Source organism: Peromyscus californicus, unplaced genomic scaffold (genome assembly GCF_007827085.1).
Source record: "Peromyscus californicus insignis strain IS unplaced genomic scaffold, ASM782708v3 Scaffold_10__1_contigs__length_136768540, whole genome shotgun sequence".
NCBI classification, from domain to species: Eukaryota; Metazoa; Chordata; class Mammalia; order Rodentia; family Cricetidae; genus Peromyscus; species Peromyscus californicus.
The window spans coordinates 133,743,400-133,814,486 of record NW_026294391.1 but is presented as its reverse complement, the minus strand read 5'-3'; the positions used below and the strand labels follow the sequence as shown (position 1 = coordinate 133,814,486).

The window sequence follows — 71,087 nt, the reverse complement described above, 5'->3', positions numbered from 1 at the left end:
AAACTGTGAGCCAAAATCTGCTCTTCCTTTCTTAAGTTGATTTTGTCATGTATTTTGCTACAGCCAAGAGAAAAGCAACTGCATCCCACCACTGTTGGGGTAAAGTGGAGTGGCAGCAGTGGCTGGGTAAACATTGGCCAACGAACAGCTACGGCAGTCCCTTGGGTAGATGCTCATGCTGTGGGATATACTGGTTACATGGTTTTCCAGAGATTGGGGGGCAGGAATAAGGAAGTTATGTGTAAAAGGGAGAGTGCAAGACAGTATCCAGGCAGGCCTCAGGATCCTCGACAGTGTAGTGAGTATTGTGGCAGAGGGCATCTACCTAGAAAACATGGTGAAGAGGGGAGTCTACAAGGATTAGCGCATGCAATAGGACTTACCTTCAGAAGCTATGTAAGACTCAGGGGTGGTGTTTGTCTACTAATCCTGTTTAGTCTACTGCTGTGGGATGGTCTGTATGTCAAATGTGTTGCTGATTGGTCAATAAATAAATCACTGATTGGCCAGTGGCCAGGCAGGAAGTATAGGCGGGACTAACAGAGAGGAGAATTGAGAGAACAGGAAGCTGGGTGGAGGAGACACTGCCAGCCGCCATCAGGACAAGGAAGATGTAAAGTACTGGTAAGCCACAAGCCACGTGGCAAGGTATAGATTAATAGAAATAGATTAATTTAAGCTGTAAGAACAGTTAACAAGAAGCCTGCCACGGCCATATAGTTTGAAACCAATATAAGTGTCTGTGTTTACTTGATCGGGTTTGAGTGGCTTGGGACTGGCGGGTGAGAGAGATTTGTCCTGACTGTGGGCCAGGCAGGAAAACTCTAGCAACAGTCTACTTCTACTAGTAAGCAGAGCCCAACTCAAGTCTCTTCACTGAAGGATGTTTAGGGACTAGATAAACTGGGTGCTGCTCATGGGACAGAGAGTGAACAACTGATTCCTCTGAAAGCACCCCCACAGAATTGGATGGCAAAACAACAAAAAAGGGTAAGCAGGGATAGCTCATCTCAGCCTATCATAGCACTCAGCCTATCCCTTGGTCTGAGTGGAGGAGTGTGTGTGTGTGTGTGTGTGTGTGTGTGTGTGTGTGTGTGTGTGTCTGTATGCATTCCTGACAGTGAATGAATGTATGAGTATTGCTATTGAATGGGGTCACTGTCATTGACTGTGAAAGAGTGTGTTTTTGAATGTTAGGAGCATGTATGTCTCTCAGAATACATTGAACATGAGTGTGTGTCACTAAAGGTGAGCTTGAATTGAATATGTGTGACAGTGTGAGACTGAGACTGTGTAGAGTCAAAATGTGTCTTGAATTTGAGGGAGGGACGGACGGAGGGAGGGAGGGAGGGAGGGAGGGAGGGAGAGAGAGAGAGAGAGAGAGAGAGAGAGAGAGATTGATTTTGTATGTTTCCTCCATGGTTACCAGGAATCAGCAGGCCCCTGGTGGCTACCCCATTCCCAGACCCCAGTTCTCTCCTGCAGAGCAGAGAATTCAGAAAGGACAAATGGTCTTTCTCCTTTGCCCTTGGCCTGTTCCTAGAGGAACTCCCCCAATGCCCTGACTCCTTCACTTCAGAGTGGTATGGGCCAAGACAGAAGGCCAGGTGCCTGCCAGCCACTTTGCAGTCCTGAGGCAGACTACTTTCCTGCCTTGATGATCAGTGCAAGTCACAGATTACTCTGCTGCAAGCTTTGTGGTAAACTCATATTACCCTAGGGACCTGTGGCCATGCTCTTAGGGCACATTATGATGCTTAAGACTGGGACCTATGGTGGTATTTTATTTGTACTGAAATGTGATTTTAATTGTATGTTAATAAATAAAGTTGCCTGGGGGTCAGAGCTAATAGCAATCCATAGCAGAGCCAGGCGTTGGTGGCACACGCCTTTAATCCCAGCACTTGGTAGGCAGAGCTAGGTAGATCTCTGTGTGTTCAAGGATACAGCCAGCATTGGAGACACACGCTCCAATGTGTGTCTGGAGGTCTGTACAGACAGGCAGTGATGAGGCAGTCACGTGGTTGGGTTTACAACCAATGAGAAGGCAGAACAGAAAATCTATATAAAGACAAACAGACCTTTTGGAGAGGTCTCTTGGCTGAAGAGGATAGCTGCCTCTTAAGGGACTATTCTATTACTAATCTCAACTCTTTTATTCTATTCTGATTCTTTAAACTTTTCTTGAAGTATACATTTTATATCAAAATTCACAAGACTAATATATATAGATATATAGATATATATACATTTTAAACTTTGTTAAGATGTGAATGGTCATATAGAGTACTAACTAATTCTAGAAAGAAAAAAGACTTCAATTAGCTGAATATATATGTCTTTGTGTTCGAGTCTCTTATCAGTTTTCTGCAGAAAATCACGGCCAGGCCTAACATCAACTGAAGTCTCCAGGAAGAAGATGGGGCCCCACAACAACAACAATTCCAGGTAAACAATAATAATATCACTAAGCTGACAAACATCATCTACAGATCAGCTTTGGACTACAAAGTGCTCAGAACAATTTTGATAGGGCTAGCTGAGATGATCCAGTCTTTGAGACTTGATGATCCAGACTTTGATCCTACTTGAATAAGGACTTGAGATAAACCCTGAACTTTGGCATTATACACAGACTGGATAATGAAGGATATAGTTACCTTTCTTAGAATTTGAAAATTAACCTAAAATTTTTCTTTCAGGATAAAGATGACTTCACCCATACCCAGCAGGAAGCAATTTTAAGAATACGACGCCCACATTCCCAAAGAGGTGGTGTGGGGTGGGTGGTTTTTTGGTCTTTTTAATGGGTTTTGGGTCTGGGGTAATTTTCATTGTTTGGGGGGGGGTGGTTACAAGTTGTTGTCAAGGTTTAGGAAAAAGGCTAAGCAAAGGAGATTAGATTTAAGGTTCTTGTTTTAAAAAAAGACAATAACTAGTTTTAAATACTTTACATTGGATTGGATTGTTTAATATTGTATACAAATTATATATATTGAAATTGATATTGTTAGAAAATGCTATATGTATATTTCTAATTGTACTTATACATTTAACAATGTAATGCAATTTTTTGATCCTTGAATGTTATTATTACCAACTATTAGGATATAAAGAAATGAAAGTTAGTAGTTAGACATTACAATAGAACTTGTAGTCGTATTAGATATGTTTTAAAATTTGAGCAGATATATTTTAGACAGGTCTTCTTCAAATCCTTCAGAGATCTACAGAATATGACATTTAAAATGTTTTAATAACTTAGAAAATTTTTCTTTTTTTGTTATGTCTATGAGACATGTCGGCTCCTGGCAGTACCAATCTACTTCAGAGAAAATATGGGCATTGAAGAAACTGCATATGGAGTTGACTTTCACTGTGGCAAAAGTTAGCCACTGGACAAGAAAGTAACCTTGAATCAACTGCTGACAAACAGGACAGACAGGACACGAAACAAAGGACTACCGATTCTTGCCAAAACAAGTATGGTTATGGCTTTATCAAAAGGCATCTTCTGAGGCCAGGACAATATGGCACCATTCCTGAAGTGCCCTTTGCAATTCGGAAAAGGTACAGTGCCCTTTTCTTCGAAGGCAGCTGAACAGGCAGTGGGCCGATGGCTTCTGATGTGCAATGGAACAGCAGCTGAAACAGTTATTCTTGAAGAGTAACTAAGCCCACGCCTCTCAATAGTAGACTGGTATTTAATAGAGGGATGTGGAGAAGAACGGGATGCTGAGATGAAGCCATATATACACAGCCAAGAAGAATGGACAGCTGAATTAAGTAAACTATCAACAATTTCCAGAATTTAAAATCCTGAATCATGACATGACACTAGTGGAATTCAGGTGTTTCTGGTACATGGACTGCTCTCACCCAATGTGAGGTTGAACTGTTGACCTTGTGTACATCCTACTTCACAAATGAGTCTGTCAGATATGCTAAGCCTATAGGTTGAAGATGATGCCCCAACACTGCGGAGAAACCTCAGGTGACTGTGCAGGCAGCTGGCTGTTTCTGTCAACTCACAAATTTTTTGAAAGTTGCTTGCATGCACTTCCTGTTTTTATTTTTGTTAGGTAATATTATTTTCCTTCTTGGGTCTCTGAGGGAGTTGAATATTAGTTAGTTATAGTTGAAGGTTAGTTAGTTATAGTTGAAGACTAGTTAGGATGGAAAGTGAATTAGGTACATTTTGGACTAACCAAAACAGGATAGATAATGGAATTATTTTCTATGAATTTGTCAAATACAAATGGATTAGACATTGTTTGGGTATTTATTACTTGTATATATTGTATATAGTTATTGTACTTTTGTATATAATTTTTCTTACGTTAGTTATAACCTTGTTCCTTTTTTCTTTTTATTAAAATAGAAAAGGGGAAATATGGTGATATTTTAATTGTACTGAAATGTGATTTTAATTGTATGTTAATAAATAAAGTTGCCCGGGTGTCAGAGCTAATAGCAAGCCATAGCAGAGCTGGGTGTTCGTGGCGCACGCCTTTAATCTCAGCACTTGGTAGGCAGAGCTAGGTAGATCTCTGTGTGTTCAAGGATACAGCCAGCATTGGAGACACACGCTCCAATGTGTGTCTGGAGGTCTGTACAGACAGGCAGTGATGAGGCAGTCACGTGGTTGGGTTTACAACCAATGAGAAGGCAGAACAGAAAGTCTATATAAAGACAGACAGGAAGTAGGTCTCTTTCGGAGAGCTCTCTTGGCTGAAGAGGCTAGCTGCAGCAGGCGGGTAAGGCCCTTAGCTCTGATCTCTTAGCTTTCTTCTTTTCATTGTTTCTGTGTTTCTTATTTAATAAGATGGTCGGTTACATCTACAGAGACCTGACCTTCTCAGTGTCCTAGATCTACTTGTCCCTTGTGGGAGCCCAGCTGAGATACTGGCTCCCACCTTTTTCCCCAGGGTACTCTTGAGGAGTGAGAGATAAGAGATTTAGATAGAAGGATAGAGGGGAGAGAAACTGATAGAAACACAGGATAGCCTTGGGAGGACCTGGATCATATCCACTGGCCCCTCCTGTCTCTTCTAAAGGGCCTTTTAAAGGAATGCCAAGGGGTGGAACAAAAGATGTCCCCCTAGCTTAGCCAAGTGTAGACCCTTCCAATCACCTAGTAACCATGCACATGGTCAAGCAATCCTCTAATGCAGCCCTGCTGGGTAAAGCAAGCTCAGATCTCACTAGGAAACCTTTGTGGGCCTCCACAGTCCCTGCACAAGTTGATCATCCTAGCACACACTCACCTGGCTCTCCACCCTGTGCCTTCCATAGCACTGCCCATGGTCTTGCTTTCCATGGGTACCCCACATATTGATCAGAGTTCCCTATGTCAGTCTGAAAGCATGATTCCTGGCCCCAAAAGACAGCAGATACCTGATTCTGAGATCCATAACAACTAGTCTCTATACCAAATATGAAGAAGGGTTTGGAGCCTGGGAATAGTAAACTCCTACTCAAGATCTTCCACATCCAAATACTGATTCAGGCAAGGCATGGGAGTGAATGATGGAGGCATCTTCATGCCCTCCAGCCCTGTGTTGGCTAGTTTTATGTCAACTTGACACAATCTGAGAGGACAGAGCCTCAATTAAGAAAATGCCTCTATAAGATCAGGCTTCGAGCAAGTCTGTATAGGATATTTTCTTAATTGGTGATTGATGCAGGAGGGCCTAGCCTACTGTGGGTGATGCCATCCCTGGGTAGGTGGTCCTGGGTTCTATAAGAAAGCAGGCTGAGAAAGCCATGGGGAGCAAACCAGCAAGCAGCACCCCTCTAAGGCCTCTAGCTTCAGTACCTGCCTCCAGGTTCTTGCTCTGTTTGAGTTCCTGTCCTGACTTCCTTCAGTGATAAACAGTGCTGTGGAAGTGCAAGCCAAATAAGCCCTTTCCTCCCCAACTTGCTTTTTGGTAATGGTGTTTCATCACAGAAATAGTAGCTGTCTTAATTAGGGTTTCTATTGCTGTGAAGAGACACCATGACCATAACAACTCTTAAAGGGAAAAAATCTAATGGAGGTGGCTTGCTTATAGTTTCAGAAGTTCAGTCCATTATCACCATGGCGGGGAGCATGTCATTGTGCAGGCAGATGTGGTGCTGAAAGAGTAGCTGAGAGTCATACATCTTGCAGGCAACAGGAATTTGACTGAGACACTGGGCAGTATCCTGAGCATAGGAAACCTCAAAGCCTGCCTCCACAATGACACACTTCCTCCAACAAAACCACACCTCCTAATAGTGCCACTCCCTATGATATTATGGGGGCTAATTACATTCAAGCTACCACAGTAGCCCCAAGACAAGCCCTCAGAGGAGTTCTTGTGAAGGAAGGTGGGAAGCATCACACTCCTCTTCAGTAAAGGGCTCTAGGCACAGAAAGTTTCAAATCTTAACTGGTGTATACAGCTCATTATGACATCAGGCCCCACGGCCCATGTCTTAGAAAAACAGCCCAGTTATGGGAGGCATGCTAATGGTACTAACCTCTAGAATCACAGTTTAGGGACATGTAGCACTTGGTTGAGGGTGACAAACCCAGAAAGACAGCTGGAGGACACTGAGCACATGGCCAACAGTGCTGAGCTCTCTCTTGATAATGACTGTTGCTTCTGAATCAGGGGAGCCCCCAATTAACATCAGTGTGTTTTTGAAGACTCTAAGAAACAGTCTGGAAGGTACAAGCCACAAGCTTATGGTGACTCCCTGTGACAGTGTAGAGTCATGATAGCCATGAACTCTCCACTTTTTGCTGCCATATCTTAGTGCCCTAAGCTAAGCCAGTAGCTTTGTTCCTGTGGTCCAGCTTACATAGCCCATGTACTGTTCTTGCCTTACAACTGCTCCTGGGCATGGCTGGTGATCAGAGCTGTGCTGACCATAGTTGGGCTTCTTTCTGTTCTCTCCCAGGCACTCACACTGTATAATGTCTTGTGGATACTATGTCTCTACCCACTGGCCTGTTCTCAGATGGGAGGCTGGGCTCATGTGTGGCATACCCTTTAACACTGAATAACAATTAAGATGTCTGGCTTTTGCTGAAAATGGAGTTAAAGAGGGAAGTTGTAGATGTAATTCAGTATAGATATAGCCAACGGTTTTATCAGACAAGAACACAGAGCCGATTCAGAGAAGAAAGCCAAGAGGTCAGAGCCAAGAGCCTCACCCTTCCTGATTCAGGGATCCTCCTCAGCCAAGAGAGCTCTCCGAAAGAGGAGCCCTCCTTCCTGTGTGTCTGTCTCTCTATCTCCTTGTTCTGGCTTCTGATTGGTTGTAAACCCAATCATGTGACTGCCTCATCACTGCCTGTATGTACCGCCCTCCAGGTCCTTAAAGGCATATGCCACCACTGCCACGCACTTGCTATGGCTCTAATAGCTCTGACCCCAGGCAACTTTATTTATTAATATAAAATACCACCACATTAAGTGGAGATCAGATCTGTTCAGCTCAGCTGTCCTGATTCCTATTCCTGAAATCTCACCATTCAGAGGGTCCTAATCTCTGCATACCTGACCTTGGGGCACCCCATGATATCCTCAGCCTGCATTCTGTGTCATAAAGACTCACTCCCCATGAATCCAGCTCCCCAGTGGAGGATGAGGAAGAAGTGAAAGGAAGCCCCACATAGTATTGTCAGGAAGAGGGCCCAGGGTGTATAGAGAAGAGGTGAGATGAAGCTGTACAAGAAGACAAAAACACCTCTGCCCCATGAGGGGTCAGTGGAGTTTGACCTTGGCTCAGTATGTATCTGACCATATCCACCCAGAGTTCTCAGGGTTATCTTTTGGACAAGTATCTGGGGAATGTCTCACACAGTAGCAGAACAACCTCTCCAGGTGACTTCCATGTCCATGTGACCCTGTCAGGCAGTGATGTCCCACCACACACCTCCCACCCTCAGCCAATAGCAAGTATCTGCTATAAGAAGCCCTATCCTTAGCTTCACGTGGTATTCTAAGGATGATGTTTCCTGGGCCCAAAGCCAACCTTCACCTGCTATTGAAGGCCCTCACCCTTGTTGGGTGGCAGTCCCCAGCATATGCCTATGATCCTCCTATGGCTCCTCCCTTTCCTAGAGCTCTAGCTTTATAGCTCCCATGGAGGCTCTGCAGCCTAAGCTCTGTTTTAGGATTTGAATAGCTGTCCAATGGCCCTTGCTTAGCTTTCATTGCCTGCTGGGTCTTCCCTCTGTGCACATTTGTGCTTGCTGTGCCCTTTGGTGGGGCATGTATAAGGTCCTTTAGAGTGCATGGACTCTGCCTAGGGCAGTGTATTAGTTTGCTTTCTGTAGCTGTGGTAAAACACACTTGGGGAGGAAAGGATTTATTTGGCCTATAAGTTATAGTCTATCACGATGGGAAGTTAGGGCAGGAACTAAATGGAAGAACCTGGAGGCAGGAACTAAGGCAGAGGCCATGGAGGACTGCTGCTTACTGGCTTACTTTTTGACTCACTTAGCTCTCTTTTTAAATACAACCCAGGACCACCTGCTCAGTGTGGCACCTCTCACAGTGGGCTGAGCTGTCCCACATCAAACATTAATTAATAAAATGCCCCCAAAAGACTTTCCTACAGGTCAATTTGATGGTGGCATTTTGCAATTCAGGTTCATTCTTCCCAGATGACTCTAGCTTGTTTCAAATGAACACAAAACTAACCATCATAGGTCAGGATGGGCACTAGACAAGACTGAGAGCAACACTAATGGCACAATACTAAGTTTAGAGGACTCAAAGGGTCATTGAGAAGACTGTTTTGAGGTTGGTCAGAACAGAGATTCACCCAGCCTGAAAGTGTGGAGGAGGAGAGGAAACAAAAATGTCTCCAGTACTGGAATCAGCATGCAGGCAGAGAAGCCTGAGGTGCAAAGAGCAAAGAGAGAGCATGACAATGAGGCACCAGGCTGGAAATGTACACAGACAAACAAGAGTGAAGGATTTTGTACAGCAGGTGAGGGGGCTGTCTTTAAATTTGCTGTGGATGCTTATTCAGTGGAAAAGTATGCTAGAGTAGTCTGCATCAGAAAGGAGGTTGCCAGCTCCAGCTGTTGCTAAGGGAACCACTGCAATCATAAGCTGAGAGCAGCTAGGAAGCAATTTAGAAGGGGTAAGAGTTTTTGAGAATAGAGCAGAGAATAACTGTAGATATAACCAACCGTCTTATTAAATAAGAAACACAGAGCCAATACAGAGATGAAAGCCAAGAGATCAGAGCAATGGATAAGAACTAAAAACCTTACCCTTAACTGTCATGGTGGTCCTACCTCTCTGAAAAGAGAGCTATTTCCTGTGAGTCTGTCTTTTTATAGTGTTTCTTGTAGCTAGAGTTTTCCTGCCTGGCCCATGGTCAGGGCAAATCTCTCTCACCTGCCAGTCCCACAGCCACTCAGACCCAACCAAGTAAACACAGAGACTTATATTGCTTACAAACTGTATGGCCGTGGTAGGCTTCTTGCTAACTGTTCTTACAGCTTAAATTAATCCATTTCTATAAATCTATACCTTGGCACGTGGCTTGTGGCTTACCAGCATCTTCACAATGCTGCTTGTCATCGTGGCGGCTGTCAGTGTCTCTCTGACTCAGCCTTCCACTTCCCAGCTTTATTCTCCTCCTTGTCCTGCCTATACTTCCTGCCTGGCCACTGGCCAATCAGTGATTTAGTTATTGACCAATCAGCAACACACTTGACATACAGACCATCCCACAGCAGTTTCTGTTCTGCCTTCTCATTGGTTGTAAACCCAACCACATGACCTTCTAGTCATTGCCTGTCTGTACAGACCTCCAGGTCCTCTATGGTTGGTATTGAGATTAAAGGTGTGTGTCTCCATGCTGGCTGTATCCCTGAACACACAGAGATCCGCTTAGCTCTGCCTCCCAAGAGCTGGGATTAAAGGCATACACTACCACCACCCAGCTTCTGCTAAGGCTTGCTATTAGCTCTGACCCCCGAGCAACTTTATTTATTAACATACAAACCACATTTCAGTACAAATAAAATATCACTATAAATAACCCTTTGCTGATGGAATATATAGTCTCCAGATACAGATTTTCCAGAGACATAGCATGGCCTGATATTACAGCCATGCCTGTGAAGCTGTGTGGCAAAAGGGATTTGTCAGATGTAATGGAGGTTTGTAGAGGGAAGTTTCTCAGTCCTGCCTAGCCCCACAGACTGGACCAGATGAATCTCTCCCACCCAAGCTCTTGCAGCTTCTTATAAAATAATCACTCAGAGGCTTATATTAATTATAAACTGTATGGCCTATGGCTCAGGCTTCTTGCTAGCTAGCTCTTTCATCTTAAATTAACCCATTTCTATTAATCTGTATGTTGCCACGTGGCCATGGCATTACCAGTCTGCTGGCATCTTGTTGCTCCTTGGGTGGAGGGCTGGTGCCTCCCCCATCCTGCCTTTCTCTTTTCTCTATCTTTGTTTGGATTTCCTGCCTGCCTCTAAGCTGCCTTGCCATAGGCCAAAACAGCTTATTTATTAACCAATGGGAACAACATATATTCATGGCATACAGAAAGACATGCCACAGCACTTCCCCTTTTCTGTCTAATCAAAAAGGAAGGTTTTAACTTTAACATAGTAAAATTATATATAACAAAACAGTTTGGTGGAACAGAAACTTCCACCAACAAGTTATCAAGCAAGAATTACAGTTACAATATCTAGTCTATTTATATTTGGTAAAATTAAAAAAAATATTCTATCATCTATCCTATATTAGTGAGTCTAAAGTTTTATATCTAATTTTTATTTTACCATAACCAAGGAAAATTATAATTATAACTATCTAGTCTTCAACTCCATCAAAGACCCCCAGAAGGATATAATATTATCTAAGTAAACAGGAAGTGCATTGTGAGCAACTTCCAAAACTCTGGAAATGATAAGAGACATCTGGTTGCCTGGACAGTCACCCAAAGTTCCTCTGCAACATTGAGGCATCCATCTTCAGCCTACAGACTTTTTAATGAAGCAGGAAATTTGAAGGATTGTTTCACCTATTAGTAAGGTTCATCAATCACTTTCTTCTGTGTCCTGCAGAATGTCTGGCAGTATCTTCTGTGAAGCAGGAACCTGAAGGACCATCTCGCCTTGTTTTGGCAAAGTTCAGTGGTCACTTTCTCACTGAAATGTCCAGTCTATACAACATAATGTCAAGCAGTCCAGAGAAGAACAGTTTCTTGACCAAATGGTCAGTTTTGCCAAGAAGAAGATAAACTCCATATGGCGTGTCTTCGATGCCCATCTTCCTTTTTAAAGTAAATTGGTACTGCCAGGAGCAGACATGTCTCACTTCCAGAAAAGTCTAAGTTTTTAAAACAATTTAAATGCCATATTCTGTAGGTCTTTGAAGTGTTTAAAGATTACCTACCTAATTGAAATATGTCTATGTATATCTAGAAACCTTAACTAACATGACTATAAGTTTGATTATCATCGATGATTATTAATCTGTATTTCTTAGTAATACATTACAATTTTAAATGAGTTACATAAACATAATGCCTTAAACAAGAGTAGAAATATACATACAGTATAATAAAATTACCTTTAAATTTGTATCAATAAACTAAAATCCATACCAATGAAAGTATTTCAAACAAGTTGTTGCTTTTCATCCTATCATAGCTATATCCCCTTTTCTTCTTTAGAAAGAGATTGCATTTATAACCAACCCCTTTAGATAAAAATAAACATTTACAAACAATATTTTGGGAATTTGGGCATAGCTTTTCATACTACTTCCTGCTGATTGGGGGAGCTGGCAATCTTTTGGGGATCCTGAGAAAATTAAGAGTTAAATCTTGGTTGTAGTAGTGTGTGAGGCTGTATCAACCTTTCAGGGGGTCTTTGTTGATCAAACCATGTTAACCTAGAAGCAATCCATAGGTTCTCATCTTCTGTGGAAACAAAAGCAGAACCTCTTCTCCAAAGCAACTTATCCTTAGACATGAATTTTGAAGTCAAGTTGCCTTTAAAATATACATATTGGTTTAACTGAGTAGTGTAGTGATATTGTGTCCCCCAGTATATTGTGCACCTTAATAAACTTATCTGGGGTCAGAAAACAGAACAGAGTCTAGATAGACATAGAGACCAGAAAATGGTGGCACACACCTTTAATCCTAGCATTCTGGAGGCAGAGATCCATCTGGATCTCTGTGAGTTCAAAGCCACAGTGGAAACAGCCAGGCATGGTGACACACACGTTTAATCCCAGGAAGTGATGGCAGGAAGCAGAAAGGTATACAAGGAGTGGAAACCAGGAACTAGAGTCTGTTAAGCTTTTAGCTTTTAGGAGCAGTTCAGCTGAGATCATTCAGATGAGGACTCAGAGGATCAGCTGAGGAATTGGTCAGGTGAGGTTGACTGTGGCCTGTTCTGTTTCTCTGATCTTTCAGTGTTCACCCCAATATCTGGCTCTGGGTTTGTTTTTATTAATAAGACCTTTTAAGATTCATGCTACAGAGTAGCCCCTACAATCAAATGTCTTTCTGCAGTTAAAAATCCCAAAGACAATATAATCCAGACTCTCTGTGTAATTTCCATCTTTACATGGCTTATTTTTTATATTACTTTATTCTCCTTTTTTTTTATAAATGAAAGCAACACTTTAGTACATACATAACAGCAGTTGGTATTCATATTATATAATAAACCACTAAAAATAAATAAGAAAATATTACCTCAGTTTAGAAATAGACAACTCATAGAAGAAATACAAATAGCTTAAAAAATAGGAAAATATGTGGAATAAAGATAGGCAAGCAGAATAATACAGCTTTTCTTGCTTGTTTATTCCAACAGATTGGAAAAGATGGAAGAGATGTGGGATGTGCATGGTCTTGTACATTGGTAGGACATGTCAACAGCATTGTGTTTAGCCTTTTTAGGAGGCAGCTTGGGGACATCACAAACCAATGTGCAAATTATTCTCCTTTTTAAGGACTTTATTTTATTATTTTAAAACTATGTATTTCTTTTTTATGATTGTCTATACCTTCTGACCATTGTTTTAAACTGCAGCATGGCTAGGATCAAAGTGGTAGCCTTGGCTACTGACTCTGCCTACCTTAGCTTCTCAACATGGTGGAGGTATGTTTACCGTCAGCTCTGGGATCCATGCTCACCATTGAGTCTGGGAAGCTGTGGGTTTATGCCTCCATCCAGCAACATGTAGCCCAGAAACCTTTTTTTTCTGTATTAGCAAAAGCCAAATCCATCATGCAGTGTGTTGCACGGTTTGGAGACCCCTTTGTGTACTGTGGCAGGAATCTGCCATGCTATAGCTCAAGCCTGCTTCCTCGATTCAAGCCCATAGTTCTCTCCCTTTTCTTTTTCCTTTATAAGTTCTTTAACTTTATTATGAGTTGAGTTGGAGTTTGTTAGAATATCAACCCTGAGTACATCAGAGTATAATCTACAGATCCAGTTTTAACATGGTTATTGAGTTGCTTTGAGGTCATTTAGGTGGTCCAAACTTGTAGCAGGAATCTTAAAAAGTTCTTATTAATAAGATCAAACCCGGGGCCAGTTATTGGGGTGAACACTGGAAGATCAGAGAAGCAGAACAAGCCACAGCTACCTCACCTCGCCAGTTCCTCAGCTGATCCTGTTTCCTCAGACTGGAAGCCTCTGAATTCTCATCCGAATGGCTCTCAGCTGAACTGTGCTACTCAAATGCCTGAAAGCTTAACCAGCAAAAAGCCTCTAGTTTCTGGTCCTCACGCCTTATATACCTTTCTGCTTTCTGCCATTACTCCCTGGGATTAAAGGCTCAATTTCTGGGATTAAAGAAAGATTAAACCATGCCTGGCTGTTTCCAATGTGGCCTTGAACTCACAGAGATCCAGAGGGATTTCTGCCTCTGGAGTGCTAGGATTAAAGGCATGAGTGCCAACATTTTCTAGCCTCTGTATCTAGTGGCTGTTCTGTCTCTGACCCCAGATAAGTTTATTAAGGTACACAATATTTTGGGGAACACAATACCACCACATAAACTCAATAGGATCGGTGTCCTTATAAGGAGAGGAAAATTTGGAAGTGTGGGAAAGAGAGAGAGAGAGAGAGAGAGAGAGAGAGAGAGAGAGAGAGAGAGAGAGAGAGAGAGAGAGAGAGAACCAAGTAAAGAAGTAAAGATCAGAGTTATGAGGAAAAATGGCTCTACCAATATCAATTTGGAGCATCAAATTAAGTAACATTAACTTACCAATTCTCAAAATCAACACATCTAAAAACTTTTGGTTTCATAATCCCTTTGTGTTCTTCTTTTGTTGGTGTTAAATTGAGACAGGGTCTCACTCTGTAGCCCTGGTTGTCCTGGAACCCTCTATGTAGACCAGTCTGGCCTTGAACACACAGAGATCCACCTGCTTCTGCTTCCTGAGTGCTGGGATTAAAGACATACACCACTATGCCAGATCTAAAAGTGTAGCCCAGGATAGCTTCCAACTCCTGATGTTTTCAGAATATCCTACTGACATGTGCCAGCATGACCAGCCCCTTTAGAAATTTTTTTTTTTTGGTTTTTCGAGACAGGGTTTCTCTGTGTAGCTTTGTGCCTTTCCTGGAGCTCACTTGGTAGCCCAGGCTGGCCTCGAACTCACAGAGATCCGCCTGGCTCTGCCTCCTGAGTGCTGGGATTAAAGGCGTGCGCCACCACCACCCGGCCCCCTTTAGAAATCGTATAGATTATTGAGAGCCTTGAAGAATTCTTCTTTGTTGGAGATATATATATATATATATATATATATATATATGTGTGTGTGTGTGTGTGTGTGTGTGTGTGTATACATACATATGAATGTGTGTGTATTAATCCAGTACAACATTTACTGTATTGAAGTAAAAAATGAGAAATTTAAAAATATTCATTGAAAGATGACAATAAAGTATGTTAACAATAATATTTTATAAAGAAACTATATAAAAATGAGCTTTAGTAAGAAGAACCCTTTTTCATTTTTTTGCATGTGTATAAATGTTTGGTGTGCTCACATATGTATGGACTTGTGTAGAATGTTCCTGTGGAAGCCCAAGGTTGACATTTGGAGTCTTCATTGATCCCTTTTTACCTTATTCACTGAGGCAAATTCTCTCAACTGAACCCAGAGCTCTCTGGCAAGTACTTGACTAGCTGAGCCATCTCTCTAGCTCCCCTTTTACATTTCTTGTGATTCCTTTGATGTTTGAGAAGATAGATGGATTTTCATTGCCATTTCTGACTTCAGACTACCATGATATCCTCCAGATACTTGGATAACCTCCAGAACATTTCTTCATACTCTTGAGAAAGAAGGAGAAAGTAAAAGGCAAACAATCTTAGCCTCACTATGAAGAGATAATTGGTTTTCTGGACCCTCCCTCAAATGTGCACAAGAACTGCTCAGGGCTTTCCAGAACCCCTTGAGAAGTGCAGTGCTATTCCACTATTCTTAGGTTTTGTGCATATTGAACTGTTCTCAGTAACTGTCATCAGTAACTGTGCATTTTGCATTTGTGGATACTCATTGCCCTATATGTCCTATATGATACTGCTGACTTGTGAATAGTAGTCAGGAGCATGGGTGAGACAACATAATGCCGAAGGCTCAGAGTTAAACAGTAATTAGTCCAAGCTATTGAGGAATATAACATTTATTAAATGTTTCTACAAGCTTCTATTAGTTATTGGGCATAAAACAATAAATAGGACAAGGTCACTTCCCATGGAAATGTAAGAATCCAGCACAGAGACTAGATAAAAACAAAACTAAGTATTCAAAAAAAATGGAGATCATTGCCACTACAGTAGCAACAGAATGTCAAGGTTTCCAGGGAGGATAGACCATGGGGAGACTATCTTGTGTGGGAATATGTGGAGGGTGTCCCTTGGGTGACTAGGGAAAAGGGCATTCCAGATAGGGAAAAAAGGATATCCTAAAATACACAGACAAGGGAAGACCTTCAGCAACACAGTCCTGCTGGGTCAGTGTTGATAGTATGATCAGAGAGGAGTTAGAGAGCTGGGAACAGCAGCCCCAAGATTGCACATTTTAGAAATGTGGAATCTCTACAAGTTGTTCTGGTATGCAGGAAGGCTTTAGAGCTGCTGCAGCCCAACAAGAGTGTATGACTTGGTGAGCCTTGATCCTAAGCCCACTCATTACCCCAACTCAATACCCTCCCTACTCCATCTCAATAGACTTGTGACACTGACCAATGCTCTTTAGTTAACCTTTTTGTTTAACATCTTGTCTTCACCATCTATGAAATGACCATAATGAAGACAAGTGGTGGACTGTGAGTGTATGGACTGTGAGTGGAGCAGTATGTATACAATACTACTGGTCTTCCATATGGACATTTGTGTTACCCCCTCACCCCAGTTACTTTGGGAAGTATTGCAATTGATACCCATAAGACAGCTCTTGATATGGAATTGAGAACCTCAGTTATCCCTTATCACTCTGCATACTTGCTTTTGAGTTATTGTGCATTTTGTCTCAATGAACACCATTCCTTCCTTTTCTTGGCACCTCAGTTTCGATATTGGTAGGGTGGAGATTATAGAATGTACTCCTAGGGGCTAGAGGAATGGAGGCTGTCCTTCCTTTTTGTAGCTGCTAGGATGGTTATTTATACATGTTCTAGGGATCTGAACTTCCACTTTTTCATGCTTGCAAGCTGGAAGCTCGTGGGCAAAACAAAATGGCAGATAAGAGACTCTGTCTCAAACAAGGTGAAAGGCAAGGATTGACAACTGAGATAATCTTCTGATTTTCACACATATGCCTGTGAGCCCCTGTACTTACACACATGGACACCACACACACACACACACACACACACACACACACACACACACACACACACACACACACGGGGCGGGGGGGCGGGGGGAGTCAGTCCAATGGGGAACAAAAAATGAATTCAAAAAATGTCTAGTGTATATAGAGGCTGTCTTTCCTTCCTTTCTTTTTATAGCTGCTAGGATGGTTGTTCTGTATGGTCCAGTGTTTTGCCTATAAGAACTTCCTCTGGGACTGGGCATCATTCTCACTCCTTCTCTGCACTATCAATCATCTGCAGTGAATAATGCCACTATGGGAATCAACAGTGGGAAGATCTGTCATCCAGCCTATATGGCCCACCTCTAGCTGAGTGGCACTGTGAAATCTCCCATAAGTTCTGGAAAGCATGGAATTGTGACCAAGAATGGTCAGTGAGGCTCCCAGAGTGCTGAGTGGTGCTTGACTACATAATCACTATTTTTCTTCCCAGACTTTACTTCTGGAATTTGTTTGCACTGGAATCAAGTTGAAATATATACAAGTTAACCAGTTCAACTCCACTACTTCATTCTTTACTTACTGAATGCTTATTCTAGTGCTCAGCACGGTGGTACATGTAAGACTAATGGGTGATATAGCCTGTTCAACTTTTACTTATCCACAAGCATTTCTGTATGAGATCCTGTCATGTGCCAGATAGTGTCAGGCTCTGAGAAAGCCAAAGCAAGCACAAAGCCACAGTCCTTTGCCTTGTTAAGGGGGAGGCTACTCTGATAGCCATATAAGGCAATTTACACTCTAGCCATAAAACAGTGAGGCGCTCAGGGCAGTGAGGATGAGTATATAAAGAGACTTGGCCTGTGTTTGCAGTCCTAAAAGCTTTGCCAAGCCATACCTGTACACAGATGTAGAGTGTGTACAAAGCAATGGTTCTGCTTTCTACTTATCCATTCTCTGAATTCTTCCCAACTCCTAAACTCCTTACTATAAAAAACATCATGGCTTACTCCAAAGAGGTACTACTACTGTCTTAGTTAGGGTTTCTATTGCTGTGAAGAGACACTGTGACCAAGGCAACTCTTATAAAGGAAAACATTTAATTTTGGTGGCTTACAGTTCTGAAGTTTAGTCCATTATCATCATGGTGAAACATGGTAGCCTGCAACCAGACATGGTGCTGGAGAAGAAGTTAAGAATCCTATGTCTTGATCCTCAGGCTGCAGGGAGAGACTGTTGCACTGGGCATGGCCTAAGCATATATGAGCCCTCAAAGCCTGTCCCCATACTGACACACTTCCTCCAATAAGGCCGCATCTACTCCAACAAGGCCACACCTCCTAATAGTGCCACTCTCTATGGACCAAGCATTCAAACATGTGAGTCTATGCAGGCCATACCTATTCAAAGTACCACAACTACCTAGAAGGGATAGAGGATATGTAAAATGAAGCAGGCAGCATGATTGGCTTGTGCAAACAAAATGGAAAAAAATTCTTAGCTTAATTATCTTTCAAGGGTGACTTCTCATGGCAGTTACTATGGGGAGATATTGAGATGGTATCACCTAGCACTCTCTGCTTGACTCCACCCCTTCTTACCTACTGGTTCTGTGCTGAAGGTGCACTGGTGACATTGCTACATAAGGATGACGCTTTTATTCTGTGGCGGCTTGGAATCCTCACATTTTTCTTCAGCTGAAATGATGCCAGTCACAGAGTAGGTACTCAGCAGGGCTCTGCAAAGTGAATGAGTAACACAAAGAACACTTCTAATGCAGATTTGGGGATGAGACAGAATGGTGATATCAGGAAGCAACAGGGCTTCGGGGGACAGCTTCAGAGAACCCAGATCATGGCAAACCTTAGTGATCTTCAAGACTTCAGGGTTGTGCCCTGTAGGCAAAAGAAGTGTTTGAAAGGCTTTGGAGCAGTCATGTGTCAACACGATTAGTATTTTTCATATTGGAATAAAGAGCCACTTAAGGGAAGAAGGGTTAATTTTGGCTCACAGTTCAGAGGGATTCAGTTTATGATGGAGAAGTCATGGAGGTGAGGGCACAAGGCAGCTGGTCACATTATTGCCTCAGTCAGGAAATACAGAGAGATGAATACTGGTGGTCAGCTGGTTTCCTACTTGTTTCCCTTTTTATTCATTCCAGAACTCCAGCTCATGGGATGATATGGCCCACACTCAGGGTGAGTCTTCTGTCCTCAGTTAAACCTCTCTGGTAATACCCTCATAGAAACATCTCCTAGATTATTCAAAATCCAGGCACGTTGGCAATGAAGAGTAACCATCATCCTCAGTTTTGTGGTCAGATGGAAGACAGGATTGGTGTGGTTGAGAAAGTAGAGGTTCCTAAGAAACCTCTTTGGGGTTTTCAAGAGTTTATGTTGACATGCCTGTGGCTGTTCTAAACTGGTGGGTCTAGGAACAGGTGGCTCTATTCTATAACTATTTGAGAGGTAAGGTTGGCAGAAATTGGTCTGCATTGGATGGATAGAATAAGGGAAAATTCAAGGATACTGACACCTCCCATCCATCAACTGCTCCTGATGGGACTAGACATGCACAGAGATGATTTTACAATTCTTTTAACTACACTTGAGGTTCTAAGCTACTGTTTTGAGGGTGGGAAACGAACTTTGTTTCTAACAGACATTCTGAAGGTGATGCCTTCTAACGGGTTTGCAATGAAGAGATGAAACAGAGTCTGAGGCTAGGTATTAAGCCTTCAAAGTCATTTAAATGGAAGCACAGAGGAATGGCCAAGTGAAGTGGAGGCACAGATTAGAATTACATGAATAGATGGTGGGTGAAGCTTAAGTACAGGAATAGTTCTTAGAATAAAGCCCTGAACCCACATCCTCTGGTAGGACATTCCACAGGCAACATAAGAGCAAGTGAATTGCAAACTTTCAAGCTCTCTGATGTATGAGATCCAATAGTGATAAAAACAGGCAAAAATGTTCATTCGCTTCCCAGAGCTAGCACCACACAGACACAGACAAATGGGCATTAAGAAGTAAATCAAAACTAAAAATTTTGGTGAAAGGAAGTACTATGAATTAACAGAATAGCAGAATCAAGGGCTAGGAAGCTGCTATACTTTATAAAGGGCAACCAGCAAAGGTTCCTGAGAACATGGCCTATGATCAAAGAGCCAGAGGAGAAGTGGACATCTGTGCATATGTAGAAGAGTAGTCTAGCCAAATAATAAAATAGACAAAGGTCCTGTGGCAGGAGCCAGCTGAAGTGACAACCGATTGATGCCTTAACAAGTACACAACATTCTCGTGTATTTTAGTAGCAGTCTGTAGCTTTGTTGTCTTGAACTTGCCCCCTATTCTTGAGCCCCTGGAGAGGGAATTGGAGCAGATAAGCCTGAATTCAAACCTTACTTTGTTCATTTGTACTCATAATGCCAACTGGGTTGCCTATGGAGGATAGCATACAGTACAAGGAGACTACAGATTTGTTCAACAATTCTAGAATCCTAAAATAAGGGATCTTTTACAACACTGACTTAGGTGTCAAGTAGATGACTTACTGGGTAAAGGCATCTACCTCCAAGCCTAATGACCTGAGATCAATCTCTGGGACCCACATGGTGAAAGGAGAGAACCAACTCCAGCAAACTTTCCTCTGACCTCTACATAAGTGCATTTACACACACACACACACACACACACACACACACACACACACACACACACACACACACAAACACACACACACACACAGTATTCACATGATACATAGTAAACAATGTAATAGAACATTGAGTTAAAGAAGTCTATGAAAAATTCTAAGAAATCTGATAGTCAAAATAGCCAAAGTCTGATTTAGAAAGAGAATCCTCAAATGAAACTGTTATAGAAGACATGACAAGCTAAGTCAGAGGAAAAAAAATCTCTTCAAAATGTGACAATTTTCTGAAGTCAGTAAAATCATGAAAGCACTGATTAAGATAGCTTGCTTTTTAGAAAAACAGAGAAAATATGTTATTTGGCCACTGCATGAGAACTCAGAGTCTGTGATCCCAGTGTGTTGTTCAAATCTTAGATGGTCTTTTAATAAAAAACCCAGAGCCAGATATCAGGGTGAAAGCTGAAAGATTGGAGAAGCAGAGCAGCCAGCCACTAGTTCTTACCTCTACAAAATCCTCAGACTGACAGAGCCTCGGCAAGAGAGTGAATTTCTGTCTCCTCCCTCCTTATATTCCTTTTTCTGCCCAGCCATATCATTTCCTGTTTCAACCTTCCTAGTGCTGGGATTAAAGGTGTGTGATCCCAAGTGCTGGATTAAATGTGTGTGCCACCACTGCCTGGCTCTGTTTCTCTTTTAGACTGGATTAATCTCACGTAGCCCATTGTGGCCTTGAATTCACAGGAATCCAGATGGATCTCTACCTCTGCCTCCTGAGTGCTAGGATTAAAGGTGTGTGCCACTACTGCTTGACCTCTGTGGCTAACTCTGTGACTAACTCTGTGGCTGGCTCTGTCCTCTGACCTTCAGGCAAGCTTTATTTCTTAGATTACAAATATATCACCACACCAGTGTGCAGCCCACTGGTGCCCCACTTAACAACAGTTTCTCACCAATATTCAGTTACCCAGATGTTGCCTGAGATGGTTAATCTTAACTGTCAACTTGACAGGAATGAGAAATGCCTAGGGGATTGCTACAGTGCACCTCTGGCAGAGCAGCAGACAATTCTTTAGGCTCTGACCTAATGGACATTTTAACCATATGGCAGATTCATAATATGGTAGCATTAACTGGGAAGTTTTGAGGAATAAGAGATGGGGCCTAGTTGGAAGGAGTAGGTAACTGAAGACCTGTCCCTCCTAGCCATATCCTTTCCCTTGCCTCCTTTTGCATTCCCTTTGTCTGTGTTGTGTTTGAAAGAGATGTCCTCCCTAAATTTCAGGCATTTGAATACTTGATAAACAGTTGGTGGCTCTTTGGGTCAGGGGATTAGGAGATATGGCCTTGCTGGAGGAAATAAGTCACATAAGGCAGGCCTTGAGATTTCAAAGACTTGTGCCATTCCAGTGCACTCCTTCTTCTACTTGTGGTTTGAGATGTGAGCTCTCAGTTGCTATTCCATCTGCTTGCCACCTGCTACCTCCTCTCTGCCATCATAGGCTCTAACCCTCTGGAACTGTAAGCCCCAAATAAACTCTTTTTTTTCTAAAAGTTTCCTTGGTCATGGTATTTTATTATAGGAAGAAAAAAGTAACTAATACAGTCTGATTCCTGCCCACCATAGTATGACCTACTCTATCATGCAATTCCTGCCATGAAGGACTGGCACCACTGAAACTAAAATAAATCCTCCCTCCTTGAAGTGTCTGTCAGACATTTAATCAAAGATATACAAAGGTCACTGATATTCTGCCATACCAGTTTATATTCTCATAAGCATTAAAAAATTTTTACAAAATTCTCTAACATCTGGTGATTAATTTAAGAAGTAGCTAACAGATACTACACTAGATGTTTAGCTGTCTTAATTATGTTCTATTGCTATGATGAAAAACCATGACGAAGGCAATGTATAACAGAAAGCATTTTATTGAGGTCTCGCTTACAGTTTCAGAGGGTGAGTCACTGGCCATCATTGTGGAGAACATGGCAGCAGGCAGGCAGGCATGGCCCTGGAGCAGTAGCTGAGGGCTCACATTTGATTCACAAGTTGCAGACAGAGAGAGCCAGAGAGTGAGACCAGGCCTATCGTGGACTTTTAAAACCTCAAAGCCCATCCCCAATGACACACCTCCTCTAACAAGGCCATACCTCTTAATCCTTCCCCCAAAATCCACTAACTCGGAACCAAGCACTCAAACATATGAGCCCATGGGGGCCATTCTCATTCAAACTACCACATTAGCCTTATGGAAGCACTAGACAATTTACTTAAATTAACATCTAAACCCTTCAGCATACTGGGCCTGGTACCACAACCACCTGTAATCCCAGCACTCAGAAGCCTGAAACATAAAGATTCACATGCTTGAAATCAACCTGGGCTATATAGTGAATTTCAGGCTAGCCTGATCTATATATTGCAAGACCTTGACTTACAGAAAAAGCTAACTTACATTTTATTTAGGCCTATAAAATATTCCTGACACTTCCCCACTACAAAAAGAACACAAAAGCTTCTTTTCCTCCCCTGCCTCCTCCTCCCTCTCCTCTGTTTCCATGAGTTAGGCTGTAGATGTAACCAACCGTCTTATTAAATAAGAAACACAGAACCAATGCAAAGAAGAAAGCCAAGAGATCAGAGCTAAGAGCCTTACCCGTCTGCTGCAGCTAGCCTCTTCAGCCAAAAGAGAGACTTACTTCCTGAGTGTTTGTCTTTATATAGACTTTCTGTTCTGCCTTCTCATTGGTTGTAAACCCAACCACATGACCGCCTCATCACTGACTGTTTGTACAGACCTCCAGATCTTCTATGGTTGGTATTGAGATTAAAGGTGTGTGTCTCCAATGCTGGCTGTATCCTTGAACACACAGAGATCTACCTAGCTCTGCCTACCAAGTGCTGGGATTAAAGGCGTGTGCCAGGAACGCCCAGCTCTGCTATGGCTTGCTATTAGCTCTGACCCCCAGGCAACTTTATTTATTAACATACAAATAAAATCACATTTCAGTACAAATAAAATATCACCATATTAGGCAAACTTTGGCATTTTTTGAATTTATAGACAACTCAAATAGTGATGAAGCACACATATTCTCTCAAAGCATTTACAATCCCACAACTGTTTATGACACATGAAAATGCAGGGATCAGCATCTTTTTCTTAAAGAGAAGAAAGCACAGATAGTTGGTTACAATCATGTCTCACAAGCAGCTACCAACAATATGCTAGATTTCTATAAGGGTCTGAAGTCATAAACAGATAAAAGTCAGTAAGATAATTTCTGAACAGGCATTTCCTCATCCCCACAGGGAAGGCCATTTCTGGCTTCTTTTTTAATTACTTAACCACATTGATGGAACAAATGCCAATTCTCTCTCTAGATGAAATCTATTCTCATGTATTACTCACTGAATCCTAAAAGTAAAGTCAGACATCTTTAAACACTTCCTGAATACTTTTCCCCTCAAACTTCTGTCCCATAAATTCAGCCTGGAGAGAATGAGCCACAGAACTGTTTCCCCACCCTTCCTGTCTGTGGTATATCTAATGTTAATCTCTTTCCTCACCTATACTTGGATAATTTATTTCAATTGGTCTGAAAGTCATAACATGACTCCCTGTATTAGTCAGTGTTCTCTATAGTAACAGAATATGTCATATATAATAAATAGTATATTATATATAATAATTTGTATAATATTTTATTATTTGGATCAATAATTAAATATTGATTCAATATCCAAATAATGTGGATCAACAATTAAAATATTATATGCAATAATTATATATAATACATAGATAACAATTATATACAATATATTATTATATATTATTATATGTATTATATGTATTATATGTAATAAACTATATATATTATATATATTAGGATGACTTACAGGCTGTGGTCCAGCTAGTCCTACAATGGCTGCCTATGTATTTGGAAGGTCCAAGAATCCAGTAGTTGTTCAGTCCACAAGGCTGGTTGTCTTAACTGGTCTTCAATATATGATGGAATCCCGAAGAAGTAGGCTCTAATGCCAGTGAAGGAATGGACTTGAGAGGGTAGGAGGAAGCAAACAAAGAGAGAAAGGTTCTGTTAATCCAATTAAGCAAAAATCCCTCACAGGTATGCCTAGTCATTTTTGGGTTTTAGTTAACTCCAGATGTAGTCAAGTTGACAACTAAGAACAGCCATCACACCTCTTCTTCTTAGCACAGCAGTATGCTGCAGATTTTATCATTCTTGCTCCATGATGTGGCACTGCCTCCTCCTGAAGTCTGGGAGAGCATAAAGATTCATGAAACAGTGCCAGATCCTTTCTTCCCAGTTTCTAGCATTTAAATGGCCATACGGGTAAGGCATTCACAAGGATGGTGGTACAGTAGCATTGTCCTTCTAGTTTGCTTCTGAGATGCCTCCATAGATGAATGGATGCCACTTGGGCCCATAGTCCTAAAATTTCTTCATAGGATTTGTGTTGTCATAGTGCTACATTTTCCATGACTTTAAGTTGCATGTACATACTCCTTTCCATATCTCCTAGCCCCTTTACATTTTTATATGACTATTCAATCCATCTAGCAAGTCTTGAGAAGTTTAGTGCTAGGGATTGCACAGAATCCACAACTCAGTTTTTTGTAGGACTGATATTTCAGATGTATTGAGCCTCCAATGCTGTGCATCTGATATATAACTATATTTACATATTCTTGGCTTTTGTTTTTTATTTGAACATATTTACCTACATGGATTTCTTTCTCTGGGTTGGCAATCTCTTTAGTATTTATATGGTGCCTGGCACTGTGCTAAGTTCTAGGGACATGAATAGGACCAAGCATTGTTCTTGACCCTAGCCATGGACCCAGAGCACAGAGTCATGACACTGAACCCCATGCAGGGCTTAATGGAAGCATTCCTCTAGAAAGCCCAATTTATTATCTTCCCCACACCCCAATTACAGTGGCACAAATCCTAAGTCTGACATAGGAGATTCCTCAGGAGGCATCATCTGGCTCTCTCTGTGCACGTGTTCATTGGCCATCCCCATAGTCCATACTCTAGTTCTGACTAGAGACTGGACTCTTTGCATCCATCTGAGACACTGCTGCTCCATTCTCTACCCTATAGCCAGATTGAACTTTAGAATATGAAGCCCTGACTGTGCCACTTCCTTGCTGAAAACAAAACCAAAACAAAACAACAGAACAAAACACTCCAGTGAATCTCCTCCACTGCCTTGAGATCAAGCCCATGTTCCTTAATGAGACTTAAGTCTCTTCTGTGAGGCTGATAATGTAGCTAAGTTGGTACAATGCTTGACTATCATTCACAAAGCCCTGAGTTCAGTCCCCAGCATTGCATAAACTGGGGGTTATGGCACATGTCTGTAGTCCCAATACTTTGGAGGTAGAAGCATAAGCATCAGAAGTTCAAGGTTATCCTTGGTTACATATTAAGTTATAAGCCAGTCTTTGGAGCCCTGTCTCATAATAGAAAAGAAAACACAAAGAAAGGAGAAAAAAATCTCGTCTCTGTTCTCTGCAATGTGTCCTTTTCTGCCTTCACCATCCCTAATCTCTCTCAACACTTGCATGTTGGAGGGGAAACCCAGGACTTTGCATATGCTAGGCAGGTGTTCTAGCACTAAGTTACACCTCCAGCTCCCTTTTCACTTTGTATTTTGACAATCTCTAAGTTGTCAGGGCTCATCTAGAACTCATTCTGTAGCCTAGGCAATCCTTGAACTTGCAGTCTTCCTGCCCCAGAGTCTCAATTAGCTGAGAGTACAGACATGCACCACCACACTTGGCTTGCCTCTCTTTAGATGGCTTTTAGAGATGGATCCATTCTTATGACTCTCTGGAGCTGGGGCTTTTGCCTTAACTGCAGTATCAGTGACATAGCAGGAATATTTACCTTAAGAATATTTACCTTCTCATGGGTAAAAGCTCTTCATGACCCAGCCATACCACTCCTGGCCACAAACTCAAAAGACTACATATCTTACTATATAGATGCTTGCATGTCTGTTTTCATCACCTCTTTATTCATATTAGGCAGGAAACAGCCTAGATATCCACCAATGGATGAATGAGTAAAGAAAATGCATTATATATACACAATGTATATATACACATTTTTCTTTCAGCTAGAAAGAAAAATGATATTATGAAACTTGCAGGAAAATTAATATACTGGAAAATACTATACTGAGTTAAGTAACCCAGATCCAGAAAGACATAAATATCACATGTTCTCCCTTATATGCAAATCTTAACTTCTAATTGTTATATGTGGGTACTTATGTGAGAGTAAGTGTGGGAAGAGCCCAGGAAACTAGCAAAAGCTTTGTGAGGTAGAAAAAAGAAAAGAGGCTTTAAGTGAGGGAATAGAACAAATGGTATAAGAAAGTATACGGGTTAATAATACTGATGGCTGAAAGGTACATCAGGAAGTTGGGCTAGGGAGATGGTGAGGAGGAATGTGTCAGGAGGTTGGAGAATCAACCAAAACCATGTATGTATGAAAATGCCAAAAGAAAACTTATAAACTTATATATTCATAAAAAACCTTATTGCAGGATAGTTTGCAATAGCAAAAGATCTGAAACATCTGAATGGTCATTATTGTGATAGTAGTTTTATTATCATGACCACTTGCATAATGGATTACCATGGCATGTAAAGAAAACTGGAAATTTCACACGGGTCTGGAAGTAGCAGGATAGACCATGTTCGTTGCATTTTGACATTTCCTTACTTTTGAAATGAACAAAAGAATTCATTTGCACAAGTCTGGAAATAACACAGGAAATGCCTCTCCTACATTACTATTTCCTGGCCCAGGGAACTCCTACTCACACTGGAAACCTCTGTACACTGTGAGTAGGGGAACCACCCTTGCTAGATCTCCATAGTCCCCTGGCTTCCCTCAATTCATTCTCCTAGGCCACAGTTTGTGTCATGTCATAACTAGGGGTATTGCACATTCTCAGCTTTCAGCCTAGCTATTGGCACATTTTAGACTGCTTTAAAATTGCTTATTGTGTGAATGAATGAACATATCTCTATTCAAATTAAACAGGCTTTTATTTAGATAAACACTAGAATTCAATATTGTAGCTGACTAAAATAATTCAATTTATATTTCTACTTCTCCATAGCTAGGGAAAGAAATAGTAACAATGCTCCTGCTTAAAATATATTATTTATTTTTATTTTATGTTTATAGGTGTTTTGACTGCATGCATGTGTATGTGTGTGTGTATGTGTGTGTGTGTGTGTGTGTGTGTGTGTGTGTGTGTGTGTGTGTGTGTGTGTGTGTATACTGTATATACTCCTGGTGCCCACAGAGGCCAGAAGAGAGCACTCATAGTGGTCAACAGAGCTGGGCAGACAAGGTGGGCTGCAAGGGGAACCAGTTGGCTTCCATGCCAAGTCCAAATGTCACCTTGGGCCTTGGGCCCAGCCAGGCCAAGTCACTTTGCTCAGCTAAGCATTTTGGGTACACTAAAAGACAAACCTTTCAGTAATCCCCAATTTCCTTAAGTAACTTCTAGGAGGTTGTTAATGTAAAATAGCAGTCACTGAATTGTGTTATGGAGCTTTTTCTAACGTTCTGACTTTTTCTCTTTTTAGAGGATAGTTGCAAGGCCCTGGTCATCTATCTGGCCCTGGAGACCTAGATCCTTGATTCTCACGCAGCTGCAAAGCAGAAATGTTGGCACCAGATGATTTTAAACAGGTGTCACAATTTCTATTCCTCAAATCCCCATCGGTGAAATCTTTTGTCCTTACGAAATGTGTTTTTAAAATTTTAACTGTGGTACATAAGCATACCATAAAACTGACCATTCTGAGTATTTTAAGCACATAGTAGCATTAAGTACATTCTCATTCCTTTGCAACTGTCACCACCACCTACCTTCTCATCATCAAATGCTCCTCCTTGGCCCTCTCTCACCCCCTGAAAGCCTTTTGTCCTTATGAGTTTCACTATTTTATAGAACTAATGTTCCATAGCAATTGTCCTTTTGAGAGTGAGTTCTTTTGAGCAGCACAATGTCCTCAGGGATACCTGTTGCAGCTTGTGTCAAATTCCATTTATTTTGAAGGCTGATTCATCTTCCAATGTATTCATAGACTTTATCTGGGTTGTTCATTTCTTCATCACTTAGGTTGTTTTCCCCCTTTGTCTATTGCAAATGGTGCTGCTAGGACATGGCTGTACACATACTTCTTTGGGACCCACCTTTCAATTCGTTGGAGGTTTTTACCTAGAAGTGGACATGCTGGATAAGATAGTCTCTGTTTAACATTTTGAGGAATCACCATTCTGTTTACTCCCTCCTCTAAACAACTAGCCCTTTAAAACCTTGAAAATAAAAATAAATTATTTTAGTAGATTAATAACCCATTGGTTATTTACCCATGATTTTCTCCTCAGGACTTACATTAATGAGAAAATCTTGTCAGGAGAGGCATAGAACTAAATTTCTGGAGTGGAACTAAAGTGGGGGCCTATAAATAGAGCCAGAGAGCCTGTAAATTTGTACCTGCTTTCAGTGTAGGGTCCATAGTGTTCTTTCTGTTCTCAAGGAGGTTAATGATCTCAAAGGCTGTAAATGTACTGAAAGGAGGTTCATGATAATCTTCTTCTCTTTCAACAACAGTCCTGGGAAAAGGGAAATGTACTGGTTGTGAATTGTATATGTTCTCTAATGTGGAAGATCAATTTGTTACTATGTTACTGATATAGCCATTTTAATCAGTAGGTATTTGGGGGATGCTATAGATTGAATTATGCCCCTTTAAGAAAGATATGCCTGTAAATGGACGTTTCCATGTCCTGACTGCCCAATCCCAAATAACTGACTCAGAGGCTGAATATAAATTATAAAATGCCCAACCAGTAGCTCAGGCTTATTACTAACTAGCTCTTACATTTTAAGTTCCTTATTTGCATTCTGCCATGTGGCAGTACCTCAATTAGCATGACACACTCATCTCCTGCTCTCTCTGTGTCTGGCTGGCGACTCCTCTCTCTAGCCTTCTCCTTCCCAGAATCCTTAGTTTGGTCGCCTCCACCTATACTTACTGCCTAGTACTGGCCAATCAGCATTTTATTAAACTAATTCAAGTGACAAATCTTTACAGTGTACAAGAGGGTTGTTATTCCACAGCATATGCCTAAAGCTACAATCTGTATAACCACAGAGGTTATGTATAGAGAAGGGAATAGCGGGTAGGGATAGACCTCCCTAGGAGGGGAAAATAGAATAGATAATTATGTATGAAAGAATGAATAATTATAAAGATTAGAAAGATTGTTAAGAGCCAGAGGGGATGGAGGACAATAAGGGAATTCTGTTCCCTCAAGCTCCAACTCTTGCAAAGCTATGAAGAGAACTTAACTAAACCTCTGTCCCTCTAAAGAACTCAAGATTCAAAGGTTAAGGTGAAATTCTGCTCTTCAGAGAGACTGAATGAACAGCAAGTAGCTCACCTCCTCTCCTTGCTCAAGTCCTCCAAAAAGCCCTCATGCTTCTCCTCGCCCCTCCTTATCAACCCCTTTTCACCTGGCTCCTCCCTACCACTTCCTGTCAGCTAATTGTTGACTCAGCCTCCTGACTGCATGTGAATTTTGTTTCATCAAACACACCTTTGCATCATTAAACAAATGTTCCAGAGCATACACAAAAGTAACACATCTTGCAATAATATTCTACAACATTTGTCCTCTGCATTTGCTTTACTTTTAATCTTTGGGGATGTATATTATATGCAGCATAGATTTTTGTTTGTCTACCCTTTTTGTCATTTCTCTCAAGTCTTCTTCCTCTCTTTGTCATTTTGTTTTAAATATGCACTTGGTTTCTTCATCTGTCTCATTTAAGAAAATGTGCGTAAGTGTTTACCTGTATGCATGCCTAGTGCCTATGGAGGACAGAAGAGGATGTTGGATCCCTCAGAACTAGAGTTACAGATGCTTGTGAGCTGCCACATGGGTGCTGGGAATTAAACCAGGGTCCTCTGCAAAAATAACATGTGCTCTTAACCACTAAGCCATCTCTCCAGATTCTGTTTCTTTTGAGGCATTATATGTTGTGTTTAATCACTTATGGGTCTTTTAACTTTAGTCTTATTTTCTGAAATTAAAAAAAAACTCTTAAATTTCACCTATAATTACTTTCTAAATCAATTACTCCATTTCTGTGATTTTATAATTCCAATTTGTGTCGTTCCTTCATGTCTTGGATTATCCTGCCTTGGTACTGATAATTGAACCCAGAGCTTTTCACATGCTAGGCAACTGCTGTATTGCTGAGCTATATATCTAGCCCTTTCTTACCATCTACCTTATTTCCCTAGACAATTTTACTTCTATTTTCTTTAGGAATTATTATTCTCTCCCCCACTTTCTGTGTGTGTCTACTCTTTCCCTTTCTTTTTCTTCTCCCAAAGAACAGACTAGCCAGGTTGTAGTATCTCAGTAGCTCAGTCTCTTGAAAGCTAAGAATAACATACATCATTTAGTTTTATATCCTTTTCCTTTTCTGTCTACTTTCAGCCAAGACTGCTTCACTATTCCTTCCTTTGTCCCTACCATTCTCTGTTCTTGATATGCTTTCTTCCTCCACCATTTTGCAGCCCACTAAACACAAAAGTGTTACTTTTTTCTTTTGGCTCAACACAAAGTAACTAATATATTAGTGTACAGCTACTGTCAACACCCCTTTACTTCCTAAGATGATTAATGTTTCAGAGGTGATTCTTTTTCAAACATTTCCAAAGGTTTTATTTGTGAATATGTTTTTAGAAAAGATGTTCCATCTGACCAGTGGAGTGAAGAGCTCTGTCCAGGAATCCATCAATAATGGAGGAAAGGACCTGGTTTATCCACCTCTACTCATACTCATAGTCCCTGTCATGGGCACAATCAGTTCTTCAGGCTTAAATCATACACTGATCTCTTTCCCAACACTTTTCACTGAATTGTTGCCAACCTGAATGTAGAAATCCTCTTAAAAGGTACCTGGATTAGAATCAGCTGGTCTCTCTCAGCATCACTCAGCCTGTCTTTACCACATTGAGCCCCTCCCATGGCTACCATAGACCCCAAATTCATGTACTTCACTAGACCCAGGAAGAAAGGACAGTCTTTCAGGTCAATGTAGTGTTGCTTCAGGTGCTAACCAAAAGCTCAAAGGAACTTCATAGCCATCATAAGGAATCCCTTCTGCTCGGAGCCCTTGATGATCTCTCCCATCAGCCCGAATTTTGTGATTCTTTTGACTGAGCCTCCAGAGTATCAGATTATGTATGTTTGATAACCACACACAACTTGTGCTATTCTCTTAATGACTTCATCCTAGTTTAAAATGAGGAGTCTAGGAGGGTGTTATTCTGTTTATTCCCTTTCTCTGTTAGTACTTTGAATGAGATTTGTCTTTGATTGTCTTCTGTTAGTTCATTTTCATGTGAAATGAATTTTTTTTCCTGCTCTTGGAGCACAGCACAGGCTGATTGTCTCAATTCATGTATGTGGAGCACCCTCTTCTGTTGACTTTGAGAACTCTGCCATACTGATAGCTTGCTTTGTATTCCCCAAGTGGTTGTCCCTTTTCTTTCATGGGGCTGCTCTTATTTCTTTGTCACCATTCTCATCTCTCTGCATCTTTATTCTACCCCTTGTATTTCTCCTCAGTGGAATATCCCTCATTCCTTCTGAAAGAAAAATTTGAGAATCCATTGAGTTAAGTTCTTCCAGCCTCCACCTACTGGGTGTTGACAAGCCCCAAGGTTACTTGGAGTGTGGGATGTTCTTAGCTGATGCTTCTCTGTGTCTGAGGCGCTGAGATCTCCAGGGCCATCTTCTATTCTTCATGATTCTTGGGTTCTTCCCCTCACCTGCTCCCAGGCTTGTTACTGAATATTAGCACATAGAAATCAGATTTTCTAATCTAATTTCATTAGAAAACAGATTTGTGGTATCTAAAGACTGATTCTTTAGGCTTCAAAAACTGCTTTATTTTAGTCCCTGCATAAGTTCTGCTGCCCCTAGTCATCCCTGTGAAAGGATCAATATATCTTCCCTTTTCAAGTCAGGCCCTGGTTCTCAGTGGTGTGGGTTTAGTTTTGGTGCCACCACTCGGCTGGAAACTGCTGGTTGTAGACTGAAGTTTCTCGGTCCAACCTGGTCCTGCCTGGGCAGTAGCCATTTTTATAAAATAATCACTCAGAGGCTTAATATTATTTACAAACTGTTTGGTCTATTGTAGATGAACGGTCTTATTAAATAAGAAACACAGAGCCAAATGTAGAGTTAATAGCCCAAGAGGTCAGAGCAATAGCTAAGAGCTAAAAACCTTACCCTTCACTGTCACAGTTGTCATTCCTCTCCACAAGAGCACTACTTCCTGTGTATCTGTCTTTTTATAGACTTTTTATTCTGCCTTCTCATTGGTTGTAAACCCAAGCACATGACCTCCTCATCACTGCCTGTCTGTACAGACCTCCAGGTCTCTATGGTTGGTATTGAGATTAAAGGCGTGTGTCTCCATGCTGGCTGTATCCCTGAACACACAGAGATCTGCCTAGCTCTGCCTCCCAAGAGCTGGAATTAAAGGCGTGCACCACCACCCAGCTTTCCTATGGCTTGCTATTAGCTCTGATCCCCGGTCAACTTTATTTATTAACATACAAATAAAATCACATTTCAGTACAAATAAAATATCACCATAGTCTATGGCTCAGGCTTCTTGCTAGTTAGCTATTACATCTTAAATTAACCAATTTCTATTAATCTATATATTGCCACATTTCTCATGGCTTTACCTGTGTTCTATTACATCTTGCTCCCCTGGTGGCTCACAGCATCTCCCCGACTCCACTTTTCTTCTCTCTGTATCCTTGTTTGGATTTTCTGCCTGGCTATAACCTATTTTGCCATAGGCCAAGGCAGCTTCTTGATTAACCAATGGTAGCAACACATATTTACAGCATACAGAAAGACCATCCCACAGCAGCTGGTTGTCAGAATATCCCCTGTACTCCCTATTTTATCTTCTTATTATTTGCTTTATTATGTCAGAGTACCATTCTTGTCTCCAGTTAAGTGAAAGACAACAAGCTGCCCTACCCAGGCCACATCCTCACCTTCTCCAGCCTACAGGCCACCAACCTACTCTAATCTACACTAAACTGGATTTAATTTCCCAAGAGGCTCAGGTTTCATTTTTTCTTAAATACAAAAACCTTACCAGGTTTCCAAGCTCTAGTCCATTTCATTGTCTCCTCTTCATGTCACACTTCTACCCTCTGCTTAGTGGGAAGCCTCTGGAGAAAGGTGCTGAAACTGGGTGCCATTAGTTCATTTCCTTTATCCTCCCCAAGCTACAGTGTTTTTTTTTCTGTGCTCTTGTAGATTATTTACATACAGCATTGTGTTTAACTTACGCTGACCCTTTGACTTTATTCCAAATATATGAAATGTATAACCAGTACTTCCTGATTCATAGTAAAAGAAGTAGAGATACAAAGAGGCAAACAGCAGATCAAAGTAACTAGTTGGATGCATCTACAATAGAACACAGTCTCCCAACTTGTGAGATAGCTGTTGGCAGTTAAAAAGAATAAGAATAGTCAGCATCATTTGCCACGAGTGTAACACATGGCTCTGGCAGTGCCACTACCTTGAAGTTATCATGACTGTACTTCTCCCCAAGAATAGCTTACTGCCTGAGTGCTGCCAAGATGTGAAGGCTGGTCACTTCATAGCAGATGTGGGACAATTTCCTTGATGGCTAGATCTAATGTGAAGACTTCCTTGAACCTGGTCAAACTGACCTGAAAATTGCACATGCTTCCATATAGTTCCTGGTAAATGGGGCTTCCCAGGGGGCATCATTTAGGATTGTGATTTAGAGAAACAGTGAGAGCAGGCTAAAGAGAGGCAGGGCAGTAGCACCATGTAGGAGATAAGTTAAAAACATTTGATGATTGATGTCGGAATGTGCCTGGCATTTTATTCACATGTGAATAAAATGAATGATAAAAAAGCTTAAATTGCTGTGGGGAAGAGACAGTCCCCTCTCCTCCTTTTTTATTTATCTACCCTTAGCCAAGAGAGATTTGGGACTTTTAAAAGATAATGGAGATGTAAGTATTGTGCACACAATTAACTCAGACATTCTACCAAGCAGTACTTATTGACTATGTTAGTTCTAGGTCTCCAGCATGGAGATTAAGGTGTAAATGCCTCTGCTCTGATGCAGAATAGACCATAAATAAACAAACAAGGAAATTTATAGCAGGTCCAACTTCAGTGGTATTAAATACCCTGACAAGAACAGAATTGGATGTTATGATGAGGCATAGAAGAGTTGGGGGGATCTTTATGTGGAGTAGTTAAAGAAGCTTTACTCATGAATTTGCTGTTGCTGGCAGCCAAGTGCAATTTCAAATGATTGTAAAGCCAAGAGATTGACTGAGATGGTCTAGCACAGCAGTTCTCAAACTTGAGAGTCCATCAGAAAGACAAAAGGGATTGTATGTATTTCAATAAGTCAAGATTTTGCTTTCCCATAAAGTTCCCTATAAATGTTTAGGTTCCGGGATCTGCACCACTGGATCTGGATGTAGCTGGGAACAGAAGGCAGATTAAATTCAGGTTTCAAGGTTAGGAGCATGAAAAGGGGCAGTTTGAGATAGACAGAAAATCAAGAGGAGGGATTGTCCCTGAATCCAGGTGAAGGCAGTTTGAGAAAAGCAAGAATGACTGGTTGCATTGACTGTTATCTGAAGAGTTTGAGAACTGAGACCTGTGAAATAATATTAAATTTAATGAGAGAAGTGTCATTGATGATTTGGGTGAATGGCCAATGAAGTGGTAGGTATATAAGGAATTAATACAATAGGTTTAAATTTTTTCTTCCGAGAAACCTTTGTGTTCAAGGGAGACACAGTGAGTGATGAGTAGGAAATGGGAATCAAAAGAGACTTCTACTTTCTGGAGGTGGATAATAGTAGCACACACTGGAATTATCAGCTGAGATGAGGAGAAGGAAAGAGTGTGGAAAGTTTGTAGAGAGGAGACTGAGAAGGGGTAAATGGACCAGAATAAGGGAGTAGAAACTGATGGCCAGTTCCAAGGAGTGAGTGACTTGACATGTGTAGTAATATATCTAGGGGAGAACTAGTGACATGGTTTTGTTGGAATCTGGCCACACATGGTGTAAGGAGTGATCACAGTGGTGCCAGGACAGAGAAAAAAGGACTGGTGGCAATTTGGTGGGACTGAGAAACTATTGGGAGATCAAATGTGTATAGAAAAGAGAGGAAGGGGTGGTCAGAGAACAAGATCCTTAGCATCAGTTGTGGATAATAAGAAGTGAAAATGTGACCAAGACAGTAGGGGACAGAGATTACAGAACTGGAAAAAAATCTTTAGGAGTTGAGAAAAATAAGGTGTGGAGAGTCAGGTCAATAGATAGGGTATTATGAGGACTTCAGTGTCTCAAGAAGCAATGACAAAAGTAGTGGTAGAAAAAATAAGGGACAAGAGACAGCAGGAAGGTGAGCAGATTACTGCAGCATTGAGGACAGTTAGGTCTTGTCCCACAGCTGGTGCTCAAAGTGAGTAGTGAAAATGGAACCAAGTTAACTTGCAAGGTACGAAGAAAGAATTGGCTTCTACCTCAGGAAGAGGATGCTGTAGGCACGGAAAATGGTGCTGCTGGGACACATAGGCCCATGAACGGCAGGCAAGGAGAGAGTGCTTTGTTGTCAGAACATAATGTATAGGGGCAGTGGCAGTTAAGGTCATAGGAGAGGCTGAATATGGAGATAAGAATATATCTGACATACAGCCTGAGTAATTCACTGCCGTGGTTCTTGGGTATGCATTGGGGAGAACACAATGGTCTTAGACTTGATCATCTCTTGGAAAAGCCATTAACAGATTGGAATTATTAATTCCTCCTCTAGGTGGAGTCAAAAGCAGGAAGAAGGGAGGTGTCAGGGATTTTTTTACTTTTTAAAGTAAGAAGGATTGAGTTATACTGTGTTGATGGCTTTTACAGAGAGACAGCTCATAACACAGACGGAAAATTGGGTTCTATTTTAAAATCTTCTGCACATTATTGATTTATTTTTGGTGTGTATACATGTTCATTTTTGTGAGCACCTGAATGAGGAAACCGTAAGTTGACACCATGTGTCTTCCTCATTTATTCTCCACGTTAGTTTCTTTAGACAGAGTCTCTTCACAGAAATAAGTGCTTGCAGATTCAGCTGTACTGGCTGGTCAGCAAGCCCAAGTGTTCTTGTCTCTGCAGTCCCACTACTGAGAATACAAGCCCATACAACATGCCTGGTTTTTTTTTTTTTTTTTTTTTTTTTACCTGGGTAAGAGCCCACTGTGCACAGAAAGGAAAGCAGGTAATTACCATCAAGTACTAATGTTCAACAAGAACGGAAGAGGTATTGTGAATACAGAGACAGGCTGCAGAACACATGGATATATCACAGAGATTCGGGCAAGAACAACAGGAGAGGCACCCATAAGGTTGTACTTGAGAGTCCACATAGGCACCAATTCAGTTCCCTGTCACCAAAATATGTCATGGACTGTGATTCAAGACGGAAAACAGGAGCTTCTGGGAGATATGGCAGGGCTGTCTCTCATCCGTGTATACCCCAGGGGTCAGTGACTCCAAGGAATGTCAGGTCCCCTCCCTTTCCTGCAAGCAGCACAAGTCTCTGATCTCTGAAATGTGAGAAAAGCTGGGATACTGATGTTTGCTGAAGAGAGTCAGCCCACGAGGTTGGCAAATCTTTCTCATTAAGAGTATGAAGTCTCTGGGGAGCAGAGGATGACAGAGAATGTAAAGTGCTTCCTGCATGAGGTGACACCCTGAGTTCATTACCCAGTACTCATTAAAAAAAAAAGTATATGGTCAGGTATGTTTAAACTCAGCACCATGAGAGAGAGACAGGAGGATCAAAAAAAAAAAACCTGCCTGGCCAGTCATTCTAGCACAATCAGTGAGCAAGTGACAGGTCCACAGATCCTGTTTCAAAAATTAGAGAGGGAATAGCTGAAGAAGACACCAGATTCTGCCCTATCACACATACACACACACACACACACACACACACACACACACACACACACACACACACACACACACAGAGACAGAGAGAGAGAAAGACAGAGACAGAGACAGAGACAGAGACAGAGACGAGAGAGAGTGTATGTAAGTTCTTTGAAATCAGGCTATCTCCAAGGTCACAATATTTCCAACCCCTTCTTTGGCTTCAAAGCACAGCTCAAAGCACACATCTGTTCCTCTCCTTCAACGTGAGTGAGCAAGAACGAGGTAATGGAGAAAACAGTGGAATCCGGGCCCATCCATAGCACCCTAGAGAGGACAGGGAGAGACACAGTGTCATCAGGGACCTGGTGTGCTATCTGGGTGGGTGGGGTCCGTACAGAGAGTGCAAGGCTGTGCATAGCTAGCTAATACTCCACCCATGGCTGGTGACGGTCCAGAGAGGCGCCTCTACGGCGCCTTGGACACAGGCTAAAGAGGGCTAGGCCTGGCCTGAAGCTTACAGGAATTGTCGAGCCGATGTGGACATCTGCACTGTCAAGCACGGACATGAACATTTATTTCGAGGGTGTGGTGGGGTGGGTAGGAGGGGAGAAACATGTATGCAGTGAGGAGCTTTCACAGTGGCCATAGCAAACCCCAGGGTCTCCCAGATGGTCCTCTTTTGGAGGTGGAGCTGAAGGGGTGATGGCTGAAAGGAGGAAGCTCCCTTCTAAGGAGTGGGTGCAGAGGGGTCCCTGGCAGCCTGAATCCTGGATGCGGACCTCTTCCGGGCAGCCTTTAGGATGGTCTTGTCAAAGAGCTCTTTTTCACGGTAGTGCACGGGTGGGCCACGCAGGTACTTCTCTTCTGCCTCCTTGTAGCTGAGCTCATCCAGGGCAGCGATGGAGCAGATGATTGCTTCTGGAAGAAGAACCTCCATGGTAAACCGGACTCTGTCTCCTCTTGCCAGCGAGAGCAGGGCCTCGTCTGCTTCCTTGGATATTTCTTGCAAATGTCTGGCCACGAGATGCAACTGGTCCTCATCCTCCAGGTAGGTCTCAATGCAGAAGACTTCCCTCTTTGATTTCCAAAGGTCGTCCAGCCACCTGGATGGTTTCCTGCCCTTCACAATGTCCAGCAGGTGCTGGTCGGCCCCCTTTCTCTTCACGATGAAGTCTACTAGCTTCTGGTTGGCTCTGTCCCAAGCGGCCCTCATGCGGTCAGGCAGGAGTTTCTTGCGGGGCCCCTTCCCACCCAGGGCTGTCTCCTCCTCCCAATCTTCCAAGTCGGCATAGCTCACCTTGGGGAAATCAATGTGCAGGTCGCCCTCTTGGATGGCTCTCCTTAGCGGATAACTGGCTTGGGAGGTGTAGTAGTCCATAAAGGAGCCCAGGAAGGAGCCACAGGCAAGGTCCTCTCTGTAGTGGTCAATCACTGAGAGACACCAGCTGATGCCCTGGCTGTACACTCTGCTGGCTCTCCTCAGGAGCGATAATTTTGCTCCACAGTCCAGGTGCTTCAGCTTGCGGAGAGGGACTCTGACACCCCTGTGCTCAAACTGCATGTTGCCCTCGATCAACAGCACCCTCGCTATCTTGTCGTTTTTGCTGACACTCTTGACCACCGCCGGCCAGAAAGGAAGGTCCTGGAATTTGAACCAGACCAGCATCCCTCGTTCGATGGTACTCGGCTCCTGAGCAGAAGCCACGTTGGTGGCTTGGCGGTCTTCTTGAACTCCAGCCGCTCTCCTCTTGACCCTGGTGTTAGTTACCTTTGAGTGCACCTTAGTTTCCAATTCTGGGAGCCCGCATTGTGCACACAGCACATGGATCTTCCTTTTCCGGCTAGCAATGCGGAGAGATCTTCGTAGCCTCGGGAATGGAGGCATGCAGGCTGCCGATGCTCCCTTTGAGTCTGGTTTCGGGGTCCCCCGGCCGGGGTCCTCCTTGTTCTCTGGGAGAATGGTCTTCCTTTGGGCTCCAATAGCCCGGATCTCTAGGCCGCCGCACCGTGCTTGTTGTTTGAGAGCTCTGGGCAGGGTAGAGGCATGCCTCGGTGGCCCAGAGGCAGCCTGCTGCTCATTTTTATCCCGGGCACCCTCCCTGGAGGCCGGGGCGCTCAAAGACCTGAGCTTGGATGTGCTCAACTTTCTCTTGCTGGGATTATCACCAGCATTTCCTGCTGGTGTCTTGCAGGAACCTGGCCACACTCTGGTGCGTCTTAGCATGTTTCCTTGCATTTCAAAGTGAGCGTGCCCAACAGCACTGTGTGCCCGGGCTTTTCCCCCTTGCACTGCAGGCATATTCGGTGAGCCCATCAACACAGGTCCCGGGCGGCCCCGCTTCCCAGGACTCCTGTGGGAGAGCCCTTGGCCTTTCTGGTTGCGCCCTTGGAGGTGCAGGCGCTGGCGTGGGCTGGAGCTGGCCTGCTCTTTCGGAACCTTTGGCGCCGCTGTGCCGGTTCTTCGGCCACCTGCCCTTCCTCCTTGATACAAGCAGGTTCCCTCGCCCAGAACATCCAGTGCCACCTTGAGGGCTTTTCTGTATGCCCTGGTCTGCCTTGGCGAGCTTTTGCCCTGTGACTCCTTTCCTGCCAAGGAGGCGATGGTTACGGTTTCAGACTTGGTTAGGGGCCTCGCCTCTGTGCGCCTTACTCTCGTCTTCTCACCCACAGGCAGAATTTGGACCTCCAGGAAAGATGCCCCTCTCCTCTTACTATGGGCTGAAATCCCGGGTCTGGACAACACCCTTGCAGGCCACAGCTGGCCTTTCCAGCCACAGAGCACATACTCTGCAGAGTCCATGGTGATGGGACTCTGGGGCTGTGCTGATCAGGACAGGGTGACTGGCTCCCTTGATTGTGGTGGGCACTGTGACTGCTGGTCGTCTCTGGCCTGGCTCCCCTGCCTGTGGTGCTATCCTCCCTCCAGAATCTGGTAGACAAGCTTGAACTGACGTCCTGGCTCAGTGTGATGTGGGCGTATCCTGTAGTGTGGGAGAGGGAAGCAGAGCTGCGTTAGGAAGGAATTAGCCTTTAGTGGACACAGAATTAGCCTTAAGTGGACACAGAGGTGAGGAGAGAGAAAGCAAGGGGGTGCACAAAGTCTGTTCCACAGAGCTGAGGGTGCATCCGGGAGAAGATATGGAAGGATCCAGAGCAGATGTGTAACACACGGTTCCCCACCTGGGGCTGAGGTGGTGAACTTCCTCCTGGAGAGGTGAGTTTCTTTACATGGCTTGTGTATTTTCTTGCCCATCCAGTACCTTGGGGCTCCCTGGGATTCCCTGGGGGTGGGGGGAGCCTCATTGTTCTCTTTCCTAGGGAGCTAATCCCACTCTGCCCCACCCCAGGAAGCCTGTGGACACCTAGTGCACCCGTGCCTTCCACACCAGTGTGATACCAGGTTGAGGAGCAAGGGGGTAGGGAAATCTTCACGGTGATTTGCATAACATGGCAAGTAAGGATGGTTGAGGTCACTGTCATAGCTTCTGGTGTCCCTCACCCCTCCCCGAGCCCCCCATATTTTGGTTCAGATCTCTTGTTCCCAACTCTGTCCTGGACCTCGCTATGGGATCAAGTGTCCACATGGCACAAAGGAGAGCCCCCAAAAGAAAGCACTTCGTTGTGGAGAAATGCTTACTAATTGGCAGGCTCAGTAGTGTCAGATGGAGAGCAACAGGGTAAGTGTCTCTGTTGGAATTGCCCACCCTCCTGCTGCAACCTCAGGTCTGTAGACCCTGCCACACCCATATCTGCTGGTGATAGGCACTGTTCTTACCAATAAGACCCCAGGCCACAGAAGTCTCCTGCCCACAACCTCTGTGCCCTAACGTTAATCCACAAAGTCTTAGACAGACAGGAAATCAAAGCAGTTAGCTTGATGACCACTTGCCCATCCCTAAGTCCAGAAGGCGTGCTTTGAATCGGAAGTGGTGTCCAATCTCATCTGTAGGGCAGCACTCCTGTTCATGTTCCTCCATGCTCTGCCTCTCCACACAGTCCCTCCCCCTTGTGCTTCTCAGTGGAATCTCATCCCTTTCTTCTCACTGTGAGTAGGTGTGTATCAGGGTCTATTCCTTTCCTGACTGCTCTTGCCTTTTGGGCCCGTGGTTTCCTGTCAGCAGTGTGCATGTCGTGCGTGCGTGCATGCTGGAAACAAAGCCCACATCTGTCTGATCCTCAGAAGAGGCCCACTGTGCTTGCCAAGAAGGACCACACGCTTTAAAGGACCACAACACAGTAGAACCATGAAGGGCTCACATGCCACAGCTGCTCACCGCTCATGCAAGGATGCAGGTGGTTTCTGTCATTGCCTGGGCGCCACCAGGCACAGTGAGGTAGAACACTGTGGACTCAGGGCTCCTGACACAGCTTCCTAAGGACACTGCTGTTCTTTGGGGCTCCCGTTACCCCGTGTCCCTTCTGTGAGTGTGGGCACACTGAGCTCTCTTAGGGACTCCAGTCCTTATCCATAGGAATTCCCAACCGTACAGAAATATGGGAGGCAGATGATATTCACATCATTCCCTCAGCCCTCCCCCTCCCACGCTCTCTGTATCCATAAACACCTGGTGTTACATTCTGGCTCCCTAGTCACTGCACAAATGTGCGGTGGCCCTTCTGCCCTATTCCCATTCAAGTCTTACTGACTTCGAATCTGATTTCACAGTGTGTAAAGTGGCTATCTGCATAAAGAAGCCTAGGTCTGTCCCAGGCCACACCTGCTGGGTGATGCAATAGTAAATGTGTACTGTGGAAGTCTGGGGCCCAATTTAGGGATCACCTGCAGTAATCTTTCCTCTGAGGAATCTGTGTGATCTCACAGGGTTGGCCTTCTCTGATCCAGCCCCCTTGGAGTCCTGGGCCACAGCTGTCTCTTGAGGACACAGAGGAAAAAACATAGGTGCCTCAGTTACTTCAGGCTGCCTTCTGCTGGACCTTCCTAGCACATGCCCTCCAGCAAGGCTGAATGAGCACCATCAAGCCCCAATGTGCCCCCATGTCCAGGCACCACACCTCAGGCACAAGAGAGCCCACCCCTCACTCAGTGCCCTTAGCAACCACGGATGCCCGAGTTACGCTTATAGAATGCAAGCTTTTGACCCCAGGCAGGCCTGCACGAGCTTCTGCTTCCCTCAAGCACGATGTTCTCAGCCTCACACACTTCCTGAGTTAGAAACCATACCTGGGAATACCAAGTATGTGTTCAAGCCCACAAACCAGGATATCCATGCAGCATCTGTAACTCAGTCATAAAGAAAAACGTTTGTACTCAGATCAGGCCACACCCTCCACAGTGTGTGTATTCCATCTGTGCATGCCTATTGCTCCAGGGCATAGGAAAGTCCTTACATTTTCTACAGCCTGCTTAAATATTGTCAGTATTGCCACCCGCCTCCATCGTTTCAGGCATCACCTCCAGTGCACTACCTTCAACAGTTACCTTTCCGATGAAAGAAGCACTGTCTTCCCCAGAGGTGCACAGAGAAGTGTGCGAGATAGAATCCTGAAATCTCTGTCTCAACACGTGCTTTGGCTCCGTGCCCGAAGGCCTTCTATCAAGAACTTGCACTCAATCCCTGTGTACGACGTCTAGTCACATTTTCTCCAGATGGGAGCTTCCAGATGGCTTCCCTCCCTGTGGTAAGACACACAGACAGGGGACAGTCTGATGAGAGGGTGCAAGAAGGGTACAAAGCATATTGCTCACACACAGGGACAGAGATACACAGAGATCCAGATGATGTGCTGGTGGGTCAGAGAGAAACCTGTAATTACACATCCTGTAATACCCAGCTGATGCTTAACCCAACCGTGAGCAGAGTAAAGACGCAGGCCCGGACACAAACTAATACCGGTCCAGGGAACAAACTCTGCCCCTTCCTCAGGTGTTCATACCGCGCTGATTTTACCTCAGTCTGCCTAGCTGTGATTAGTGGCCAGCTTGGAGGTGGCTGTCTTTTGGAGGCAATTCTTACTTCCTGTGTCAGGTCTCCAGGCCAAGAGACCTGGAGACCTTGGCTTCAATCCTCCAAGGAAACTGCCAGTCCTCGTCCCCATTTACCTCCTCTTTAGATGCCTTCCAGCTTCTCTCCCTCAAGACAACACAAGCCACAACTATCTCAGGTAAGGTGCTGTCACATGAACAGGGTCATTCTGTCAAGAGCACATGTGACAATCATCGCCAAACAGAGACGAGGCATCCATTTACGTAGGTTGGCGATCTATGCTTTCAGGGCCTGAAACGATAAAGCTGGTACCAAAGAGGTGTCACCTGAGGACAAAGAGACAGGGCTGGCTGAGCAGCCAGTCCTTGGGGCTTCGCTTCAAACAGTAGTAGTGAGAACCTTTCCTGTCCCGTGAAAAGGCCAGCACGCTCCCACGGCACACTCACAGGCTCAGCTCACACTCACTCAGGCTAGCTACAGGCACCTACCTATGTGCTTTGCGTGTCTGTCTAGTGATTCCACCTCTCCATTCTGTGAGTATCCTTCGCAAATGAATCTGTAACCAGGAAAGAATGGCTTGTCCCCGTTGTCATGGCAACCACAGTGTCATAGGGGGGAAGAAAAAAAAAAACGTTCTTTCCTACTAGCCAGTTCTCTGTGGAAATCAGGAAGTACTAATCCACCCAGGAGGCTGACTGTTCACTTCCATCTCTGTCACCTAGTTCCCCCACCACCCCCTGCAGCTGCACGCATGAAAGAAAGCATGCACACATACTACAGAAGGTGATGCTGCCATTCCAGGGTGCAGGGGGCCTTGGTGCAGGGGCTTTGACCACAGAGGGTCTGGGACAAGGCAAGACAAGAGATGGCAGGTTCTGTTCTGCCTTCTAATATAATAAGATCAGGAAGAGGCCAGGTCTGAGGACACCTTTGCACCTGCCAGAATCTGGAAGGCAGGCACGTTGTTTCTCCAGATGTAAATAAGTGTTCTAGGTCACTTGGCAGAAAATATGGAGGACTGTGGACCTGCAGGAATTCAGGTGGCATCATCATCAAAAAAAAAAAAAAAAAAAAAAACCCATCTTGAATCTCAGGCAACAAGGAGATAGAGCAAGCTTCAAATGACAGGAGGCTTTGGAAACCTCAAAGCCCACCCACAGTGACATATTTCCTCCAGCAGTGCCACACCTTCCAAACAAACCCAAACAGTACTAGGAAACAAGTATTCAAAAGCCCCAGGCTGTGGTGGATATCTCATTCCAATCAACACACACACACACACAGACACACACACACACACACACACACACACAGACACACACACACACACACACACACACAGACACACACACACACACACACACACAGAGAGAGAGAGAGAGAGAGAGAGAGAGAGAGAGAGAGAGAGAGAGAGAGAGAGAGAGAACCATTTTCCTCTAAGCTGCCTCAAGGCATGCCTACTAGTCCATGCACCCATCCCTGCATCTAGTGGGATGTTTTCTCACCACATTAGATGACACCAATTTGGAAAGTTCACCTCTTAGGGTTTTTCCTACTCTGACCATGACACATACATGGATCATTACAGAATGTGCCTTTTGTCTGACCAGTTTCACTTAAAATGCTCCCACGTTCATGGATTGGCAGTGCATTCCTTCTTAGGGCTGGGTAGTATTCTGTTGTGCAGATATACCATGCTTGGTGTATCTCTTTATCATGAGGGGGTAATTTGGGACTTCCCCACTGAGACTAGGGCTGCCATGAGCCTTTGTGTACCTATATTTGCTCAAATGCTTCTATTCAGGGGATTGGTCCATACCTGGGGGTGGAGTGATTGTGTGATGGGCTGATGTAACAGTTTCCATTTTGATGAATGCAAGGGTGCTCCCCACAGTAGATACAGCATTGAAAATCCCCACAGCAACAAGGCCTTGGGATTCTTCCTGTGCTTAACAGTGGTTCTTAATTTCCTTCCTAAATGGTCAAGTGGGCCGGGGGTGGGGGGAGGAGAGAGGTGGATTTAACTGCTGTCGTTGTATGCTTCTTGCATAAGGTCAGATATCATGGTACTTGTGTTCTGAGCCCCCACGCTCTATGCATGCCCAGATGATATGGTGGCAAAGCATGGCCATCTTAGATCCACAGTCCTTGGGGGAGGACAGTAGGACCATGAAGTGTCCGAACCCAAGCTGAACAATACAGTGACTGCCAAGAGTCTCACTTATTCTTTAGATGGGACTAAGCTCCTGAAGGCAATCAGGAAGGGGGCCCTGGATACGGCAGGCCTAAAAAGGCTGGGCACGAGACTGTACAGTGGGCGGGGGACTAGGGGCTTCCTTTTTCTGCCCCTTGTGTACTTTTGCACTCATCATTGGACGCCCGGGTCCTCCAGAGAAGCAGCCATGAGTGATACTTAGACAAGAGGGGCTTACTGGGTTCCGATGCACATGTGCAACCACAGACATGAGTCAAGCACGAACAACTACATGCCCCAAGTTACACTCGTATGATTGCTGGATGGGTATCCCTTAGGAGCACCTTCAGCTGGTCTCATGCATGCTTGCTTGCTGTGGGATGTTCTCTATGCTGTTAATGTGTTGTTCTGATTGGTTAATAAATAAAGTGCTGATTGGCCAGTAGCCAGGCAGGAAGTATAGGTGGGACAAAGAGAGAAGAGAACTCTGACTCTGGGAACAGGAAGGCTGAGTCAGAAGATGCTGCCAGCCGCCGCCATGAGTACCAACATGTAAGATACTGGTAAGCCATGAGCCATGTGGCAAGGTATAGATTAATAGATATGGGTTAATTTAAGATATAAGAACTAGATAGCAAGAAGCCTGAGCCACATGGCCATACAGTTTATAAGTAATGTAAGTCTGTGTGTTTACTTGGTTGGGTGTGAGCGGCCGTGGGACTGGCGGATGAGAGAGAGATTTGTCCTGACTGTGGGCCAGGCAGGACCAGGAAAACTCCAACTACACTTGCTGATTTTTCTAGAGAGGACAGCACCCTTAGTTTCCAGAAGTGAGGACTATCCCTGGAAAAGGAGGGTCTCAGGTAACTGTCACGAAGCATGTCTGTGTAGGTAAGTGGCTAGGTGTTAGGGCCCATGAGGTGATGTCATGGGCCTCACTTCCACCCTGGAGTGGACAAGGCCTGGAAGGGCTGCCTGGGAAAGCTTTGTGAAGGTGCTAGGGACCCCAAGGAGTGGGCAGGACAGCGTGTGTGCCCCTGCAGAGACTAAGGACCTTCCACATGGCCCTTTCAGTACCCTTTGGGTACTCCCGCCATTCTGCACAGGTCCATACTTCCACATGTGGGAGCATTGCAAACAGGGAACAGAGGTGTTCCGGGCACTTTCAGCCCTTCCTAGGTGAGTTCCCAGTTTATGCGTGCACAACCGAAAGCTCCAAGTCAAGTATGAGTTATTACGGGGTGGGCCTCAAGATGGAATAGCATTGGCCAGGCTCCCATACACGGACATGGTTTCCACAGAGGTAGAACACTTTCCGGAAGTGAGGCATACCTGAGACCCCCCCACCCCCCCACCTCCACACCCCCGAGGACAAAGAGGGTCTCGGGGATTGTGGTGAGCTGTGTCCCTATAGGTGAGTGACTAGGTATTGGGACCCAGGATGGTCCCTGAGGTGACGTCCGGAGCCCGAATTCCACAGTGGAGTGGAGGAGGCCTGGAAGGGCTGTGTGGGAAAGCTTTGATAGGAAGCAGGGACTGAAAGGAGTGGTCAGGACAGCATGTGTGCTTGCAGAAGGACTAGGGACCTGCCACACGGCCCTTTCTGAAGTCTTTGGGCACATGAGACATTCATCCGGGTCCACATGTCCACTGTTGGGCCTAATTAAAACAGGAGTATGGGTGTTTCAGGTTCTCTCAGGCCTTAAAGCGCAATTTCCCGTCCACCCGCGCACGATTGTGGGGGGGCCTAACCAAGGAAACGGACTGGGCAGGCGCATGCGCACACACATGCGCCCATGCTTTTCCACGGAGGCCGACTATTTTCTGCAAGTGAGGACTAAGCAGCTCTGACCACCCTGGAGGGGAAGCAGGGTTTCGGGTCGCAGTGCTGAGGCCTGCTCCTCTAGGTGAGTGACCAGGTATTAGGACCCAGGATATTCCCTGAGGTGATGTCTGGCTCCCAAATTCCACACCGAGTGGCCTAGGCCACAGGAGGAAAGTCTGGGAACGCTTTGTGAGAGTTGCAGGGACTGAGGGGAGTGGACTAGGCAGCACATGTGCTTAGGGGAAGACTAGGGACCTTCCACATGGCCCTTTCTGAGGTCTTTGGGTACTTCTGATGTTCTCTCGGTCCACATGCCCATAGGTGGGACTATTGGAAAGAAGGGTGTGGGTGTTCAGGGCCTCGCAAGCCTTAGTACAGTGGTTCCTAGGATACGCATGCGCAACCCCAAGACCCAAGGCACGCATGCGTGAGTGCTAGTTGGGCCTCAGGAGGGGGGCGGCCTGTTTCACACATGCGCAAACGTTTTCCACTGAGGTGGAATGCTTCCGGAAGTGAGGTCTCACTAGCTGTGACCGCCCTCGAGGACGTTTTTCCACTGAGGTGGAATGCTTCCGGAAGTGAGGTCTCACTAGCTGTGACTGCCCTTCGAGGGTAAGAGTGGTTTGGGGAGATTGCAGTGAGGCATATTCTCCTAGCTGAGTGACTAGGTATTGGAACCTACCATAGTCACCCATGAGGCGACTTCAGGAGCCTAAATTCCCCATCGAATTGGAAGAGGCCCGGGAGGACAGTCTGGGAAAGGTTTGTCAGGGCCACAGGGACTGTGAGAGGAGTGGGCAGGACAGCATGTGTCCTGGCGGAGTGTCTAGGGACCGTCTCTGAGTACTCCAGACATTCTCCCGGGCCCATATTTCTACAGGTGGGACCATTTAAAAGAGGGTTCTGGGTGTTCCGGGCCTTTCTAGGCCTTAGTTGGGCAGTTTCTGGTTCATACAGTTTCAGGTTCTCGAAACTTTCAGTACATGCAGGCGCAATCTCAATCCCCACACGCCCACACCCCCACACCCCCACACCCCCACACCTCCACACCCCCACACTCACCCTGGCCCACACATATGCGATTGCCATGCTTGCTTTTCCAGATGCAGAGATGCTTACTTTCTGGGAAGCCTAGCTAAGTGTGACCCACCTTCGTGGGTAAGGAGGGTCTCTGGGGATCATCGTGAATCCTGTCCACCTAGGTCTGTGAGGAGGTATTGGGACCCAGGATAGCCCATGACATCCAGAGCCTCACTTCCAAATGTAACTGGAGGAGGCTGGATTGAGCAGTCTGAGAAAGCTTTGTTGGGGCCCCAGGGCCCTAGGGAGTTTTGCCTGCTGGGGGAGGGAGTAGGGACCTTCCAGGAGGCACTTTTTGTACTCCTTGGGTATTTTCCAGATTGGTCCAGGGGAGAGAGCTAGACAGGCAGGCATGCTGGAAAGAAGGGGTGCTCTGGGCCTTTCCCACCCTTGATAGTGCAGGTCCCATTTCAGGCACGTGCAACTGCAAGCCCTGAGCCCCTAGGCATGATTTCTGGGTGGACCTCACCATGGAACAGGGTTGGCTAGGCCCGTGCCTACATGCTTTTCCTGCTCTTCCAGAAGCAGGGATTCTTAAGTTCAGGAAGTGAGGACTAACTGGGTGTGACCACCCTCGAGTAGAAGGAGGGTCTCAGGGGACGGTGGTGGAGCAGGTTCACTTCGGTGAGTGACTAGTTATTGTGACCCAGGGTAACCCTTGAGATGATGTCTGGAGCCTCACTTCTGCATCAGACTGCAAGCACGGGGAGGAGGGCGGGGGCGATTCTGAGAAAGATTTGTCAGGATCGCAGGGCCCTGGAGGAGTGGGCAGGACAGCATGTGTTCTGCTGAGGGAAGTCCAGTCCCTTCCAGCCCCTGTTACTGCATGCAGTTCCCAGCTCAGTCAAGTACAACTGCGAGCCCAGGTTACCACACATGCTCGATTACTGGATGGGTCTCATCCTTTAGCACCTTGGAGCAGGCTCACACAGGCCTGCATGCTCTCCCCCTCATCAGAAATCATTCCATTCAGGGAAATGGACCCTGCTGAGGTGGGACAAGCCTCTGAGGGGAAGAAGCATGGCCACCTAATCTGAGCGGATCCCTGTTCTGAGGTTCTGCTGGTTACAAAATCAGAGTCAGCCTAGGCCCACACAGTGCTTGGTGGTGGCACAGAATCACAGGGTGTCGGGGGCCTGGTTGAAGTGATTTCTGCAAACCTCCCTTCTGCAAGGGACTAGACAGAATCCCGGGTACTGCAGGTACTAGAAGGTATGTGGGAAACAGAGTGAGGGATGGGCGAGAACATGGAGGGTCCCCATTGCCCCTTGTGTACTCTTTGGTCAACGCTGGACAATGCGTCACCATTTTCGATGTCCGCTGGGCCCTTTCATGGGTGGCAACTGCTGGGCCCGAGCCAGGCATATGTGACTGTTGGACCCATCTGTTGCAAGAGCACCTCCTAGCCCCACCTCTTGAGTTTGCATGATACTCCCAGGCCATCCATTCATCTGTGCCAGGGCAGCCTCAACCAAGGATGGATACTTGGCCCACCACAGGCAAGTGTGCCTGCTGGGCCAGCCTCAAGTATGTAAACTTGCTGAGGGGCCTCACACAGGGACAGGAAGATGCATATTCACCTGCTGGGTGCTCAGCCTTAGCCTGTATCGCCTACCACGCATGTCAGGCACCCCCCTCCCCACCCCACACACCCCACCCCACCCCCGTGCACGTATGCGCTTGCGTGCGCATACACACACACACACACACACACACACACACACACACACACACACACACACACACCCCTCATATATGTATACCAGCTGGGCCCACTTGCTGGGCCTTTCTCACGTATAGGTGCTGTTCCAGCCAATCAGTAAGCATGCTTGCTTGTGGGGGCAGACAGTAGCTAGGTGTTACTTTCCTCAAAAGAGAAAGAGGTTTCTGAGGGGTGGGTCTCGGAATAGGATTGTCTTGGTGGGTGACAAGAAATCAGCAGAAAGGGCTGAGATTGAGGGCTACAGGCTTGTGGAGAGCTCTGCATTCAACCAGAAAAATGGAACAGAAAGTGATTGGATGTGGTGGGATATCGGTGTCATCCTCCTGCCTCCTCTTTGCTCCAGCACAGCAAGTGCCAGGACACATGGCCACAGCCTGTGGAGTCCCGGTACCTGTTTCCATTGCCGTCATGAAATTGCTTCTTGGTGTCTTTACTGTCTGTGCACACCAGCATTTCAGGAGTCCTGCCCAGCCCAGCAAGGCCCCAGCCATGTCAAGCAAGGAACAGAAAGACATGGAGAGACGTGCCAAGCGCCCAAGGGTTGATCAGAATCTCCCATCAGATGACTTCCAGAACCCAGATGCAATCACCCCCGGTAACAACTGATAAGGGGCATATAGGGCTGGGCCTAACGGAGGGGACATTATACTACTCCTTGGCAGGTGGAGCACAGGAGTGGCCTGGTACTAACCAGGTCATTGCATGGGATTGCGTGGGTGGGGTGGAGATGGGAGATTCGGGTGCTGAGAGCTGATTCTCAAAGCATATTCTGGGTTTCTGTCCCCACCTGACGTTCTCACCCCGTGGCAGAGGTACAAGGCTCACAGAGGAGAGCCATTGTCCTGACCAATGTGCCTCTGACAAAGCCCATGGGTCACAGTGAATTTCCTTGAAAAGCTTGTACAAATACATGTACCTGCTGTCCCCAGACTCCGGCCGAGCTGAATTTCACCTGTGTGTGTGTGTGTGTGTGTGTGTGTGTGTGTGTGTGTGTGTGTGTGTGTGTTGGGGTGGGGGGCATGAGTTCCTGGAAGACTACTTTAAAACTGTTGTTGGCCATGGGCTCAACCAACCCTAGAGTGAAGCTGTTTCCCATGTAGGATGATGAGAACAGCACACTTCATTCGCAAAGGTTTTTTTTTTTTTCCTTTCTTCTCAATGCAGCAAACAATCCAGCAGTTGATACCAGTGAGATGGGCAGCTGTTCCTCAGGACCAGACGTGCAAGAGGCCAGGTGATGTCTTAAAGGAACTTTGGCCTGTCCCAGGAGGTAGTTTCAGTGTGGTTTTATGCAGGCATACAAAGAAATTTCTGCCCTTTGCTGGAAAATGGATCCAAACGGAGAGTTTGGTGTTAAGTGAAATAAGCCAGCACCAAAGAGACCACAGTCACCTGTTTTCTCTCATTTGATGATCCTAAATTATAAATAGGTCCATAAAATAATATAATCCGAATTCAGAAGAGAGGCTGGGAAGAGGCAGGCAATGCCCAATAGAGGGGAAGGTTTGAGGAGTAGAGGCCGACTCTGGAGGTTGAATATGGTCACATGGCATGAAAGTTGAAGAGACACTGGCTGGGTGATAGAGGAGGACTAGCAGGAGGGTACTGAGGAAGGATGAGAGGGAATATGGCTGGAGTGCACGACAGATGGGTGAGTACACCTTTATGAGGCGCCTTGCAGCTGTACCGTGGATGGGTTCCAGTAAACCTTTAGTATAAAATCCCCTACACTGCCACAACATAACACGGGAGTCACCGCTTGAGGAGAGGAGACACTTCCGTGGAGCTGCCTGCAGTTGGGCAGGGAGCGAACGCCAGGGATGCAGTTTTCATGTGTCATCCAACACCCAGCCAGAGGTTGGGGTCCTGGGGATACAGCTGACTTTGAGTCACCCATGCTCCAGTAAGTAACCCTTACCCATGTGCCCGTATGTATTCTGCAGTGAACTCATTGGTTCACTGTGAAAACGCGAATAAAGGAATAAAAGTAATGGCCCCAAACAGGAAAATCCAACTTTGCCTCACATAAGCGCTAGTCTCTCCAAAACCGAGCGCCTCACCTTTCCTTCGAAGCAAACTTGGGATGTTTGTCCTCAATTAAGGATTCTTGTGTGCATTTTCCATAGGGAGCCTGTTCAGAAGAGGATACCGGATGTCAAAGGTGTGTTTGAGCAGATGTTGCTAGTCCCAGAGCCCTCTTTCTGACCCTACAACTTAATATGTGGTGAGAACGTGGTCACCCGCCAACAGGACTCTGTTACACTTCTGTCGCCCAGAGGATTTTTGGGGGTGGGGTGGGGTGGGGTGGGGGAGACAGTAAATTGCCATTTATCCTTCAGGGGGCACCTTTAGTTTAACTTTTAGCTGGCCTCTCTGAGCAGGGGGGTGTTGTAGCTGTCACTGAGGCCGTGGGGAGAGTTTCCTGCTTCCTGCATTGCTGAAGAGTGTTACTAGGGATGATGGGCAAGCAGATAAGTCTCTGCTTTTTATCTTTACTGCACGAGTGGCATGTCGCATTTCAACAGCTGTTTTTCACCTTCTGAATTAAGTCATTTTTTTTCTGGCTTTCCGAAGTTGCTCTCCTCCAGGAAGCCCTGCCAAAGGAGGGCATGGAAAACAGCCTTTAGGCCGTACACGTTTATGAGCCTGCCAGGGAATGCTGAAGGCAGCCACACTGTGGACAGGGAAGAAAAGTGTGATAGCATGCAAACATCATGCATGCCACACTAGCTTGTTTTCTGTCATCCACGGTAACCAAGTCAGTGTACCACACGCCCCTCAGGCCGAGACAGCTTTTATTCACTGGTGTAGGTGGCCCTAAAACAGCATTACTGGAGAGACACCGTCAGTTCTTAGCCAGTGTATAGAGTCAATTCATACAAGCAAGGATGTCTGACAGCATCGCTCTTTCTGGTACAGATGAACTGCTTGGGTTTTTGAGGTGTCCAGAAAATGGTTTGTCAGTGGCGGTCACTCGTCAAAGCTCGATGCCCCCACACCTGTATTCCTAGCACTTAGGAAGTGGAGGCAGGAGAATCAGGAACTGGAAGTCGTCCTCACTTACCTCTCAAGTTTGAGACCAGCCTGGGCTACACAAGACCCGGTCTAAAATTAAAAAATAAAAATACAACGAAGAGCAAAATGGACACCAGATCTGTAGATACTCCGATTACCGTGTAGGTGATGTGTCAGGGATGAAAGTGCGCCTCTTCCTCTGGGTATTTGATTTAAAGTGATACCATTTCCTTTCTCGACTAGGTGACGTTACTCGGTACCTTCTGGCAAAGAGGAAGCAGTTTGAAAAGGATATAAATGCCTCTTTGAGCAGCCTGAATGAAAGCCTCCAGAGTGTTTTCAAAACCCAACAGAAGTCAAGGTAAAGTTGTGACCCTCTGTCAACGAGACCTGTACAGCTTTTACTCTTCCTTCCAAAGTCACTCCTGCCTGCCATTGTGGTCCTGCACAGAGTGGAATCGCTAATGGGACCTACATAGCACTGCATTTTCTCTATGAGCTAGTCCTATTCATAGCTGGCGGGGACCCCCCCCTCCCCCACTTTTACGCAGCTGAGATGTATTAGCTTCAAGACTGGCAAGAGACCGGTTTCCCCCCTGTCAGATAACAATACAGATAACTTCCTGTAAGGAAGGCCAGTCTTCTATGGTCTACGTTGTGCCCATGTCGGGGGCGGAGGTTCTGTGCCCTCTTCGTGTATCTAAAGTCCCAGAGGATGAAGGGTATGTTGCCTTCACAACACAGACTTGGGCTCTCAGAATCTCTAGGTTACTCCATAAGGGAAAGGGAAGATGAGTCTAATTTTAAGCCAGAAATGCAATCTTGGGAAATGTATGCATCACAGCATCCTAGGTGTTCGAGAGGGAAGACAGGTGAAATGGCGGCGCGTCACTGGCAGCAAATTAGGACAACATTCTTCTGGGACGAGAGTCACATTGCTGCCTCTCAAGAGCCAATTTCATTCATGTCCCCTTTCTCTTTTGCTCCTAGCTCTTGTTTCAAAATGATGAGTGTGTGCGCCATTGCCTTACCCACACGCAGTGTGACAATGCTCAGTAATTGTTACTGTGTTTTACAGGCAGGAGCTTCACTCCATGCACTCCCAGATGTTTGAGTCTCTCTATCACAAGTGGCTGGACGAGGTGGGGAGAGCAAGGGAGCAAGAAGAACACCTTACTGTGAGTGTCTCTCTCTTAGCTTGGACTAGATCCACTGTGTCTGTTTCCAAAGTGTCAGGGCTTCAGTGCATCAAGTCGAGAGGGAAAGGGACAGGACAGGACATGAGCCTACGGAGACAAGGAGGGGGGTGGATGTGGCCTGGAGAGACTGGCCATCCTCTCTGGCTTGCTTCTTTTTCTGTGGAGGGGTGATGTGGTCATGGGTTAGGAGCCAGCATGGGGGGCTGGGGGAGGCTGAGCAGGCACTGCCTGGAGAGTGCAGGAGAAGGTATGGGCTTGTATGCTCAGAGGGAGGGGAGCCTTTGTGATCCACACAGTGCGGATGCCAAGTAGTGCGGGATGGGGTGGGGCTTGGGGGGGGGTCCCAGGTAGCCTTCTGACACAGTGATCAGGGAGGCAGAGTGAGAACAGTCAGTATGGACACCGAGTAGTGCGGTCTTTGAGGAATCTTTCATCCTGATGGAGGATAGAACTGTACTCCCAAAGGCGCTGACTTCCAAAGGTGGGGAAGCAGAACCTGGAATCTGAGGGAGATGGAGACAGATTCCAGTCTGGTGGTGAGGAGCATGTTCTCTGGACCCCATTGCTTGGGATGCAACCATAGTCCTGACACTTGCTCATTGTGAAAGCTCAGGAAAATAATTAACCTCCCTGCCTCAGTTTCCTAGGAGTAAAAGCCGACCTGTGAAGAATCCCTACCTTTCTAGACTTTGTGTATTGAGTGGTTTCATTTTGTGGCATGTTGCTATGGAACGTTTGACCGTGGGAGCTGATGCATGTTTGCTGTTCGTCTTCCCTGCCCTTCTTATTTGGTTGATAATGTAGTTGATGGAATGTCACAAGCTGGGGAATGACTGATTGATGAGGAAGGCTTTGGTCAAAAAAAAAAAAATTTTTTTTTTTTTTTGAAAAGAAGGGTTTCCTTGGAAGCTATTCTGTGTCCTCGTTGTATTAAAATAAATACTTTATGAAAACAAAGGAATGCTTTGTACTTAATTTTGGTGAGGTGAGAATCCACAGATTAGGTGGGTCTTGTGTTAATTTCAAAATGAATAATTATTTCATAGAATTTTTGCACAGGCTTGACAGACTATCTCACTCTGTGACTGGTCAGACCGTGTTATGTTGCTTTTGGCAGTGAAGGGCATGTCTTCAAACTTGTTCATGAATGTCAGAACACAAAACATCACGGGAAGCAGTTCCTGTAAGCAGCAGGGTTGGATGTTGAGCTTTACTGACATTTTGTCATTGATTTCCTCTATTTCAGCTTATAGCTCAGCAGCAGATGAAGATTTTACAGAAAGCTATAGAGGATCATGAAACCAGGATTGAAAACGCTAAAGATTTATGTGACACATTTTTGAAGGTCTGGTGGATTGCACTTGTTAACAGAACACACCCATTTATGTCACACCAGGTGTCTGTAAAAGCAGAAGACAGGTTGGCCCTTTCTCAGTTTGTGGGAGAAGTAATTAGTTTTGAAAACCGGGATCACATTCTCTTTGGATTATTTTCCCCACACATAGGAGAAATGCTAAGGTTTGTTTAACCTGGGAAACTGATGACAGTGTTGGGGACAGTGTTCTAGCACGGGAGCTGGTGACTGGAAATTTGCTTAGAAAGGAGCATACTGCATCGCGGTGATGAGCTATTAGTGACCTCTCGTGACATTTCGATGGAAATTGGCAAGTCTGGGGATCCTTCTGGTTTTCTTTGACTCGTTTGGATTGGACAGGTCGGTAAAACAAGCAATGGGCAAGGGTAGATTTTATTTTCTTTCATGTTGAGTGTTTTGTAGTCTTCCGACATCAGCATTGTTCTTGAGTATTGGTGGCCGTGTATTTCAAGAGCTCCCCAAGAGATGTGGGGAATGACAAAGCTGGCAGAGGATTAACCCTCTTTGAACTGAGAGCTGCGAGCTGGCAATCGTACCCTTGCCGAAGCTCTAGTTCCTAAGTGACCTCTATATATCCAGGAGTTGAAGCAGCCCTTCAGTGGGAATTCTTTTGGATGCTCTCATTTAAATACACTATGAAATAATCTCTCCTCATATCTGATTCAGATGCCTTAACTAACGTGCTCAGTGTGCCACAGTAAATTAAATGTTTTCAAGATGCTATCGAGAAGCTAGGCCTGTCTTTGCTGAGCAAGCATGAGTACCCCATTTAGTACCCTAGTGAATATCCCCAGCAGCCATGTGTCCTCCAGGCATGGCAACAGGTGCCTGTAACCCCAGAGTGGTGAGGGTAGAGAGAGACACAAGGACCCCTGGGGCTTGTGGGACCACCAGTACAGCCAAATTGGAAACCCCGTGTTTAGTGAGAGACCCTGCTTCAAAAAGTCATGTGGTGAGCGGTTCAGGAAGGCGCCGGCACATGGGAACACACACATGTGTATGCGTGCAAACATGTACATGTGAAGGAAATCACTTTGAGTGTTTTTTATGACCTCTGGTCTCCACACTCAAGCACACATACAGGGACACCCTCCGGCACACACCCATGCACACAGAAAAGTAAAAATGAATTTTCAAGACCTTGGGGGCCATCTACATACATCCAGTCCTTTAGGAAGAGCTTAAGGAAAGGGAACATGCAGCTCTAATGCAGCTGAATACTGCTTGGGAACTGGTTGGAAGAACTGACCAGAAAGGCTTGATTCTAACTGTGAGTGCTCAATGTGAGCAGCACCACAGAGGGAGCCTTGTGACTGGGCCTCTGGCTTCCCAGGTGGTCCCTGCCCTTCTGCCCTGTGCTCTTCTGACTCCCTCACTCTCTTGATCTCCCTCTGCCTCTCCACTCAGGCTTCCCTCCTTTCCTAGTCCTTGGCTCTGGCTCTGAGTGACTATTGTCCTGAAACATGGCCTTTCCCTCTTCCAGATTTCCCAGAGGCCTTCCTTCTTAATTCTCTCTGCTTCCTGTGTCCTCTGCACAACACGCCCCCTCTCCCTCCCCCTCCGTCCCCCCCCCCCCACAGCCTCTTGACAGCTTCACTGGCTGCCTGCTTCCCTCTGTCCATCTTGTCTTCCCTCCTCCCAGTGCACCAGCTTCCCCTGAAGTGGCTCCTATTCCGTGTCCATGCTTTGCTTCTGCTCTTTGCCCAGAAAGCTCCCTGTGCCTTGTCTTCTCTAAGGAAATCTTACGTTTTTACTGCTTGAAGTCACCATTTGTGTCCTTTTCAGCCGCGAGCCCAGCAAGCTCCCCTTCCATACCTGTTTTCAGCTAGTGTGTATGTCATCTGTTCCCAAGGTGCTCTGGGCTCTGGGAATAGGGCAGAGACTGAACAGGCATTTTGCAATTTCTGGACAGAGGGTGACACAGTTCTTTCTCCTCTGTGTCCACCACTGCAGTGTGCTTTGAGAGATCAGAGGGGTTTGAGTCCCCGCTTGAGCGTTTCTTAGATTGAAGGGTCATGGGATCGTACACTGTGTCTTCCTCTGAAAAATCACATTCCATGGACATAGTGAATGGCTCCCTCCTCTGGGAAACCTTGGGGGTCTCCAACGTGGGCCTGTGCCTCGTTTTCCATGTCTGCTCCGTGGGACCTTTTAACTGATCCTCCACCCATTTTCGGAGATAAGTGTCTTAGCTGTTGTTGTCCCACAATGGCACCACCTTAAAATGTGGCACTGGAGCTTTCTTTGGAGTGGCTATTTAGATGTGTGTGAAGTAGCCACTGTTCGTTCTTTGAATTCATAGCAAGCGTCCTTTGGATATGCAGAGTCGGTTCTTTTGAAATTAAATGAGGTGAGGTGTCAAGCCAAGCCAGGGCTTTGTGCTCAAGCAGAGTTTTGTTTGTTTGCTTGTTTGTTTTTTTCAGAAAGCCAAGGACTTGAGTGAACATCTCAAAGCTTTTATTGGTGGTGAAGAAAGTGAAGTGAAGAAAGAAATCTCCAAGGCACAGGACAGAGTTATCATGGAAACTGTAAGTCGTGTGTCTGTAATGCCGTGAGCCTCGAGATGGCTTCCTACGGGCAGAGATGCAATAACAATTCCCTAATTCTCCATTTTCAAACAGCAAGAGCAAGATGTGTCTGTTGTTGAAACATACCTTCAATCCCTGGTCCTTGACCACTCTGAAGAAACCATCTGACGCTCACGTAGAGGACGCACAGGGAGCATTAGCCATGCTAAGAGGACATTAGTAGCAGTCAGTGCAGCTCCTTTCTCTTTACTTCGCTTGTTAGAAATATGACTGAGACTCTGTTAACCATTAAGTGAACCCCCAACAGTTCTGTGAGTAGCAACAGTTAAGTGTGGATCCTCCAGCCCCTGACAGCAAGGGAGATACATTCTCCCCAGCAGTGGCAGTTACATTTTGCAAGAAAATGTCATTTGATTTTACGATTGGCTTCTTTGGTTCTCTTGTCACTTGCCCAAAGTGAATGTTACCTTTCTTATTTCAGGAAGAAATAAATAACGGTGGGATCCATTTTTCTGTGCATGCTTTCATTTATTCAGGAGGTCACAGAGCCAATTCCATTGCAAATGGGCCTTTACAGGAAAACCAACCCGACATGTTCACTCAGACTTAACTGAGCACAACTCATGTTTTCCTGCCCAGATGTGCTAAACTGTTGACAGCATTCCCGCAGCAGCAGAGCCAGATCTTAACGTGTTGGGTGTGAGCTTGCAGTGGGGCTGTGGCATTTCCCAAAGACTCGTTTCTAGGCTGTATTCAACCCTGGTTAGAAGACACCTGCCCTCATCTTTGGTCACAAACATTTTATCATCGATGAATATCTGCATAAGCATTTACAGTTTCAGAATTTTAGATGGGTGTTTCCAGGAGCAATTTTTATAGTGCTTCTATTATTCATATTAATTACTCAGCTTGGATGTGGAATTGTACACGTAGGCATCTAACTCTAAAAATTAAAGTTACTTTTTTTCCTGTGCTGTTTTATAAAGTCTTGAAAACCTTTTTTTGAATCCATTTGAAGTTGTCTAACTGTAATATGTCCTTTATTCATATTCTTTGTGTAGCTTACTATTAAAAAGAAAACCCATCTCCCAAGACTGATCGCCATATTTCCCCAAATTCCTATTTCATCTGTCTCTATTAACCATTCTTCTCTTTTTTTTTGTAAATTTTTAAAATTGATTTATATATTTGAAATTATCCTTAGTTTTACATTTGAATGTTCTTCACGATTTCATTACCACCTATGTATTTATCTGCATACTGTATATATACCAAGCCACCAGGCTTCAACCCTTTACTTCCTTCCAAATATTCCATCTTCCAAAATCACCTGTTTCCAATAGTCTTCTCTTCTATTTTCAGGTCCTTTAAATTATTACTTTTTTCTCCACGTATGAAAGATAATATATTGTACTTGTGTTTCTACGTCTGGCTTTTGTTCCCTCTCAGTATCCTACAGTTGCATCCATTTGCTTACAAATGGCAGAATTTCATTCTCTTTATAAGCTGGGGGAGTCTTCAAATATGTATGCGTTTATGTAATTTTTTTGCCTTCATGAGTTGTCCACTTACGTTGTCTCTTTGTGCTTTTCTATGTCTCCTCTACTTGAATGGTCCTAGGAAGTTGTTAGTTTCCATTGTGGCAGGGGAGGGCAAGACAGAGTATGGTGAGTTTGCAGGGAACTGGGCAGATAGAAGGGATGGTGTCAGTGCTTAGACTGATGGGTACAGGCCTGAGCTGCTCCAAGTTATGGCCTCAGCTGAATTTGGGAGGGGTGGCCAAACATTGCAAATGAATTGGCAACTGCAGCTGTTTGAAGCAAGAAGTGGAAGGTAGCTGTGGCATTCTTGCCCAGAGCATACAGAGAGGTTTCCAACTCCAGTCACAGGTCACAGGAACGATGTTTCAGATTCTGTCCGGCCATCAGCCCTATATGCAGATGATAGCCTGTGGGATGAAACCAGTTGCCAAACAAATATGCTGAGGGCAGGGGGCTTGGATAGCCAAAAATTGAAGGCAGGGCAAGCAAAGTGTCAGACCATTCTGCAAATAACAGTCTGTAGGGTAGAGATTAGCTTTAGGGATATGGCCTCATGTACAAAACCTCAGTCCCAGGGCAGGCAAAGCCATAGATGTTGGAGCATTCCAGGCACTGGCACGCAGGTTATATCTTACTCACATCCAGTGCCAGGCAAACCTCCTGGCAGATCTTGCTGATTAATAAAGGTTAATAATGAGTCATAATCCTCCATGACCCTAGGCCCCACATGCCACTCGCTGTTCTACATCTGTGTCCTCAGCCAAAAGGCGTGCCTTTGCACATGGGTCGTCTCTGCTCTGTGGTCTCCCATGAGAAGGCCATCTTTCTGATGCAGCTGGCCAGGCTGGCCCAGGCTGGTTCAGGGCCAAGAGGTGCATGGGGGGTACCCCCATCCAGGTCCCCCTTGTCTCCCTCCAAAGCGGCTGTTCCTCCACCATCCCTGCCCGCCTGCCTTCCACACCTGCACCCCAAACACCACTGTGTTGCCGCACTAGGCCACCCTGACCTTCTTCCCCTACCTTCCACTCGCTCCCACCTCATGCCCAAAGGAAAAACTAGGGAAACCAGCCTGTAGGTCACCTGCACCCCAGCACCACTCCCACCCGCTGTGTTCCTCCAACTAGGCCCACCTCACCCTCTGCCCCCACCCCCACCCCCACCCCGTGCCAAAGGAAAAGCCAGGGAAGCAAACCTATGGGGTTCTCGAACTAAAGCTTTAATAAGAGCACAACAGGGAGAAGGAAGGGACGAGGCTGACCAGCCTCGCAGGGCTGTCTGTGGCAAAGTTTGGGCGGGATGAACTGATGCTCGGTGGGTAGATTGGGGCGGATGGGCAGGTCAGCAACCCAGAGCCAGCCAGCAGCAGCACCAGCAGCAGCAGGTAGTAGCTAGCGTTGACGTCGACGCCCACGACGGGGGCGACCAGCCGGGGCCACCTGGGAGATGGTGGCGAATTGGAACAGTTCGCTGAGCAGCGTGTTATTGTAGACAGTCACGTCCAGCAGCTCCGGGGTGATGAGCCTCTGTGCGCCTCGGCGTTGGGCCTCATTGCCTGCCAGCTCCAGCAGCCTGCGGGTCAGGAACTCCAGGATGGCAGTCAGCAAGATGGGCACCGTTTCGCTCAGCCGCCGGGCATGGCCGCCCTCCCGAAGACGGTGTTCCACCAGGCTCACAGAGAAGGTCAGCTCGGCTCTGGAGGTGCGGGAGCGGCGAGACGACGACGACCCTCGACGGCTGCCCTGTCTGGTCCTGGGCATGCTGGCCTCGGAGTGCGACCTCACAGGCTGGTTCTGCTCCACCTGGCGGCTCTCTGCTGGCCTGCTGGGCTCTGGGCCTCCAGGCTGATCCCAAGGGCCCCCTCTGCGTCTGGCTGCGTATCCTAGCGACCCCTCACGGTCGAAATCCTCTCTTCTGTGCTCCCACTCCAGCTCCCACTGATGACGTGTGGTGTGTGATGGCTCCCAGCCCGCCCTCGCTAGGGGCGCTGTCGCCACCTGGACACCTTGGGCTGCTCAAGGAGCCTTCTAGGAAAGACAAAGACGTGAGGGGGAGCAACTCAGTGGTGCCATTGAGAACCAAGCCCTTCACAACCCTCGGCTTCTAAGGTACTTTCACCGTGTCTACCCATTAAGCGTGAGCTCTTTGTCCCTACCTTCCCCACCACCACCCACCACCCACCCCACGCCCCACCCAGGATCCCAGTCACCACTGTAAACCTGAGGGGTTTTCCCTTTTTCCTTCCGGAGACTTAAACTCAGAGCTCCAAGCATCCCGAGCAAATCCAGAGCTGCAGGCTTTCCTGGTCCCTGGGGCCCCTTAGCCGCTACTCTGCTTTCTGCCACGTCAGCTCATCTCCGAGTTGGACAGCTCTTGTAGGTGGAATCATTCGGCAAACCGTCCTCTTGAGTGTACCTGTGTCTGTCCGTTTCACTTAGCATCCTGGATTCATGATGTTTCACCCACAGTACACAGTTCCTTGTGTCTCACCTCGCCTATGTAGCGGCTTGAACCAGTGCTCCTCCATTCCTTTCCACACCCGAATAATAGTCCACTGTATGCTAACAAGTCTTTGGAGAATATTATTTTAAGCTGTGTTACTCTTGTTTGTGTAGCATGAATCTTAAAGAGTCTTGTTAATAAAACCAACCCAGGGCCAGGTATTGGGGTGAATGCTGGAAGATCAGAGAAGCAGAACAAGCCACAGCCACCTCACCTTGCCAGTTCCTCAGCTGATCCCGTTTCCTCAGACTGGAAGGCTCTGAGTCCTCATCCAAATGAATCTCAGCCGAACTGCTGCTCAAAAGCCTAAAGCTTAACCAGCCAAATGCTTCTAGTTTCTGGTCTCCACACCTTATATATCTTTCTGCTTTCTGCCATCACTTCCTGGGATTAAAGGCGCGAGTCACCATGCCTGGCTATTTCCAGTGTGGCCTTGAACTCACAGAGATCCATGCCTCCAGAAGGCTAGGATTAAAGGTGTGAGTGCCACCATTTTCTAGCCTCTGTATCTAGTGGCTGTCCTGTTCTCTGACCCCAGATAAGCTTATTAGGGTCACACAATATTTTGGAGAACACAATACCACCACATTCCCCCCCCCCCCTTTTTCTGTCTAAAATTTAAAAAAGCTTATAACTAATGCAAGAAAAAAACTATATCCAATAAGTATATACAATATATACAGTCAAGAATTACATTAACGATGTCTAGTCCATTAACATTTGAAAGATTCAGACGAATAACTCCATTAATATATAACAACGTCCAGTCCATTTGCATTTGATAAACTCAGACAAAAAATTCACTACTTATCCTATTTAAAACAAGTAGTTCCTTTTTAAAAGTAGATTTAATAATTGACCTTTTTATCTTATCATATCCATATTCTCTTTTTTCTTTTCATAATAGATTCAATAGTCTACCTTTTGTCATTTACATATCTTCCCCTTTTTCTTTTTAGAGTAGATTCAATGATCTACCCATTTATCCTATGATTTCTTTATCTTTTTTCTCAGAGTAGATTCAATAATCTACCTCATATCTATATTCTCTTTTTTCTTTTTCTTTTTCTTTTTTAAACGAAAACTCTGGATCTAATCTCCTTGTTCAGCTTTCTTCCTGGCCAATAACAATTAACAACTTGTAACCAACCGTCATAAACAATGACAATATCCCTAACTTACTAAACAACCAAAAAACACCCACCCCACTTCTTGGGAATGTGGGTGTTGTGTTCTTGAAATTACTTCCTGCTTTCTGGGGGTGAAGACATCTTTAGGGAATCCTAAAGAGAAAATTTTGGGGCTAATTGTCAAGTCCTGATAAAGTTAGTTGTATCATTTGTCCAATCTCTGCATAATGGGAAAGTGCAGGGCTTGTCTCAAGTCCTTGCTCGAGTTGTCTATGAATCTGGATCATCTCAGCTAGCCATCTTGAAAATGTTCTGAGCAGTTTGTAGTCCAAAGTCAATCTTTTGGTGGTGTTAATCAGCTTAATGCCTTTATCATAGTCCATGTGGAATCGTCATTGTGGGCTCCTGTCATCTTTTTGAAGAATTCAAAGTTGCTGTTAAGCGTGGTCATGGTTCCTGTAGATTTTTATTTTTTATTTTTATTTTTCGTGCCTCCTCTGTGGTTTGGAGCAATCACAGTCTGATAAATATCTGTCTCTCGGAACCATGAATGTTCTTCCCTAGAAGAGAAAATCTTCACAGCAATTTCTCCCCACCATTTGTCTCGCCAAACGTTTCCAAACTGACCTTTGCCGATGCTTTCTTGTAACACGATGGTCCTGGCAATTCTTCTCGGAACAAGCAGCAGTAAACCCTTCGTCCCAGGTAGCAGCATCACCGCAGTCACCAACATGATGAGAAGCAGCTTGTAGCTCAGAGCAGAAGCCACCACCTCGGTGGTCCTGCCTCCACTGTTTTTGGTTTGGGCCAGGCCACAGCTTCTCCTTAGCAAGCCTCCCAGGCTGGCCTCAAACTCGGGATCCTCCTGCCTCTGGCTCCTTCAATAAATCCAACCAGTGTGCCACCACAACCAGCCGAGGGTAGCTCGGGCCTGAGCTGGGGCCCACAAGGCCACAGGCAAGCGGCTTTTTTGTGAATTTGTACCACGAACGTTGGGCGCCAGATGTAGCAGGAATCTTACAAGGTCTTATTAATTAACTCAAACCTAAGGCCAGTTATTGTGGTGAATGCTGGAAGATCAGAGAAGCAGAACAAGCCACAGCTACCTCATGTTTGTGTTTCATTTGTTTAACTCTGTGAAGCTGTTACTGTGCCTGTCTAAAACACTTGATGGTCTAATAAAGAGCTGAACGGCCAATGGCGAGGCAGGAGAAAGGATAGGCAGGGCTGGCAGGCAGACAGAATAACTAGAATGAGAGATCTAGAAGAAAAGAGGAAGTCACCAGAGAAGGAGGAGGATCCAGGGGCCAGTCACCCAGCCACACAACCAGCTATGGAGTAAGAAACAAAGAAAAGTTGGGGTATTGTGCTTATTTATGCAGCTCATTTAAAATGCAGTGTATGAATAAGAAATGAGGTTGGTGGTTAATCTATAATGATCAAACTTGTAGTCACATTAGTTATGTTTTCAAGGTTAAATAGGTATATTTTAGAAGAAGTGGTCTTCAAACACTTCAAAGACCTATGGAATATGGCATTTAAAATGTTTTGTTAACTTAAGGTGTTTCATGACAATGAGACACATCTGCTCCTGGCAGCACCAATTTCCTTCAGAGATGATGGGCATCAAAGACACTCCTTATGGAGTTTGCTTTCACTCTGGCAAGGTTAGCCACTGGGCAAATAATCTGCTCTTGCCTTTGACTGCTGACAGTGTGCTGTGCAGACTGGACTGTAGCTGGAGTTTTCTCCAGTCCTGCCCAGCACCATGGGCCCTGCAACCACTTATAAAATAATCACTCAGAAACTTATATTAATTAAACTGCTGGGCCATTAGCTCAGGCCTACCACTGACTAGCTCTCACACTTAACTCAGCCCATCTCTGTTCATCTATATGTCGCCACGTGTTCCGTGCCTTTACATGATGCTCCCTGGACGGCAGGCTGGCGTCTCCCCCAGCTTCCACCTCCCAGCCTCTCTTGTCTGTTTGTCCCGCCTATCCTATACTTCCTGCCTGGCTACTGGCCAATCATTGTTTTGTTTATCAATCAATCATAGCAACATATATTCACAACATACAGGACATCCCACAGCACTGGACATGCAGGACACACGGTGACCGCTGAAGTTTGCCAAAATGAGGCAGAACAGTCCTCCAAAATTCCTGTTTCACAGAAGAGTCTGTCAGATATTCTGCAGGACACAGAGAAAAGCGACTGATGAACTTTGCCAAAACAAGGCAGGACAGTCCCTCAAATTTCCCGCTTCACTGAAAAGCCTTCCAGATACTCTAGGCCTGTAGGCTGAAGATGGATGCCCCAACATTGCAGAAGAACTGTGCGTGACTGTCCAGGCAGCTAAATGTTTCTGTTGTTAGGCAATATTATTAAAGGCTAAATAACTAGAGTTTTGCAAATTGACTGAATCTTGTAAATTCTTACTTGATAACTGTTTTTGTTGTGTATAGTTTTACAATGTTAAAGTTAAAGCCTTTCTTGTTTAGACAAAAGGGAGGAAATGTTACAGAATATTATTTTAAGGTGTGTTACTCTTGTTCATGATGCATTTGTTTAACTCTGTGAATCTGTGAAATATACAGGAATAGAAGAGGAGAAGCTCAGAGGCAAAAGAGAGTCAGGATAATTTTAAATTAAGAAAAGCTGGCTAGAAACATGTCAAGTTAGGGCTTGACATTTACAATTAAGAAAAAGCCTCTGTGTGTGATTTATTTGGGAGCAGGGTGGTGGTCCCTACAAAAGAGTAAAAAACAGCTGGCAACATTTTGGTCATTTTACTTATTCTCTCATCTGCTGATTGGTCACTTGAGTGACCTCCACCTTGAAAAGAACAGGAAGACTTCCCAGTCTTCTTAAGTGAAAAGAGAGCTTGATATCTACCAAGTTGTCAAAAGAATATTATTATTATTATTATTATTATTATTATTATTATTTTGTTTTTTTTTCAAAACAAGTTTTCTCTGTGTAGGTTTTGATGCCTGTCCTGGATCTTTCTCTGTAGACCTGGCTGGTCTCAAATTCACAGAGACCCACCTGGCTCTGCCTCCCAAGTGCTGGAATTAAAGGGGTGCACCACTGTTGCCTTTTAAAAAGTATTTCATTAGGAAAAGAAAGTGAGAGTGGAGGTGTCCAGTAGGGGATAAGCATAAGAAAGTATGGACACCTGGTCAGGCCCTTCAGAGAAACCTGTGAACTTGGAGAATGGGAGGAAAGGAAAATGTAGCAAAGAAAACTTTCACAAAGCTGGAGAAATGGGGTGGATGTCTGGATATTTGAACATTGAGAAGGGGAAGGTGCTGGCCCATTTGGGAGAGAGAGAAGGCATATATTTTAGAATGTCAACATTGCAGACCCTTAAAAGATGGATTAGAGAAGAGTGACCTCTGATAAAAGTGTAGTAGCACTGGCAAGGAATGATGATTGTCTAATGTAGGGTGGTACCAGTGGCAGTGTAAGACAGCTGGAAGTAGTACTGCAGAAGGAAGAGTCACAGAGCCCACTGATGATAACTGATGGGGAGGATGAGGAATGCAATCCTCTACATAATAGCAAAGGCCTTACATGTTTTCCCCCATAAAGAGATTAGAAGGTGTATGTTTATGCTCTCTCTCTCTCTCTCTCTCCTCTCTCTCTCTCTCTCTCTCTCTCTCTCTCTCTCTCTCTCTCTCTCTCTCTCTCACACACACACACACACACACACACACACACACACACACACTCACACACACACAAACTCACAATGAAGGTAGAAGTGGTATGATGTGAGAGAAGGAAACTGTGATTGCTGTTGTCAATTTTACAGAAGTTAGAATTATCTGGGAGATGTGCCTCTGGGCATTCCTCCATGTGTGGGTGGTTTTCTAGATTATATTAGCTGAGGTCAGCATACTTCCCCACTGTGGGTGACACCATTCCCTAGGTAGCTGAGTCTGGACTGTATAAGAGTGGAGACTGGTAACTTAGCACTAGCATTACCTGAAGGGTGATTTTTTTTAAAACAAACAGAAAAACGTCATCATTAACAAGAACAACAAAACTGATGCCATTCATTCAAGTAAGCTGCTTCTCTGAAACTTACAAGCAAATACTTGAGGCTAATTTTCCCTTAATTTGTATCTTTTAGGGCATCTTAGGAGAAATTCCACAAGGTAAAAGAATTACCTGAGAGATTCTCATAGCAGAGATGAGTATCTCACATTTCTGAACTTAATCCCATCAGGGGGAGAGAGAGAAAAGAAAGTAAGCAAATGTTTCCAATGTCAGCCAGGTAAAGGGTAAGCCTAGAAGAATTTGATACTCAAAGCAGTGCTTCTGAGCCTCCTGTTGCTTTCCTCAGGCATGTTGTGAGACCCAGGCCCCAATGCTGGGAAATCAGGAGGGTGATGGGACACTGGGAGTTTGAAGAGGTTGAGAGGAGCCACAGGCAAATATACTTTAGTCACTTAAAGAGCAAAGGCTGCTAAGCAGGCAGCCAATGGCAGGCATCCATTCATGCAGGCACATGCCATTATATATGGGAACTACACATGTGGTTGGTCCATGGGCCACATGGTGATAGGGATGGAGGTCTACCAACAAACACACAGGCAGGCTGGCAAAGGTGAAGGTGAAGGCCTCTGATCCCAAGGCCACCTTTATATAGAATCCATACCAAAAATGATATTTTGAATAAAAACAGGAGATCCTGGAAGAAGCTAAATATCACTCAGACAGCTGCCGGGTGGTGGTGGAACACACCTTTTAATCCCAGCACTCGGGAGGCAGAGGCAGGCAAATCTCTGAGTTTGAGGCCAGCCTGGTCTACAGAGTGAGTTCCAGGACAGCCAGGACCACACAGAGAAACCATGTCTCAGAAGCAAACAAAAAGTGTACAGACAAGCCATTTAGTCAATGATCTGATGCCTGGCAGCCCATCACACAGATCTCCCAAGATGAAGTATCCATTGATTGGAATGCTATAACACCTAGCAGGACCCGAGTGTTCAGCTACTTGCTCCTGATGTCATGCATGCCATCTGCTGCCATTCTGTTCCTAACATTATGTATTCTAACCCACTGGAGCTATAAGTCCAAATAAACTCTTTCTTCTATTAATTGCCTTGGTCATGTTTTATCACAGCAACAGAAAATTAACAGATTCAGTGAAATACCCATCAAAATTCTCATAACATTCTTTATAGAAGTAGAAGAAAAAGTAAGCCTAAAATTTGCATTGATGCACAAATATGCTGAATAGTCAAAGCAATCCTAAGAAAAAAAAACGAATACCTGATTTTAAATTGCAAGATAATGTCATAGTTACCAAAATAGCATGGTACTGGCTCCTAAACAGATACACAAATCAATGTAATTGAATAGAAGATCGTAGAAATAAATGCATACAGGTAGACCCTCATAATTTGTGGCAGAGGTGTTGTGGTGGTTTAGATGAAAATGTGCCCTGTCTTAGTCACTGTTACAGTGCTGTGAAGAGACACCATGACCAAGGCAATGACCAAAGAAACTCTTATAAAAGAGTTTCATTCAATTGGGGTGGGGGAGGGAGCTGCTTACCTTACAGTTTCAGAGGGTTAGTCCATTATCATCATGGTGGGAAGCAGACAGGCATGGTGCTGGAACAGTAACTGAGAGCTTTATATACTTTTCTGCAGGCAGCAGCCAGAGAGAGAGAGACAGAGACAGAGAGACAGAGATTTAGAGAGACAGAGAGACTGAACCTGGCTGGCTGGCATGGGCTTTGGAAACCTCAAAGCATACCCCTGGTGACACATCTCCTGCAACAAGCACATACCTCGTAATCTTTCCCAAACAATTCCACTAACTGGGGACCAAGCCTTTAAACATGTGCACTTATGGTGACCATTTTCAGTCAAACCACCACATTCTACTCCCTGGCCTCCATGGGCTTTAACTATATCATAATGCAAAATGCATTCAGTCCAACTCCCAAAATTTCCATAACTTTTGTTAGAACCACCCACATTCCTGAACCAGGTGCTCCCTCATCCCCCACCACACCTTCAATTGTCACCATCACTAAAGGCCAATGCGACACATTTACACATCACCAGTGCCATGTATTTTCCCTATGTGCATGCTCCATACCCCACCCCCATAAAAGCCCAAGCTATCATGACCTGCTCTCTCTCTCTCCTCTCTCTCTCTCTCTCTCTCTCTCTCTCCTCTCTCTTCTCTCCTCTCTCCTCTCTCTCTCTCTCTCTCTCTCCTCTCTCCTCTCCCCTCTCTCTCCTCTCTCTCTCTCCTTCTCTCTCTCTCCTCTCACCTCTCCCCTCTCTCTCCTCTCTCTCCTCTCTCTCTCTCCTCTCTCCTCTCTCCTCCCTCCCCCCCCCCCCTCTCTCTCTCTCTCTCATTAATCAGAGGTGGCCTTTCATGTCCCACCCCCCCCCTCCCCAATAATTCTCTTGTGTGAGGTCTGTTGTGTGGAGTGATATTCTCACTGATCAAGAATAAGACCACTACCACAGTTAAAAGCCAAATTTGAAGCAAGCTTTAATTAAATACTGACCAGGTGGATGGACTCAGGCCAGGTCCATACCCAGGTTCCCAGGAAATGACCCTAAATCACCGTTTGCAGCAGCTTAAGAAGGAAAACCCATAATTCATTGCATTTCCCATCAAGTCCAATCAGGGACAAGCATACATCCTGATGTACCTCCAGCTACATCCAGTCAGGGGCAAGCATATCTTGATGTACTTCCTGCTTGTGAACCTCACTCCCTCTGCTCCCTCATGGCTCCTCAGCTCCTTCCTGGAACTTCCTCACCTCCCCCTAGGAGCTCCTGAATGCTCCAGGATCTGCGACCCTTTCCTTGCCCCTTTCTCCTCAGAGCTACTTGTTCTATCTCTCCTAGGGCCCTCTGGGGTCTGTACATTGCAAGTTTCCTTGCTTCCCCCAAGAAGCTGCCTGCGAAGTCCCACAGCTTCTCTATGCCCTCATGGCTTTCTGCCATATGGGAACCCTCCTTCAGGTGGAGTTCCTGCTTGTTCCTCCTTGTCCCCTATGGCTACCACTGCTCCTGTCTCTTAGCTGCCAAACCCTCCCTATGGAGGTTTTTGTTTTTTGTTTTTTGTTTTTGTTTTGTTTGTTTGTTTGTTTGACGCTTCCTCTTTTTTTCCTTGGACTCAAGTCCTTTCTCAGACTCAAAGGTTTTCTTCAAGCCTTGCTGTCTTACTGGAAATGGCTTGGCTTCAGTATATCTGGATAGCCAAAGATGGCACACTCTAGTTCCAAATTCTCACAGATTGTAACAACTTCTGCCATGGCACAAGCAAATGATCCCAAAGTCTCTTATCTCTAAGGTTTTATAACTTTCCACTCTTAAATATTTTATCTCTATGATTTCTCTGTGCTCTACTCTCAAGAAATCTTTTAAGACTGTTGTTTAAACAGTCTTTATCTCAGGATTGATTTGTAAGTTCATTGGGTG

General features: G+C 45.0%; 3 protein-coding genes and 1 long non-coding RNA gene across 11 annotated transcripts; 2 read left to right on the top strand and 2 right to left on the bottom strand.

Annotated features, from left to right (window-relative positions):
- Positions 1 to 37,721: 37,721 nt before the first annotated feature.
- LOC128112248 (PWWP domain-containing DNA repair factor 3B-like) lies at positions 37,722 to 43,122 on the bottom strand. The gene is made up of 2 exons (XM_052741208.1): positions 43,008 to 43,122; positions 37,722 to 40,548 (listed from the first exon to the last, which is right to left on the bottom strand). The coding sequence occupies exon 2, from the start codon at positions 40,365 to 40,367 to the stop codon at positions 38,295 to 38,297; it is 2,073 nt and encodes a 690-aa protein (XP_052597168.1). The 5' UTR covers positions 40,368 to 40,548; positions 43,008 to 43,122; the 3' UTR covers positions 37,722 to 38,294.
- A 52-nt stretch (positions 43,123 to 43,174) lies between these two features.
- LOC128112278 (X-linked lymphocyte-regulated protein 5C-like) lies at positions 43,175 to 58,657 on the top strand. 8 transcript variants are annotated; one of them, XM_052741281.1, is made up of 8 exons: positions 50,396 to 50,929; positions 51,499 to 51,568; positions 52,461 to 52,495; positions 53,593 to 53,710; positions 54,428 to 54,527; positions 55,795 to 55,893; positions 58,347 to 58,451; positions 58,545 to 58,634. In XM_052741281.1, the coding sequence occupies exons 1-8, from the start codon at positions 50,611 to 50,613 to the stop codon at positions 58,617 to 58,619; spliced, it is 921 nt and encodes a 306-aa protein (XP_052597241.1). In that variant the 5' UTR covers positions 50,396 to 50,610; the 3' UTR covers positions 58,620 to 58,634. The 8 variants fall into 8 exon arrangements, with proteins under 8 accessions (XP_052597298.1, XP_052597258.1, XP_052597250.1 ...); XM_052741338.1 differs by lacking the exons at positions 58,347 to 58,451; positions 58,545 to 58,634 and adding an exon at positions 43,175 to 43,207 and having other exon boundaries at positions 50,785 to 50,929; positions 55,795 to 56,511; XM_052741318.1 differs by having other exon boundaries at positions 50,397 to 50,929; positions 55,810 to 55,893; positions 58,347 to 58,657.
- A 2,530-nt stretch (positions 58,658 to 61,187) lies between these two features.
- On the bottom strand, positions 61,188 to 69,775 carry LOC128112452 (histone H2A-Bbd type 2/3-like). Its single transcript, XM_052741462.1, has 2 exons — positions 69,193 to 69,775; positions 61,188 to 62,016 (listed from the first exon to the last, which is right to left on the bottom strand). The coding sequence occupies exon 2, from the start codon at positions 61,747 to 61,749 to the stop codon at positions 61,381 to 61,383; it is 369 nt and encodes a 122-aa protein (XP_052597422.1). The 5' UTR covers positions 61,750 to 62,016; positions 69,193 to 69,775; the 3' UTR covers positions 61,188 to 61,380.
- Positions 61,998 to 66,028, top strand: LOC128112497 (uncharacterized). The gene is made up of 2 exons (XR_008219002.1): positions 61,998 to 62,097; positions 65,704 to 66,028. It is a non-coding gene; the product is annotated as an uncharacterized LOC128112497 (long non-coding RNA).
- Positions 69,776 to 71,087: the final 1,312 nt, after the last annotated feature.

Coding starts and splice junctions, on each gene's coding strand:
- LOC128112278 (XM_052741273.1), top strand. CDS start 50,611: ATGGAACAGAAAGTGATTGGATGTGGTGGGATATCGGTGTCATCCTCC. Junction 50,930..51,498: donor CCCAGATGCAATCACCCCCG/GTAACAACTGAT, acceptor TTCTCAATGCAG/CAAACAATCCAGCAGTTGAT. Junction 53,711..54,427: donor AAAACCCAACAGAAGTCAAG/GTAAAGTTGTGA, acceptor TGTGTTTTACAG/GCAGGAGCTTCACTCCATGC.
- LOC128112248 (XM_052741208.1), bottom strand. CDS start 40,367: ATGGACTCTGCAGAGTATGTGCTCTGTGGCTGGAAAGGCCAGCTGTGG.
- LOC128112452 (XM_052741462.1), bottom strand. CDS start 61,749: ATGCCCAGGACCAGACAGGGCAGCCGTCGAGGGTCGTCGTCGTCTCGC.